This window comes from Cottoperca gobio, chromosome 5, assembly GCF_900634415.1.
Source record: "Cottoperca gobio chromosome 5, fCotGob3.1, whole genome shotgun sequence".
NCBI classification, from domain to species: domain Eukaryota; kingdom Metazoa; phylum Chordata; class Actinopteri; order Perciformes; family Bovichtidae; genus Cottoperca; species Cottoperca gobio.
Window position 1 is genome coordinate 27574597 of NC_041359.1, and position 72089 is coordinate 27646685.

The 72089-nt window shown below is 42.9% G+C and overlaps 1 protein-coding gene, 2 long non-coding RNA genes and 2 pseudogenes across 3 annotated transcripts; 1 reads left to right on the forward strand and 4 right to left on the reverse strand.

Annotated features, from left to right (window-relative positions):
* Positions 1-26546: 26546 nt before the first annotated feature.
* On the reverse strand, positions 26547-27966 carry LOC115007790 (uncharacterized). Its single transcript, XR_003832230.1, has 3 exons — positions 27389-27966; positions 26788-26854; positions 26547-26686 (listed from the first exon to the last, which is right to left on the reverse strand). It is a non-coding gene; the product is annotated as an uncharacterized LOC115007790 (long non-coding RNA).
* Positions 27940-28897, forward strand: LOC115007789 (uncharacterized). The gene is made up of 3 exons (XR_003832229.1): positions 27940-28126; positions 28226-28414; positions 28654-28897. It is a non-coding gene; the product is annotated as an uncharacterized LOC115007789 (long non-coding RNA).
* A 5931-nt stretch (positions 28898-34828) lies between these two features.
* LOC115007794 (nucleolar and spindle-associated protein 1-like) lies at positions 34829-36265 on the reverse strand (annotated as a pseudogene).
* Positions 36266-39202: 2937 nt separating this feature from the next.
* LOC115007795 (nucleolar and spindle-associated protein 1-like) lies at positions 39203-41156 on the reverse strand (annotated as a pseudogene).
* Positions 40935-42217, reverse strand: LOC115008937 (nucleolar and spindle-associated protein 1-like). Its single transcript, XM_029432849.1, has 4 exons — positions 42122-42217; positions 41934-42002; positions 41644-41833; positions 40935-41094 (listed from the first exon to the last, which is right to left on the reverse strand). The coding sequence occupies exons 1-3, from the start codon at positions 42179-42181 to the stop codon at positions 41654-41656; spliced, it is 309 nt and encodes a 102-aa protein (XP_029288709.1). The 5' UTR covers positions 42182-42217; the 3' UTR covers positions 40935-41094; positions 41644-41653.
* Positions 42218-72089: the final 29872 nt, after the last annotated feature.

Consider the following 72089-nt stretch of genomic DNA (forward strand, 5'->3'; position numbering starts at 1 on the left):
AGCTGCGGTGTCTGGAGCAGTGATATGTGTTCTATAAGTTGTATTTGTTCTCTGAACAGTAACTGTAAGTGAAGACCTATGGTGTTTTTGAAGAAGCAGTAATTCATTCTTTCTCCTGATTTAATGTCGAATTAAGAAACAATAATCTCAACTTTAATTAAATACACTCTGAACGTCACTTTTATTCTACTTGTGCTCTTTAAGTAAGTATATATATATATTTTTTTTTTTTCTAATGATATTTAGCCACTAACTATAACACACACTGTAGACGAATTTACATTAAATCCACTACATTGATTTATTGAGTTGCTCAACAACTACAACTCAGTAATAATTCATCTTTAACTGATTTCTGTGCAGAAGTCTTTTGTTTCAGTCTTTATTAACAGCTGAGTTGTTGTGGGATTTTGTATTCTTTGTGATAATTTACTGTCATGTATAAAATATTGTGTGTGTTGTGCAGGAAGAAACTCTGCTGCTGCAGCTGATGAGATCCTAATACATTAAATTAAACATTGCATATTAATTAGAAGCACTGAACCTGAATCATACATTTAAACATTAGACTTTCTACATCCTGACACTCACTTGGACCATTAAAATATATGGTTGGTATTTCTTAGGCAACTGCAATATTTTGTTGTATTTATTTGTACTACTCTGAACATCATAGTACTGTAAAGAAATACTGTATTTATTATCATCATTATTTATTATTCACTGCATTTTTTTGTAATGTCCCGTCACCTACAGCAGATGATGGTTCAAAAATGTCACCGTAATAAAAGAAATACATAGTTAAAATATGCTTAGAATGATTGGTATCTTGCTCTGCAAATCATTAGTTTTATTTTCCAATTTTTTTGAAATTTCTAAATAAACTTTTAATTCTAGTTGTCAGAAATCATTTAAGAAAACATAAACAAGTCATGTATACAACTCAATGTATTTTACGTGAAACTTGTTTATGATGCTTGAAAAATAAAGATTGTAAAGATTCTTAATCTCAAAGGGAAATATTCCTAATTAAACAATCAAATAAATCCAGTTTACTCCATATAATATAACATATATATAATAATAATAATAAAATATAATACTCTGATTTAATTGTGTGAACAAAGTCATACTCAGCCGTCTGCAGTCTAAGCAGCTGCAGGACGTCTGCAGGATGTAATAACAGCAAAGTGACAGAGCTCTTATTACTCAAACAATAAGCATGTTATAATCCTGCAGAGCGCAATTATTATTCCTGAAAATGTGACACCTGGCGTCCAACATTACAATATGTCCTAAATCAGTTTAATATAATAGAGAAGTATTAGCATCTTTAAGTGGATGTTGAGCACGTTGAAGAGCAAACAGAAAGTGGTTTTAAGGATCCACAGAGTCAACAGAGCCACATCACACCAGGGCTGAGATTAGAGAACACAAAGTGCCCTCTGCTGGTGACAGAGGGGTAGTGACACAAAACTGAGGACAGGAGAGTCAAACACCGTCACACACTGATGTGTAAAACACCGTCACTGTAAGGTTCGCTGGAACAGACAGAACTGAACCCTAAAGCACGACACAGAGACAGGCAGAATATAATATAGTTCAGTTTACTCAGTAATCCAGGCAGGGTCCAATACCGGTAAATCAGTCCAAAAGGCAAACAAATCCAGTAAGGAGCAGGCAGAAGAATCGGAGTCCAGAAACAGGCAGCAGGGTCAAAACGTGCAGGTGAGGAAAACTAAACAGGTAAACTAGACGATCCCTGGAGAGCTTGGCAGGAAAACACAAGACAATCTGGCAGGGAACAAGTGGGAGAGACCTGGTATATATCCTCTGAGAGAACTAATGAGGGAATGAGAAGCAGGTGAGGAGATGGGCTGTGGAAACCATGTGAGGGGAATAAGTTGATTGCAGGCAGTGAGGATGAACCAGGATCTGAAATGATAAGAGAATTACTGACAAGGTGAAAACAAACTAATAGTGGGTGGAACGCGTGACTGAACCCCCCCCTCTAGGGACGGCTCCTGACGTCCCACCAGGTTGACCAGGATGAGCCCGGTGAAAGTCACTGATGAGGGACGACCCCAACACGCTCTCTTTAACAGGCTTGACTTTGGATACATGGGATGTGGGGTGAACCCTCATGGAAGGCGGTAGACGAAGACAGACAGCAGCAGGATTGATGATCCTTGAGACGGGGAATGGACCCACAAAACGTGGAGCCAACTTCTTGGATTCTACTCTGAGGGGTAGATCCTTTGTAGATAACCAGACCCGTTGCCCCGGCGTGTACAGGGGAGCAGGAATGCGACGTCGGTTGGCGAATCGTTGGTAACGATCTGAAGAGCGCAGGAGTGTGAGGCGAGCCTGTCTCCATGTGCGTCGACACCGACCTACGAACGTCTGCACAGAGGGAACGCTGGCCTCACGTTCCTGCGCTCTGGGAAGAGTGGTGGCTGGTAACCCCGAGAGCACTGGAAGGGTGAGAGACCAGTGATAGAGCTGGGAAAGGTGTTGTGGGCATACTCGATCCACAAGAGCTGCTTAGACCAGGAGGAGGGGTTGCGGGAAGTGAGGCAGCGTAGAGCTGTCTCCATCTCTTAGTTCATTCTTTCTGCCTGACCATTAGATTGGGGGTGAAAACCAGATGACAGACTGACAGTGGCCCCCAGCAGCCTGCAAAACTCAGCCCAAAAGCATTTTTTAAAAAGGGAATGAAGCTGATTCAAACTTAGATAAAGAAGTGTTATTCTTCCTTTGCTCGCAAAAGCTTTGCTTTTGAATGCTAATGTCGAGTTATAAAGAGGAATAAAAAGACTGAAATTGAACTTCTGTCTTGAGAGGGCGATGAGAAGTTATCTGCAGAGACTCACTTTTCTATTATCATTAATATATTAAACAAACTCCAGAGTATTAAATCACTTCTTCACTTTGTGTTGAATGATATATATCCATGTCTTTGTGCGGTTGCTTTAGTTTGCAGGTCGTCACTTGACGGTGCCTACAGGCACACGGATCGATCTTTCATAAATATGTCCGATGTCACCAAAGACAGGAACTGTCGAAGTTGTTCACACAGTTCACACTCGTAGCTTGAAGCTTGGTTCTGTCTCCGCTTCCCGTAGGATGGATTATACTTTTTATTACGATTATTCGCGACACGAGGGGTCCTTTTGATTTAGACCAGTGGTTCCCAAATTGTGTGCTGTGAGACAAATCCCGGTGTGCCGTGGGATTTTGAAACAATTAGGCCTATTGCATTTAACTATACACAAGGTTATGAATGCTTTTTTATTTACTTCAGTGTTTCCCCGAGGTATACTGCTCTGCAGGGTGCTGCCTGGGCTGGATCAGGTCCGTGCGTGGCGCAGATTTTTTAAGTTCTCTCCTAACCTTTCCTCCACTCTGTCTCTGACTGTAATTGCGTGCGTTCGCGTGAGTCTGTGGGTTCGGAAGCGGAGCTCCGCCCCTCACAAAGCAAAGCAGAGGAGAGAATGTAAATACGCAAAGCAACTGAAACGTGCACATAAATGAGATAAATGACATAAGCGTTTAGTTTATTTAATAAAAGAGACCTGTTCAATGTGAAAAGTGAGTTGTGAATATATAGGGGGGGCGCATCGCAGGGAAACACTGTACTTTATCGGTACTGTGTCCTACACACTTATTTCACAATATAGAAACAATAGGTATTATATGCTTTGGCCTAAATATAAATAAAACAATCATTTAAAAAAAAGAAATCTGTCAAAGCAAAGCCGTTTTAGTCATTTGCGCATGGTGGGAAACATTAGAGTGTGACACATCAAAGGCTCTCTGCTAGTGTGAAGGAGAATAGCTTCTTACAAGGACTAAATAAATGTTCACAGAGTGATAACAGTGATACTTTGTGTTATAGAGGGGATTCTGCCGGATATGAACTCAGGTGTGCCTTGGCCACAGAAAGTTTGGGAACCACAGATTTAGACTACAACATGTTGCTGTTATCTAAGCAATGAATAAAGTGCCTGTTTGTGATAAAGGTAGGCAAACACTTATGACACAGAGGAACTGCTGCTTGTGCGCTCAGAGGGATATTGAATTAAGAAAAGTTGTATTAAAGATCTTTCTAACGAGCATTTATCTACTTCATCTGCACTCCACAAAGGGAACGTAATATGAAAGAGTTCCTCTAGTAATGCGTTACCATAATACGCTGTGTATTTTGTTGTAACATGCAGTAATATAATAATGTAATTTACCCTTATTTCATATTTATGAGCTGTGGTCAGAAATGGGTCTGAGAGTGTTTCGGTTAATATCGCTGTCATCATGTCTCAACATAATTGTTCTTGTCAGACTGTTTTGGATCGGCCCATGTGTCCTGCAAATAGCTGGATACAGTACGGATGGGGCGAATGAGATGACTTGAACTGTATCAAAAGCAATAATAATTCACTTCTTTAATGGGAAAAATGTTTTATTCCCACAAGTTGTTTATTTCTAATGAACTGCAAATGTTTTCTGAACTGTTATCCCTCTGGTGTTTGCTCATAAACAGCAGTGAGCTTGAGTGGCTGCTTGTGGGCATTAAGTTCCTTGATATTGTTTTCCAACTCTCTCTTGATTTCTTCTCTTTCTATGTCGCAGTTTAAGATGCAACAGAGTAAACTAATAAAACATGTTTATCTAGTCTGCAGATTAGGTTTCCTTCAAAGACCATTGCTGCAATTCCATATGTCTCAGTCTGCTACGAGCAATATGTCATGAAAAGTGATCATGTGACACCTTTTCACTCCAAAGAAATTGTTTTATTCACCCAACACTTTCATTGAGGTTTCATAAACATTACAGTCTGTAGGAACTTTTGGCTTTGTTTTTGTCTAAATGAGTTGAATGGAAGGCACATCAAAAACACGATTACATAAAAAGAAAACGGCGATGATCAGTTTTTAAAGTAGTGGTTATTAAAATGTCGCAGAGGAAGCACACACGACCACAAGTCAAAGGAGCTGGAACCAAATAAATGTCCAACTGTTATGATTGAAAGCACCTTATATGGTCTCAGGTTGTGTTGACATACACACAGAACAATAGTGTCATAAATGATCAATCGACACACTTTAGCTGTGAAAAGACGAAAACCTTTCAATACTTTCACTACTCTGTCCGTGTCACTCAGCCCCAAGCGTATTCCTTTCTACTGAAAATGTCAAAACAAATGGTTTCATTTATATAAAAAAGCTCAGCTCGGTGCTGTAGTGTTCGCCAATAGTTACTCAAACAGGAGGAAATTATGGAAGTATGGAAGCCTATTTCCACCAGTAAAAAAAAGTATGAGATACTAAGTCATAATTATGAGATATTTTACACGACAAGCTAGTAGCCTTTTGGCGTAAGTTCTCCTATTTATCTTGACAAGGAAATGGATTGTGAGCACATTGAGGACGACATTAAGCGTGGATTTACAACAGATGAAATACTTCATTTGCTTGCTGATTCACATGGGGTTGAACTAAGCAAGCGTACCCTTGAAGGAATTTTGAGCAGGAAGCAGCTGTGGCGTGGAAAGAATAAAACCAATGTAGCTGAGGTGGCAACTTTCATTGAACAGCAACTGGAAACATCTGGTCAGTGTCATGGTTACAGATGGATGCACCAAAAATGTTGGTTACATGGAATTGTGACTGACAGAGAAACAGTGTGAATACTGCTGCAGTTATTGGATGGTGAAGGTGTTGATCTGAGGTCAAGACTGCGAAGGGGCGTTTACCACAGCTGTGGTCCAAACTGTGTATGGCACATCGATGGCTACGACAAGATGAAGCCATTTGGAATTGCAATTAGTGGATGCATTGATGGGTTTTCCAGAAAGATGATATGGCTTGAAGCTTACAAAACAAATAATGACCCAAAGATCATCGCTGGGTACTTCATTGATGCTGTTATCAATGATGGTGGGTGCCCTGCCAGAATCACACTTGATTTAGGAACAGAAAATGGCCATATAGCTGAAATGCAGCAGTTTTTGCATTTTCCTAGGAACCAAGCACAAACCGACAGTGTCACCTTTGATCCAAGCACTGGAAACCAGCGTATTGAAAGATGGTGGCTGACCTTGCGAAGTGAGTGTGTCCAGTTTTGGATAGACCTATTTGACAAACTGAGAGAAGATGGTTACTTCTCAGACAACTTCTTGGACAAGCCCCTGATCCAGTTCTGCTTTCTTCAAACAGTACAAGTAGATGACACATTATGAAATGAAGAACTGTTGAATGTGTTTTATTTATAGTAACACATTAATGTGTAAAAGGTAATTTCCTGTGTTCCCGTGGAGAGAATGAATAATAAGTTATTTTTCTAGTTGGCAAAAACAATAATGTGGGTATTCAGTGTAGCTCTGTGTCAAAAAAGCAGGGCTTTAAGATTTGGCAAATCACAGCATAAAAAAAACTTTTAATATAACTTACTACAGCATCATCAAAAATAACTAGTTTAGAGGTATTCGCAGAAAGTGCTCTGCATAGAAACAACATGTTCTTAAACTGAAAACAATGTTAAAAAAACAAAAGTGGGTAAAAGCATTAAAACATATTGACAAGATGTTGATGCTGTGATACTCCGTAAGGTCAAACATCTGTAGCTGTATGTTACGCCCCGGCTCGGCAAGGCAAAAGGGAGTAACATATAACCAGATGTTGATGGTAAAATAAGATATATTTATTAAATATGGTGGACAATTTGACATTGCTTTTAACGACACCACAAAGAACAAAAGGAGGGCTCTTAACACAAGAGCAAATAAGGCATAAAAGCCAAACTAACAAAAAATAAACCAAACAGAAAACGCTGCAAGTTTCTCAACAATTAACGAGCCAAAGGTAAACCTAGTTCCAACACCTAGGATACAGAACACAAAATTTCAACCGACAATATACGATATACAGAATCTAGTATCCACATACACAAGTACGAGGCATATGGCTGACAACACCAGCAGCCCCAACTGTCGATCTGGCTAGGCACTTGTCACCGGTGGGAGGAGAGGACCTGCATGCTGCCAATCAGGGGCCGGGGATCACACATCCAAATAGGGAAAACAAATTTACAAACAAATTAGTCCAACCGACAGATAAAACAGGCAGGACAGAGTGTGGAGTGACGGAGTGAAAAGAGGATCTGTGATAACAAGTTGCTTGTGTGTTAGAGTCGGCCAGTTTAAACAGGTGGGATTTGAAAGTCGTAATGGAGTCAGACTGTTTGATGTGTGGAGGCAGAGCATTCCAGAGCCTGGGCGCGGTGCAGCTAAAAGCCCTGGCTCCCATGGTGCTGAGGCGAGAGGTGGGGACAGTCAGGAGTCCGGCTGTAGTTTATTATACCACGTTTGCCTTTATGTTCAACATTCATCGTTTTGAAATGCTATTTTTATTAGAAAGTAAATGTTGTTAAATATACCATGAGCATGTTTATTTAATTAATACTCAGGTTGACCCATCTTGTATTAATATTGTACATTAGTCAATATACTTACAAGACAAAACGTTTCATTGCACGTTGATAAATCTCAACAGCAAACATCTTGTAGTATCCTCCTCCTCCTAACCCTTCTCTCCTCTCTTACTCCTCTTTCTTGTCCTTCTCATATCCTCCTCTCTTTATTTTTTACTCCTCATCCTCTCTACCTCATCATCTCCTCTCTTGCTTTCTCCCTCCTCTTCCACACATCTTCACTCTCTCCTCTCAACCATTCCAAAGGAAATTCACAATTTTAGTCTCGTGCCCTAATGAGTTAATACAGTGGTTCCAAAACTTTTTCTGCAGGGCCCCTCTTTTGTAAATAAGAATATAGAAAATATTCTTATTTACAAAAGAGGGGCCCTGCAGAAAAAGTCCCCCCTGGGAGCCCTGTCACAAACATGTCCATGTTATGTTAGCAGGGCACCCCCCACTTTGGGAATGATATCCATGCTAACTGTACCACCTCAAGGTTTACGAGGTGATGTCACTGAGAATTATCGCTGATATTAGCACTTTCAATCGAATACAAACTGAAAAGCGACAAAAGACGACAGTGCTCATGTACAATATCCGCATGACTTTTTAACCTCTTACCCTGTGGCCAGCCTTGTGCCATGTGTTGTGTACATTCCATCATGCTGGATCTGTTTTTTTTTTTTTGGAAAGCTTAGAATCTCATCTATTTAGATATTGAGATGAAAATCACAACAGCGGTACAATCAGCTCCTCAAACTAGCAAGTACACTCAAAATCAAAATCATAACTTTGAGCCCACTTACCTATAAAGCCTCATAAATACCCTCTTTTCAGCAATATGTTGAAAAAGACGCTCCTAAGGCTTTGCCAGAGGTCCACACGTTCGTTTCCGGTAAAAAGATATCCACTGTGAACATCGTCACATCGATACAAGCCCATGAACAGCTGTTGTAATCTGTGAAATCAGCTGATCAATTTTTAACATTTTATTATCATAAACTGTCAAACGTAATATTTCGAGCGTTCAGCGCAGTTCAGGCACTTCCTGAATGTTAGGCGTCTCTTAGCGTTAGATTGACACTTAATTTGAGCCAATCAGAGCTTCTATGGCTTATGTACAAACTTCATGCGCCATATCCTATGTTTAGTTTTTTTACAAATTGTATTTATTTTCAAAATTATATTTATTATATTCAAGTTCGGAAGAAAATAAAAAAAAACATAAAAATATTAGAAAGAAATGTCTTTATTCTTCACTTACTCTGTGTGGTTACTACTAACAGGGAATATGGGTATATCATAGTTATTTATAAATAGATACAAATAATATTTATTAATAAATATTATAATATCTCCAAATTGCACAGCATGTTGACGCCTGCTGTTACTCTTAGAAAAACCTGTCTTAATATGTTAAGTTTGTATCCCTTTTATCTGAAATTTGGTGGTGAACTTGATAACACTTTGTTCTATTTTTCGTGTGCAATCACATGACAAAACTGTGTGACGTATGCGTGCGACGCCATGCATCAAAAATGGCGTCTAAAGTGAACAACTACAACAATACAATACCCGTACACGCTGAAGCCGTCGGATTATATTGAGGATTTAGATTCATTACCGCCGATTGAATATCCGGATATTGTGAACTAACTTGTGCTACAAACGTCGTGGGCAGCCAACGCACAAATGAAGGCGTACAAGAGCTTAGATGCTTCTAATGTCTTTGTTTCTGGCTGGGTTGGTAGTCTTCTTACCAAACCACTGAAAGATGACAGGGTGCTCGTCCATGCCCGTGTAGATCACTCTCAAAGAGCTCGAGATACACCGCTCAAGCCGTGGTTTGTGAGTGAGAAGAGCGGCGATGTTATCCTTGCTAACGTAAACATAGCTTTAGCATGAACTCTTACCAGATATAAAGTGGACGCCACACACACTGGTGAATTGTGCTTCTTCTTCTGTTAAATCCTCACGAGTTATGTTGCTAAACCAGCTGACGGCGTTCAGTAGACAGTAACTCATCCCTCTTTTGTGGATCGTTGTTTTTGATGATTTTAGGAAATCTAAAGAAGCGTTTCTCTGGGTCACGGTAGCGTTATCACCACAATTATACACTGCGCACAAGGTTGGCATTTTCAATCTTAGACGTTTAAATACAAAGAAAATCACGAAGCGTTGCAGCAACTCCCACGTGAACGGGCGCAGTCTTGGTTGTATATACCATCCAATATAATCCAAGAATTGTGTATTTGAGCTCGGGACTACCAGCTGTACCATCTTCAGACATCTTTTTCAACAAAGAAATTCAGGTGAAGTGTATTTTCTTCAAATTCAGTATATTCAGGCCACTATTACTCAGTGCCAGAAGCACTTGGAGTGATTCTTCACTGTTTTGCAAGAACAATTTGAGACTTATCTTTTGAATGAGACCAAAACCGTGCAGCTGGTGCAAATGGTTGAAGAGCAGCTTTCAATTTACTTTGGTTATGTCGTTTGTAGGTATTTTCGGGTAAATTGGCCCACACTTTACCACTACCTTACAGGTAGGCTTCAATAATTAGAGGTGTATTGTAGCTGAGATAACACTTGCCGACTCTTAATTTAAGAACTACGCTGATACAGCGGCCTCTGAGTAACATGAAGCACCTCACCAGCAGTCGGCCTGCTTACACTGTTTTCATTAGTGATGTGAGCTACAATACTAGAGGCATATTATAGTTTATAACTGGTATTTTCGGAGCTTCATGAACTGCATTGTTGTAAAAACTGTAGTTTAGCTGCAAAGACTGCTGATTAACGTTACAATTAGGCTATATGTACTATCTAACGTTTACAAAAGTCACCTGTAATAGTTACCTTATTTAGCACTGCATGTCGTTTGCATGGTGGGGGCAGCGAGGTGATGAAGGGACCTCTGAAGACAGCGCCACTGTGCTGGATGCGCACTTCTTATCTCATAATTATGACTTAGTATCTCATAATTTTGACTTTTTTATCTCATAATTATGACTTTCTATTAGGAAATAGGCATCCGTAGGAAATAATGCACTCGGTGATTATTTTAAGCTGTAAAGCTTGTGTTAGTGGGCATCAGGACCGTTGTGGGTAACAATGCCTCAAAGTAAACTAGTGTCAGAACACTGTATGTCCGGCTCTGGCTGCACACTGCTAACATTTGTAAAGAGTCCAGCGTATGAACCCAGAATAGTGAACTGGAATGGCGGTTCTGGGGGTGGGGGCCAACAGGGGCCAGTGCCCCTGTAACACTGAGCCTGGACCCACCTGTGCCCCCCCCCCCCCCTCCGAATGAAGATTATACAATATACAAAAAGTACTGATTTTTGCGACGGTCCAGGCAGGGGCGGGACTTTATTTTGATGGGCACACCATGCGGTCAATCACATGCGAGGACAGACTAGGTCCTAGTCTGTCCTCGCAGCACTGCCAACTCTCTAATAAACTATGTGCCCCCAAGAACATTACGATCATCCACTACTGCTTTATTAAATGTTCCCCGAAACATCCAAAAGAAAATTGGGGATGCAGCTTTTAGCAATTATGCACCAAAGCTATGGAACACTTTACCTGCAGACATTAGGGAGGCAAGCTCGCTCAATATCTTCAAAAGTAAAAACATATCTTTTTACTTTATCCTTTTAATAGTGATATTTTATATCTCTTTACTTTATCCTTTTAATAGTGATGTTTTATATCTCTTTACTTTAGCCTTTTAATGGTGATATTTTATATCTCTTTACTTTAGCCTTTTAATGGTGATATTTTATATCTCTTTACTTTAGCCTTTTAATAGTGATATTTTATATCTCTTTACTTTAGCTTTTTAATGGTGATATTTTATATATTTTTATCTTAGCCACTTTAAACTAATTTAAATGATTTCATACATTTTTAAGATTGGTTTTCCTGAAGGAGGATCATTTAGTGTTGAGGAAGTAAGAAGAAGAAGAAAGTAATGTCAAAGAGAGAGATTAAATCTGAAGTGTTGAAAACAATGGAAGAACATAAAAGACAGTTTATGTTATGAGAGAAGGAAACAGAGAACAGGGATAGGAAGAAAGTATGTGGATTATTTGCAAAGACAACTATAGATGAAAGTACAGACAAAGGGATTATGAAAATGTCAAAGAATGTGTAAAGGCTGCTATTTTATCTGCTATTTTAATTCAGCTATTTTTATACAATTTTTTAATTCTGCTATATTTTAATTTTGCAATCTTATCTGCTATTTGATCTACTATTTTAATTCTGCTATTTTTATAATGGTACTTCAGACTCATGTACACTGTGATTATTGTTCTGTAAATGCTCTTATTCTGTATAATCTTGTACTAATTGTTATGTTTTTTGCTGTGAAGCACTATGTGCTGCAATTCTTGTATGAAAGGTGCTATACAAATAAAGCTTATTATTATAATTATTATTATCATTTATCTAACCTTTTATGTAACTTGTAAATACATTGAGGTTGTTAGATCCGCGTAGGTCACGCCCTGACAGCTCAGGGTCTCCACCAACTAACAGGACCAAGTCCTAATTCTATCAACTCCTCAATTACAATCTAGTGACTATTTAAGTTGGTGGCGAGGAGACTTAGCCTCGTGTCTACTGCCTGTATACAACCGTCTATCCCGCTTGCACCAATAATTGGAGGAGAGAGAGGTCGGATCACCGACACCCTTAGGGCCGCTCACAACTTTGTCAAAAGTCCTTGAGGTCAGTTCATGTCAGTCGTCCATTGGCAGAGTGAGGATAGAAAAACTCTGAAGATTGGTAATTCCAAATTGTTTGGGGTGATGTGTAATCCTGTCCTGCGCTTCGTTCTGCAACTTGGATAATTCAGAGTCCTCTTCAGTGAGGAAGTCCTCACATCTCTCGTCCCTTGTGAAGTCGCGATGGATAACCACGATTTTGTGTTAAAAGTTCTGTTGGACCACTAGTGCCCCCACCTTTGCTCCTCTCTCCTCTGTGCTCCACACATCTGGTATGTGTTAGAGGCCGCTGTGGTGAATCATTGACCCCCAACGGGTGCTCTCTTTCTCTCTGTACATATCCTTGATCTCGAAATTACGCTCCTGGGTCCTCGTCTGTCTGTCCTGACAGAATGATCTGACCATCATGGACCCAGCGCACGCTCAGACCAGCATGCAGGTAGAGACTGAGATGTCTGCCCTACAGCGACTGGAACGCACTGAGGGAGACATCAATCGGATGACCGGCGATATCGCTTCCCTGCTCCAACTCAGCCACCAACAACAACAATTTAACCAGCTGCAACCACTACTAGCCCAAGTCCTGCTGCTACTCACCAATGCGGCCACTCCTGCTTCGTCTGTTCCAGTACCGTCTGCCCTACTCCATTCCGCTGTTGTTTCTTCTCCAGCTGCTTCAGGGTCCAACACTGCAGTTCCGGCAGTACCGCCTCCAGAACCGAGGATTGGCCATCCGGAACGCTTTGACGGTGACCCGAAGCAGATTTGAGCCTTCCTGACCAGCTGCCGAGTGCAGTTCGCATTACAGCCCAGGACCTTCTCGACGGAAGGAGCCAGGGTGGGTTACGTCATTACCCATCTCAACGGCCGAGCTCGGTTGTGGGGAGCGGCAGAGTTCGACCGGCAGACCCCAGCCTGTGCCTCCTTCAGTGCCTTCGAAGAGAAGATGTTAAAGGTCTTTGACTTAGGTTCAACAACAACCGAAGCATCACAGGCACTGCTGACCACCCGCCAGGGCAATCGGACGGTGGCAGATTTCTCCATAGACTTTCGTACCCTGGCAAGTCGCAGCTCGTGGGACTCCGAGGCACTGGTGCATGCCTTCCTCCACAGCCTGGCGGACTACATTAAAGACGAGCTCGTCTCTCATGAGCAGCCCAAGACACTTGATGACGCCATTGCCCTTGCCGTTCGCATTGATCGGCGTATCCAGACCCGCAGAAGAGAGAGAGGGCGTCTGAGTCAACCAGCCATCCGCATTCGGGGGGGGAGTCCTCCACATTCCACCCCCCGCCTGTCAAGCCCCAAAGCCAACTCAATCAACCTGAGCCCATGGAGATTGGTCGCGTCTCCCTCACCCCCGAGGAGCGACAGCGCCGTCTAGCCTCAAACCTTTGTCTCTACTGCGGTGGCGAGGGTCATCGTGTCACCACCTGCCCGTCAAAAGCCGCAGCTCACCAGGTGTAGGGGAGATCCGGGTGAGCTCAATACATCTTCAGTCTCCCCCCATCCGAAAACCCCTGCTTCAGCTCCGCCTTCGACTTTCCGACACAACTCACACCCTGGCCGCCCTAGTGGATTCCGGAGCCGAAACAAACATAATGGACACAGAGCTCGCGCGGCAACTGGGCGTGAACCGTCAACAACTCACTCCACCCGTTCCTGCACGAGCCCTGGATGGACATCGTCTCGGCACCATCACTCACATCACGGCCGCTGAGACAATTCTGCTGTCAGGAAACCACCAGGAGTCCATCCAGTTCCACCTCCTACTCTCACCCGGCCAACCACTCATCCTTGGATTTCCGTGGCTCCGTCTTCATAACCCCCAACTTGACTGGAAAACAGGCACAATACGCGAGTGGGGGAGGGGCTGCCATCGGACCTGCCTAAAGGGAGCCATCTTGCCAATCGACAGGGGAGCTTCCAGCACCGCCCCCGACATATCCAATGTTCCTGCCTGTTATCACAACTTGAGAGAGGTGTTCAACAAGTCCAAGGCCACGTCTCTGCCACCACACAGACCAAATGACTGCGCCATCGACCTTCTGCCTGGCACCACACCCCCGAAGAGCCGTCTCTACTCGCTATCAGCCCCAGAAAGAAAAGCCATGGAGGACTACATAAACGACTCACTGGCCACCGGCATAATCCGTCAATCATCTTCCCCCGCGGGAGCGGGATACTTCTTTGTCGGAAAAAAGGATGGCTCTCTCCGTCCGTGCATCGATTACCGGGGCTTGAACGACATTACAGTCAAGAATCGTTATCCTCTACCCCTACTCTCCTCCGCCTTTGAACTGCTGCAAGGGGCCACAGTGTTCACCAAGCTAGACCTGCGGAATGCCTACCATCTGGTGCGGATGAGAGAGGGTGACGAGTGGAAGACTGAGTTCAACACTCCAACAGGACACTACGAATATCTCGTCATACCGTTCGGTCTCACCAATGCCCCGGGAGTGTTCCAGGCGTTGGTAAACGACATCCTCAGAGACATGCTCAATAAGTTTGTTTTCGTTTACCTTGACGACATTTTGATCTTTTCAAAGACTCAGACAGAACACACTCACCATGTCCAGTTGGTGCTACGCCGGTTGCTGGAGAACGCTCTCTTCGTGAAGGCAGAGAAGTGCGAGTTCCACGCCAAGTCTGTCTCATTCCTGGGTTATGTGGTGACCGAAGGCAGCGTTCAAATGGATCCTGCAAAGGTGTCTGCTGTGGTGTCGTGGCCGGTTCCAGAGACCCGTAAAAATATGCAGCAGTTCCTGGGGTTCGCCAACTTTTATAGGAGATTCATCCGGGGTTACAGCACAGTGGCAGCACCACTCACTGCGCTGACCAGCGTGAAACAGCCGTTTCAGTGGACAGCAGCCGCTGACAAAGCCTTCAAGACCCTCAAAGCTCGTTTCACCTCAGGCCCTATTCTCCAAATGCCTGACGCTGGACGGAAGTTTGTGGTGGAGGTGGATGCTTCGGATGTAGGAGTTGGAGCGGTGCTTTCCCAACGAGCAGCAGAGGATGGCAAGATGCACCCCTGTGCCTTTTACTCCCGTAGACTGACTCCAGCAGAATGCAACTACGACATCGGCAACCGCGAGCTACTGGCTGTCAAGCTCGCCCTCGAGGAGTGGCGCCACTGGTTGGAGGGGTCTAAAGTTCCGTTTGTGGTCTGGACAGACCATAAAAACCTGGAGTATATCCAGACAGCCAGGAGGCTAAACTCCCGCCAGCGTCGGTGGTCATTATTCTTCACCCATTTTAACTTCACGCTCTCCTACCGTCCTGGGGGGCACGACTCTCGCCTGGCCTGTCACCCCGGAATCACACGCACCCTCCATCTGCTCTCCCAACGTTTCTGGTGGCCGTTGATGAGGAAAGATATCCAGGAGTTTGTTAGAGCTTGCCCCACTTGCAACCAGCACAAGACCCCCAGTCAGCCCCCAGCTGGGTTACTCCAGCCTCTGCCAGTGCCCATGCGACCCTGGTCCCATATCTCCCTGGACTTCATTACGGGCCTTCCGCAATCTGAAGGAAACACTTTCGTCCTCACCATCGTTGACCGCTTCAGTAAAATGACCCACTTCGTGCCCCTCCCAAAGCTGCCAACTGCAAAGGAGACCGCCCGGGTGGTCTTGGAACATGTGTTTCGAGTCCATGGTCTGCCCAGGGATATTGTGTCAGACCGAGGCCCTCAATTCTCTGCGGCCTTCTGGAAAGAATTCTGCAACCTTCTTGGGGCCACCACCAGTCTGTCATCGGGATTCCACCCACAGTCGAATGGTCAAACGGAGCGCATGAACCAGGAGCTGGAGAAGGCACTGAGGTGTGTGACCTCACGTAACCCCCGTGCTTGGGCCCAACATCTTCTCTGGGTAGAATATGCCCACAACTCACTCACCAGTTCTGCCACCGGACTCTCCCCCTTTCAATGTGTTTATTGATATCAACCACCTCTGTTTACCAGTCAGGAGGGAGATGCTACCTGTCCCTCTGAGCTCACCAATGCCCGCCGCTGCCGCCGCACATGGGCCCGGGCTCGCGCCACACTCCTGAAGTCCAGTGCAAGCTATGCTATCGGAGCTAACCGGAGGAGGACCCCAGTACCAGTTTACCATGTCGGACAGAAGGTCTGGTTGTCGGCTCGAGATATACCACTGCGGGTGGAGTCGCGGAAACTGGCGCCTCGCTTCATTGGACCCTTTCCCATACAGAGGGTCATCAGCCCTACGGCAGTCCGACTACTGCTACCCAAGACCATGAAGGTACATCCCACCTTCCACGTCTCCAAGCTCAGACCTGTACATGAGAGCCCACTGGTCCCAGCAGCACCACCACCTCCTCCGCGCTTCCTCGACGGTGGCCCCGTCTACACGGTCCGGCGACTGCTCCGCTCTCGACGAAGGGGTAGGGGCATCCAATATCTGGTGGACTGGGAGGGTTATGGTCCTGAAGAGAGGTCTTGGGTTCCCGCTGGAAGAATTGTGGATCCGGCCCTCATCACTGAATTCCATCGCTACCACCCTGACCAGCCATCTCTCCGACGAGGTCGGCGCAGGGCTTCTTGCCATGTAGATCCACTTCCAGGCCCTGCTGCCCCTGCTCCGGTGTCTAGTCCTGACCCTGAACCTGGTTCTGAGCTGGGGCCCTCGGATGTCGAGTCTTCTGATGGAGACGGTGCCGCTGAGGATATGGACTCTGACCGCTCAGAGGAATTCTGACCCTCCGCCGGCTCCCCCTCCTCCCGCCCGGCTTGGTGGTGTTTCTTGGGGACTTCTGGAGCCGTCCCTTTGGGGGGGGGGGGGGGGGGGGGGGGGTCCTGTCATGAGCCCTCTCCCTGCCTGGTAACGCCACTAATTGTTTTCAATTACATCCACCTGTCTCTGCTCCACCCTCGTTAACTTACCAGCTGCACTGCATTTACCACTCATCATGCCCTGTATAGAAAGCCCTGTTTTTCAGTCCACACTTGTCAGATCATCTGCAAGCCTACATCGGAATCCTGCCTGCCTGCTTTCAACTCTGACTCCTGATCTGTGATCCCGGACCTGTTACTACTACTCTGATCTCCAGCCCCGGTAAACCCGACTTGCCTTCCGCCTTACGACTACGAGTTTAGAATATCTTTTGTGTGTGTGTGTGTGTGTGTGTGTGTGTGTGTGTGTGTGTGTGTGTGTGTGTGTGAGAATAAATCCTTGATCTCGAAATTGTGCTCCTAGGTCCTCGTCTGTCTGTCCTGACACATCAAGTCATTTACACATTTTGTGCATCACATTTGTTATAGAATTGCGTCTGTCTTTTGGCCTTCGGTCAAATACTTTATCCTCCAAAACATAGGAATGGAAAGGTCCAGAGATGAAAACGGCCTGCTGATTCTCAACCTACTTGACAAAGTACAAACATCATTTACAACACGGGCCAGTAAAAAATAAACAAGAGCTCAATGGAACATATAAACACAAAACATTATAAAATAATAAAACCTTAAGATTGAACATTTTGAATCAACTAAAACAAGCTGGAAGTCAAATGAAACTGATCAATGAAATTGCCCTAATGATAGAAATGAGGTCAACTGTACCTGCAGATTGCACAGGTTCCACATCACTCACACATGAAGCTGCTCACTGCTCACTGTCTCCCCCTGCAGTCGGACCTGTGCAATACTGTCAAGGCCAGGACAGTGAAACTTGTGGAGCTTCCTTCTCCTCTGGCTGCTCCATCAAATCCCCTTCATAACAGGTCTCCGTCATGAAGGGGATTTGATGTGAAATGTTACAAGAACCTTTAGAAAGAAAGAGCCGATTATTGACAACTTGAAACTGAGTTTATTTTGTTTCTGTTTTGTTTTCTCAAGAGACATAAAAATGTCAATATTAAAATATTGAGGTAAGATTATTAAAGTGGTGAGGATAGTAACTGAACCATTCTGAAGTGTTTGCCAGCCGTCGACAGTAAACAACATGTGTTGTGTCTAAGTGTGTGCTCAGTAACACTGCTGCTTTGCTTCCCTGAGTACTGTACTGTCAGCATGTGAACTGACACCTGTCACTTTCTAAACACACATCCATCAGCCCAGTTATGTAACATGAAACCACACTCCTAAAATAACTGCAGGACCCCCCATGATGCAGTTCTCTGAGCTAAACCTCGTACCTACAAAGTGTGAATTGTATTAAAGCTTCTGCAGCAGGTGTCCACAGAGAGAAATCACAACTTAATGACGTGGTGAGAAAAGCTTGTCGAAGACAAAGAGTGATGATGTTACTAAGCAACAGGACAAATCTAAACACAACCTGATGTGTGCAGTTTGTTGTTTAAAGGAAGAGTTTGACACTTTGGGGAATATGTTTCTTCACTTTGTTGCTGAGAGTAAAATAAGAAGATAGATCGTCTGTATGCTAAATATTTAGCCCGCTTAGCTTAGCATAAAGACTCTCATAGTTATAATGTATTGTAGCAGAGTCTAACATGTCTTCATATCTTAAAGTTAAATGATGGCATGTGAGTCATAAGCATGAGAACAAATAGCGTTTCATTTTACAAGACACACGTTTAAAGGACTTGTTGACATTATTGAAGGGAAAGAAGACAGAGATCAATATAACAGCTGAGAACAAACTTTGTCACATGAATGTAAATAACTAGCGAGCCAGAAGGATAAACAACAACATTGAGGGACGGCTACAAACTTTAGCTGCTACTAGCTTACAAAGCTAAATGTATTTATAAAATGCACATAAGAGTGAAACTGACTGCTTGTAATCTTCACACGTTTGAAAGAGAGATGTATGCTCCACTGAGCACTGCAGCAACACAGTGAAGCTGTAACATGTTCTATAACTAAAGACGATCACGAGCAGCAGCGATGCTGTTCAAATGGTAAACACCACCTGTCTCCTCAGTAGGCCTGCTCTAATGTATTTATGTTGAGCTAACGTTAGAGAGTCACACAGGGAACTAACATGTTGAGCATCACAAAGACTTTTTACCTTAGAAGATGTTTGGACACAGTCTGACAAACATTAACGCTCTGTGTTGTCAGATCTCACAAGAGTTGCTGAGACAAAAGTTCATTCACGTTCACGTTCAATACTAACAATAACATGAAACACAAACATAAGAGCAGAGCTCTGCTTGAATGGTTTGAATCTTCTGCACTATGAATGTTTTCTAGCAGAACACCTGTGAGCAAGTTCTCAGGTTCTTTAGCGACAAACAATAGAAATCTTCACTCCTGCACGTCGTCCATGTAGCAGCAGAAGATCCTCGTCATCCAGGAGAAGAAGCGTCTACAGGAGTTCTTCTTCTTACTTCTTCTTCTTCTTCTTCTTCTTCTTCTTCTTCTTCTTCTTCTTCTTCTCCTCGTCCCCTCTGTCATCTGTAAATCAAAGAACATTGAATAACTTGTCTCAATAATCTAGAAACATGTTGAGATGTTCTTTATTATCACCAGAGGTGTTGGGAGGGAGCTCCGTGTTGTCCATGTGGATGCTGGTGGCGTCCAGAGCTGCAGCAGGCTGAGGACTAAACACACGCTGAGTTAGTGAACTCTTCAAAAACCTGCAAACATCCTTTTTCTATGAAACAACGTGACCTCGTGTCAGGTGACTCTTCCAGCTGGATTGTGTTGATGGGGGCTGCAGGCCGGAGCATGATGACACCTGATGGCAGAGCTTCACCTGTGCTGTTGAATAGAAACCCAGACAACCAGCAGCCTGCACTTTAGACAGCCTGCTGGGGTCGATGATCGGAGGAATATATCGGCCTTCTGCTTAGCGAGCAGAGAGAGAGACGACAGGGAATAACAGCACATCACATCTAACTCTGTCAATTAAGAGTTTATTCAACACACCAGATGGTGATTGTTGGAACCGTGGAAAGAAACAGAGAAGGTTTGTTTGTTTGTGCAATACAACAAACAGACTGACACCAAATACAACTTACAAGAAAGGAGAAACTACAACACACACACACAGACATTATCCCCCCCCCCCCCCACACACACAGAGATATTATCCCCCCCCACACACACACACAGATATTATCCCCCCGCCCACACACACACACAGACATTACCCCACCCCACACACACGCACAGACATTATCCCCCCCACACACACGCACAGACATTATCTCCCCCCCCCCCACACACACACACACCTTGCTGAGTTTTGCAGCAGACATGAAATCAGCAGGTTTCACTTCATGTCACATGTTCTGCTGCCGGCACTTAAACATTTTCTGAAAGTAATCAAAGATAAAACCTGTAAATCTACACGTTAATGCTTCGACACACAAACACAACATTTAATAATCTGTTCATCATTTAAGTCTTTTTGTTTCTTTTTCTGATCTGCTGACTGCTCTGCAGATTGCCTTTCAAATGAATCCAGCAAACTTCTAAATGATCAAGATAGTATTTATTTAAAGTGATGATGACAGCATTTCAATATTACTCTCAGCCGAGGGCACTTTCAACACACCAAGTCCACAGTCCGAATCAATAAAGAGCCCGTTAGCTGTCTGTTGGTACAAGTGAAAGTGTTACAGATACATCATAAACATTTCGTTTTATATTCTCTTCAGAAGGGGCGTCGTCTTCTCTCATTGGTCCACGTTACCGCGGTTACGTCCCTTGGTGGGCAGTGTTGTTGTGACGAGATGGAGGTCGACCTGAAACTCTCTACAAGGAGAAGTGTACCTACAGTGTTTCATATTCATAACTAATATAGTGCTCATTATACATTCTTGTGCAGAAATACATGTTGTGCAATAATACATATTGATTGAGGCGGACAAGTGCATGTGATAATCATCAAGTGTGAATCAGTACAATCAGGAGTTTATTTACTTCACAAATTCCCTCCGTACACACCATTTATGGTGTGTATATTATTCAGTAAATATAAGGCACCAATTGTTGTGACGGCATGATCCGTCGATGAGTGTTAGGGTGCACAGGCACTTCAAAAATAGGCACAAAAAATTAAGAAAATACTGAGAAAAACAAAAAGACTAGTACAGCCTAAGGAGAGGTTTTACCCCCGATAGGATATAAGTGCCGACTATATTTAAATTAAAAAATATATATATTTATGGTCAGGATAACATATGGATGAAGTATTTGTCATTATCGCAGAAGATGTGTGTCAACTACATAGAATGAACTTAAATAACCTATAGGTTATCTTAAAGTTAAATATGTTATCTTTTATCATTTCTTTGCTTGTTGAAGTACTGATATATAGTAGTACTTGTGTTAAAGTTAAATTAGAGTACTGGAATCTTTAGTACTCATAGTCGTCTCATTATAATCCTTTTGCTTCCATTAAGTGGAACTGTGTGTGTGTGAAGGGAGGTACAGGTTAATTTAAACAACTCCTAAAAAATAAAATAAATACTGTATTATATGTTTTATGCATGGTAATGCCATGGGTTAAGTTCTTCTTCTTTTCATGAATTTACAAAAAGGTCATGCCCTATGAATAAGGGAAAGGTTTTGGCCAGCTGAGGTTTACTGCATTGCAGAGGCCCTGCTGAAGCCGGCAAGACACCACTTCCTCTGTCAATAGGGGCTCTAGGTGTTACCTCCGGTGACAGTTGATGGAAGGGATGTATGTAGATCAAGATAAGCGATACGTAAACTTTTGACCTCTGATATATAGGTTAACTGCTATTCACAGGTTTTTTGGTTCTTGGAAGAACCAATAGAAAAAACGTCCGTCGAGAACGCGCTCACATGTCATGTGTAAAAATGCGCAGGAACGGGCCTTAAGATATAAGGGGTTGTTTTTGACAGGTCCGGAGGCTGATAGTGATGGGTAGCGGAGCCCTTAACAAGCTTGACATAACATATCTAATTAATAATTATCTTTAATTAACTAACTAAGAGCTTCTAAAGATCGATGAAGTTACAGAATTGTAAACGAGTTTTGATCGTTGGAAATAACCAGTTGCATTTTCAAGAGAAATCAAAACTGTTACTAATACTTTAGCCGCTGGAACTAGAATAGAGAAAAAACAAATTGACCATCAATGAACCTGAACTGATAACGGGACTTCCAATAACCAAACACTTTGAGTAAGTCACTTGAATAACTGTCATATTGTAAACCGTTCTTTATTTTGATTCTTTGTTTTACATTTTGATAATCTTAAACGTATAGAAAATAAAAGCGTTGTGAAAACTTAAGAAAGCTTTGTCCGGAGTTCTTCCTTTCACTTTTCTTCAATCGAGAGGACCGGAGACACCCAGAGAGAGGAGTCTTTTCGCGGGACCTCGCTGTGGCCCCCGCAGGTAAGCATCAGATTCCATACTACGTCTGACACACTTCTGATTTTTCCAAAATATTGTACACACGCCATATAGGACACATCGGGTGAGATAACCTGCATCACCGTATAGGGACACTTAAAACCGAAACTGGCCCAGTGCCCAGAATTCTCGAAAAAAAAAAAATCTGATATCTGGTTGGATTTTTTTGTAAAGTGTTAAAGAGCTTTCTGCATTGCATTGTGGTTGAATTGACGCTGGAAAATGTTTATCTGATGGTGACTGTCTGTGAACGTTCTTTGAGTTGTCTGTGATTCTCGACTTTGTATAAGAGGCCTTTTTCCTAGTGGTTATCTTAGACCAGGGGTCGGGAACCTATGGCTCGCGAGCCATATATGGCTCTTTTGATGACGCCATATGGCTCGCCGACAATTTTGAGCTGACATTTTTTAACATGATTAACAATTAATAAATCATTTTATTTTAAAGTAAAATGTTTATCAGAAATTAGTTTTGAAAATAAAATTCCAAATATAAAATAGTCGACACCAAACATTTTAATTGGATAATGCGGAGCGATTCATTGAACGGGTCGTTGAGAGGTCGAGAAATAAACTCCTCCTTTTCGTCAGGTAGCCCGCTAGTTTATCTGCTTCCAACCCTTAAAACAGAAAAGATGTCGAAAAGAAAAAAAGATGAGGATTATCGTCTGTTCCAGGCCGTGTGGACAGACGAATTTGCATTTGTGGAGAGAGCAGGATCTGCGGTATGTTTGATATGCAACGATAAAATTGCATCCATGAAACGGACAAATGTAAAGCGGCACTTTGATACACACCATGCTTCATTTGCGTCGAAATATCCAGCTGGGGACAGCAGGAAAAAGGCCTGCAAAGAGCTACAGCGGAGAGTGCTAACCAGTCAGCAGCAACTCCTCGGATGGACCAAGCAAGGTGACGGGAATTCGGCTAGCTTTGCTGGTGCTTTGGCAATAGTAAGGAATGGAAAGCCATTCACAGATGGCGAGTATGCCAAAAGTTTCATGCTTGATGTGGCCAATGAACTGTTTGATGACTTCCCACATAAAGACAGGATAATCAAACGAATAAAAGACATGCCTCTGTCAGCAAGGACTGTTCACGACCGTACCATCATGATGGCAAATCAAGTCGAGGAAACGCAAATTAAGGACATAAACGCAGGGACATACTTTTCTCTCGCGTTAGATGAGTCGACAGACGTTAGCCATTTATCTCAGTTTAGCATCATTGCGAGGTATGCTGCAGGTGACACAATGCGTGAGGAAAGTGTTACTGTTTTGCCAATGAAAGGCTCAACAAGAGGAGAGGATTTATTCAAGTCTTTCATGGAGTTCGCCAAAGAAAAAAATCTAGCGATGGATAAACTGATTTCTGTGTGTACTGATGGTGCACCCTGTATGTTGGGGAAAAACAAAGGATTTGTCGCGCTTCTCCGTGAACATGAAAAAAGACCCATCCTAAGATTTCATTGTATACTGCACCAGGAGGCGCTTTGTGCTCAAACGTGCGACAAGCAGCTCGGTGAGGTGATGTCGCTGGTCATTCGAGTGTTCAACTTTATTGTTGCCCGAGCTTTAAATCATCGTCAGTTTAAAGCACTGTCAGACGAAGTTGGGAATACATATCCCGGCCTGATTTTACACAACAACGTGCGTTGGTTGTCAAGGGGGAAAGTGCTCAGCCGTTTTGCAGCCTTGCCTGAGTGAAATCCAGACTTTTCTTGAAATGAAAGGCGTTGAGCATCCAGAGCTAGCTAACACTGAGTGGCTCCTGCAGTTTCACTATCTCGTGGACATAACTGGCCATCTGAACCAGCTCAATGTGAAAATGCAAGGTGTTGGAAATACAATCTTATCCCTTCAACAAGCAGTGTTTGCATTTGAAAGCAAACTGGAACTCTTCATCAGGGACATTGAAACAGGTCGTCTTCTGCACTTTGAAACACTGAAACAATTTAGAGATGCGTGCTTATCAAGTGAGCCCACTCAACATGTTGATCTCCAGCAGATAACTGGCTTTACGTCAAATCTCCTGCAGTCATTCAAAACGCGTTTTAGAGAATTTCGTGAGTGCACTGATCTTTTTAAATTCATCACTCATCCACACGAGTGTGCAGTGGACAAAGTTGACCTGAGATGCATCCCCGGGGTCTCCATCAGAGACTTTGAGCTGGAAGTTGCTGACCTGAAGGCGTCAGACATGTGGGTGAGTAAGTTCAAGTCCCTTAATGGAGAGTTGGAAAGACTTGCGCGACAGAGAGCAGAGCTGGCGAGTGAACACAAGTGGACAGAAATGAAAAAACTTCAACCTGAAGACCAGCTGATTCTCAAAACTTGGAACGAGATTCCGGTCACATACCGCACAATGCAGCATGTGAGTGTTGCCATATTAACCATGTTTGGCTCTACATATGCATGTGAGCAGTCTTTCCCGCATCTGAGGAACATTAAGACCAACCTACGCTCACGTTTAACTGATGGAAGCCTCAACGCCTGCATGAAGCTGAACCTCACCACTTATGAACCAGACTACAAGGCCATCAGTAAAACCATGCAGCACCAGAAGTCGCATTAATGGTAAGACGTATTTAATTTATTATTGGTTAGCTACAGTATATCAACAAGAGTATTAAAAATAATAAATATATTTATTATAGGGCTATCAAGCGATTAAAATTTTTTATCTAATTAATTACAAGCTTTGTGATTAATCGCATATAACAATATTTGCTGTGAGAGCTCCGTGCAACGGGAGGGGGGGGGGGGCTGTCAGAGCTCCGTGCTTTCTGAGCTCTGTGAGACGGTGGGACGGGGGGGCTGTCGGAACTCCGTGCTCCGTGCTGTCGGACCAAAAGTCAGGGGCATCTAGGAGCGCGATTAATCTGCGTTAATATTTTTAACATGTTATTTTTTCTGTGATTAATTAATCGAAATTAACGCATTAATTCGACAGCCCTAATTTATTATATATAGCGCTTTTAGTACTCGGAGAAGTGTTATACTTTAAAACTGGATGAAAAATGCATGTATAAAGCTGCATTCAATATTTATTAAATAGGCTATATGGCTCTCTTGGAAATGCATTTCGAAAAAATTTGCCTTTTATGGCTCTCCCAGCCAAAAAGGTTCCTGACCCCTGAAATAGCAGATACGATTGCAGAATTAAAATAATATAATATAGCAGAATTAAAATTGTATAAAAATAGCTGAATTAAAACATCAGATAAAATAGCAGCCTTTACACGTTCGACATTTTCATAATCCCATTGTCTGTACTTTCATCTATAGTTGTCTTTGCAAATAATCCACATACTTTCTTCCTATCCCTGTTCTCTGCTTCCTTCTCCCAGAACATAAACTGTCTTTTATGTTCTTCCATTGTTTTCAACGCTTCAGATTTAATCTCTCTCTTTGACATTACTTTCTTCTTCTTCTTACTTCCTCAACACTAAATGATCCTCCTTCAGGAAAACCAATCTTAAAAATGTATGAAATCATTTAAATTAGTTTAAAGTGGCTAAGATAAAAAGATATAAAATATCACCATTAAAAGGCTAAAGTAAAGAGATATAAAATATCACTATTAAAAGGCTAAAGTAAAGACATATGTTTTTAGCTTACTTGTGAAGATATTGAGCGAGCTTGCCTCCCTGATGTCTGCAGGTAAAGTGTTCCATAGCTTTGGTGCATAATTGATAAAGGCTGCATCCCCAATTTTCTTTTGGATGTTTCTGGGAACATTTAATAAACCAGTAGTGGATGATCGTAATGTTCTTGAGGGCACATAGTTTATTAGAGAGTTGGCAGTGTAACTTGGTGCGGTTCCGTTTAGGGTTTTGTATACAAGAAGGAGGACCTTAAAATCAATTCTAAAAGTTACTAGAAGCCAGTGTAGAGCGGCTAACACTGGACTGATGTGGTCTCTCCTCTTGGTTCTAGTCAGCAGCCTCGCTGCAGCGTTTGGGATGAGCTGAAGTCTCTCCGTTGTTTTGTTTGGGAGGCCGGTAAAGAGTGCATTACAGTAATCGAGTTGGCTTGAGATAAAAGCATGGATTAGTTTTTCAGCATCCTTTTGATTTATAAATTGTCTGATTTTAGCTATATTTCTGAGGTGGAAGAATGATGTTTTTTTCACAGCAGCAGCCGCGGCACTTTAGAGAACTGTAGATGCTGAAAGGAAACAACAGCTGTGAAAACAAATAGGACACTGGCAGAAACCTAAGAGTAATAATTACTGATCCATACAGCCACAACATATGTACCTCACTCACCAATTAGCCATTTCCCCTTTATGTCCTGACTCCATGGCATCACTGACGACCACGTCATCGGTAACTCCTGAAGAGAGACGAGCAGCAAGGATCCATTCATATCAAATCAAAACTCACCAATGTGGGGAAGCAAGGCATGTGTCAATAATAATAGTTTATATATAAATGTACATACAATAATAATATATGGAAAAATAACAATAAATAGTAAAGGAATAAAAATAAATTAAAAAGTATATTTAAAAAATAGTAATAATAAAATGACAATAACAATGATAATAATAATAAAATGATAATAATAAAATGATAAGTTCTTAAATTCTACTTAACAAAATTAATTCTGCCAGATTTGGAAAGACATCCCAGAAAACAAATTAGCTAAAGGAAAAAACAAAATTTCTGCAAAATGCAGTCGGTTCTCTATTAAATAATCAAACATTAAACATTTCAGTAGTTTGACCCACTTCCTATTCTAACCACATCCGTTGCATCGTTTTCCTCAGAACTATAACTATAAAACTACTAACTAGCTGTAGACATCTAACCTGTAGGTCCTGTTCACTGAGTGATCTCCACAAGCAAGCAGATGAAGTGAACTTACTTATACACACGATGGAGTCCATGCATGTAATCTCCCCACACACACACCGAGGGAGCCCCCCAGCACGGTGTGGCACTGCTGACAGTGCAGAGTCACCCGCTGCTTGTCTTCTGCCTCCGGGGCTGCAGCGACGCTTCGTTGGATTAAAAGACTATCGTCAAACTCCATGTTGGTTGAGTTTCACGGAGCCGAGCCCCCCAGGGAGGACAGCTCGTTGTCCCGCTCGTGAGTTTGAACTCAGGACCGTGAACGTCTCTTCCTCGTGTTGCGTTTTATGTCGGCGTCAGTTTGCCAACACTGCTGCCATCTGGAGTAATGTTGCCTATGATTATCCGCAGTACTTGTAACATAACAAAGTAAATACTAAATAAACATATGCCTGAATAATATTTTCACTTATTAAGCGTCGAAATTCAAGCGAAACACGTTAACCGACCGAGGATAAAGTCCTGATATCATTTTACTATGAACGCTAAAAAGATAAGTATCTTCGCTCTGATTGGCTGCGAGGCACATCCGGTCTGACATAGGAGCCAATAAAACGGCTCCCTTTGTTTTGAATCGGAATATTCTAACCGTCCACGCCGCCACAGCACGGAAGCGAACGTTTCCATCCGTGTGTACCGGGACGAAATATACTCAACCATCTGACTTTTTATTCCAAATCAGGCCGAGAAACTCCTGAAAGCGATCAAGCAGCATTATCAACAAGAACAGGACAAAGAGGAGGAAGGGCAGGTAACTCCATCCTGCTCAATGAGTTTCAGTTCAACCTGTTTGTTCATATCTGATGTGCACACTGGTTACTGTTGTTATTAATATGATGGGGTGTTCCAGGTACAAGAGAAGGATGTTACTGCTGCTAAAGAAGATGAGACTGACCGTGGTGATGAACATGAAGACGCATCTCGTGAGGAAGAGGTTCCCAGCTCCGCTGTGTTTGTTAACACACGTCGGAGTAACAGAACCAGTACCAAGAGAAAGCTCCCTGGTGCTGTAACAGCCACTCAGTGTGATGCTGCAGAGGTATTACACATCATAACACTCAACACGTGACACTGCTGCTAAAATACCGCTTCTTTTTTGCAAAGATATTTTAAGTATAAGTATAAAATGTGCACAAGCACAGTCCCTTTCTTTCATCAAAACAAAGATATCCCATATTCAAATAACACGGCCCCCTTGTGGTACACTTGTGACATCATTCATAATGTTTCGTGTTCAAAAAGGTAGAAATTCAACAATATGTTTTGTTATACTGTCAGCCATTGGTCCAGTGACTCTGGGGTCTCAGATGAGTCAGGTTACGTGAGCTGACGTCGCCGACGATGCAAAATCGTTGAACCGACTTCAATAAGAGATTTTGAGATTTCAGAAATTGTTGCGATAACATGTGTCCCAAAAGCCTCTCAGACCAAGCTGCTAAAGAGAGTGCATATATGAAAAGCTTTAAAAGCAATGTTTGCACAAAGCTGGAACTAGGATAACTTAACTGTTCAATCATATGAAATAAAATACTTGAGAAAAGAAGTGATTTGTTTATGCATTTTTATTGAGGAGCAACAGTTTCTGAAGTGTCTTTGCTCCAAGGCGATTTCTCCTCTTTGACACCAGCTCCCCCGCCTTAGAAAATACTCTCTCACATGGCACAGACGAACATGGTGAGCAGAGACATTTCAGTGCAAGCTCATGAAGGTGTGGATAAGCTCTCTCGTTGCTCTTCCAATATTGTAATGAGTCTTGTTTTCTGGGTAGGTTGCTTTCTGCCAGGTAGCGTTGGACTTCTAGTATCGAATCAGCTGTGGCATTAGAGGTCCTCTTGTTCTCCTCAACCTCCATGTCAAATGTTTCCCAGAGATTGTGCCCTAAAAAAAAATATAATAATAATAATAATAATAATAATCACAAGTATATTATCACATGACAAAGTGCCACAGAAATATACAAATAAACAGAAAGAAATGTGTTTTCATACCTGAACTGGGTTGTGATCCATGTGAAGAGCTAGGCCCTTCTTCTGCTGGGTCAGGCTCTTGGCTCCTCATTTGGTCAGCACACTCCAACTTCAGTCTTTTGACAGCTTCAGTTGCCTTCAGTGAGCTGACGAATCCAATTGTTTTGAACCTAGGATCCAAAAGTGTTGCCAGTGTCATCACACTGAGTGATTCCATGCTAGAGATGCATTCTGTTAGCCGCTTTCTCAGATTTTCTGCAAGCTGTTTAGCAGCTGTTTTTGTCACCGTTGAGGCTTGACGGTGAAGCTCAACGTGGACCATTTTCAGCATGGGAATAACCTTTGACCCAGAGACTATTTTTTCCTCAGACAGTTCAGTTGTTGCTTGGTCAAAAGGAGCAAGCACCCTGAGCATCTCTTCAATGGTGTCACAGTCTTCCGTAGTCAGTGGAGTGATGTCCCTTTTTAATGAGGCCAGTGACACCCAGACTGCCTCCTTCTGCTCAGCCATTCTTTCAAACATGTGGTAGGTGCTGTTCCATCTTGTTGGCACCTCATTGATTAATTTATGGACCGGTGTTCCCAGCTGCTGCTGTATTTGAGTGAGCTTCTCTTTGGCAGTAGTGCTCGATCGAAAGTACGTCACTATTTGTCGTGTTTTGTTGCGTATTTCTGTAAGTGTTTCGACCTGATCACATGATTTCCTCACAATTAAATTCATGGTATGGGCTATACAAATGGTATGGCGTATTTGCAGCATCCGAGCACATGAAATCATGTTTGCTGCTGCATCAGTGACAAGACACCTGACCTTTGCAGCTATGCCCCACTCCTCCATGAGGCTCTTTTTAACTGTGGCCATGTTTTCAGCAGTGTTTTTGAGGAAAATGCTGCACTCCCAAGACTGACGTATGGAGTTCATGGCTTTCTTTGTCCACATAGTGGCAAGTAACCGCTAGATATGCCTCCATATTCATGGATGTCCACATATCAGCTGTTAAACTAACAGCAACGGCGCTCTGGAGGTCCTTTTTTGTTTTCTCCTTTTCCTCCTCATACCTCTGGCTCACCAAAGCCTTGATGGTCTGAAAATAACCATACAAATATTCTTATACCAAAATATAGTTATATAGTACAAAAACATAATAATAACCTTTCTTAAACATACCTTCCTGCTTGGTAGAACATATGAGGGTATGATGAGCTTCAAGAGCTCCCTGAATCCCTCATTTTCAACCAAGCTGAGTGGCTGACAGTCTTTGATGATCATGTTGACCACTGCCTCATCCACTGCTTGCTTAGGAACTGCAAGCCAAAAGGAAATATTTCGTTAAAAGCTTATTTAAGGTCTGTATTTTTTTTTTTTTTTACAAACAATGTTAGAGTCAAACAGAGAAGGAAGCTAGATAAATACTTTATTAATGTAGCAGAGAAATGCAATAGAGGAAAACTTCCCTGATCGGGAATTGAACCGAGGTCACTGGGGTGTGAGCTCTGAATCTTGCCCACTAGACCACCAGGGCTGTAAAGTTAATAAGGAGAACATGTCAACATACCTGGGGTATTCTCACGGGTATCTGCTGATTCTTCATCGCCACCATGCCGAGCTCTGTAATGCCTCAGCATTGATGAAGTGCTCTTATTGATGTAAGACAGCTCTGTAGAAACGAGCCGACACTTCACCTACAATGACATAAAAATTTAATTTAAATGAAAACTATTCAAACCACTTACCAGAACAGAGTAAAAACTAAGGTGGCGCACTGCATTCACTTGTCAAAGAAAAAATTACAATGACATAGGGTATCTATCAGGATCTCGTAATAACAAGATAATATGAATAAAGCAACTGTAAGGCTATTTCACTGACTATCATATGTATCACAGGTGACGTTGCATTCACTTGATAAAGTGAATGCAATGCGCCACCCAAAAAACATATGGTATATAATGGAAGAACTAACAGTAAACAGTGCTCAAAGGAGAAAAAGATTTACCTTGTTTGGTGTCAGAAGATCAAAATGATTCCACACCGGGGAAAACTTCCTTGAACGATCCATAATAACGCAACAGCAAAACTCCATCCAACAAACCCACGACATGTTGATACAGTTTGATTCCTTATAAACACACTTTGGCGCGACAAATTCAACCGATACACTTCCTGTATCGGTCACGTGATTAGTTCTTAAAGCAATACACGCACCAATACGGGGTTTCACTCTTGGGCTCTCGGCACAGTGCTGACGCACCAGTGTTGCTCGTCCCATCACTACAAAACACTGCGGCTTGAATTGAAGGAGGAAACGAGTGATGGGAAGTTCGGCTCTTTTCTGAGAGCCGGCTCTTTCGACTCGGCTCCCAAAGAAGAGCCGGCTCTTTCGACTCCCGAACGGCTCTTTATTTAGGATCTTTTGTAGCCTATATTTTACCTTAACTTTGAAAAAAAAAATCATGTTTTGTGTTAAACCCTTTTGCTTTCAGTGTTTTTATGAGAGACCTTATAATTGCCTAATTCTGTGCATTTATTCTGTGACAAAACCACTCTTACATTTATTTATTTCAATTAAACTTTTTTATTGCACAAATTAACAATAAACTTCAAACAAATCCACAGAACCAAACTCCAGCAAACAGCATTAGTCCTCAGGGCAGGTTGGCATTCAGGAAGATCAGATGCCTCAGCTTGGATGGGCCGATACGATTTCGCCTCTCCGTGAGTATCTGCCCTGTTTGAGAAGATTCTCTCAGAAGGAACTGATGTGGCAACAATACATAGTCTCCCCTCCTTCACCAGGAGTGGAAAGACTGAGGCCTTGGCCTGCCACCAGCTCAGTGGGTCTTCTGCTCTCTGGATGAGGGGCTCCTCAAGGTAGCTCCTCACCTCCACTATAGCATCAGCTGTCGGATTTCTCCTTGAAGCATCTCCTGTAGCTCTGTCATCAAAAAGCCTCCAAACAGCAGAGGTGCTGCTCCTCCTCCACTTGGCCCTCTAATGGTGGAGCTGGCTGGCTGCTGGGGGTGCATTTTGCTGCTGCTGCTGCACTAATCCTCTGAAGAGCTTCATCAATAGCTCTACCATCACTGAAGGCAAGTTTTTTTTTAAACCTTGGATCCAATAAGGTAGTTTCTGAAAGGACAGTGTTGTACTCCATCCGCAGAAATTTGCGGTCCATGGCTGAACAAAGAGCTGCAACTAATTCCTTCACTTTCTGCACAGTTACTGTCCATTGGTTCTCGGCTGTCACCCGCTGCAGACCTTTGCAAAGCAGGCGCATTTTCGAGGCTGTGACATAGCTGAAGGAGAGAAAACAGCAACTTTTAGAATTTAGTTTTTTAAAAGTATGTGGCATATTATACGTGATGCATTATACTGTATGTGTTGTGTTTACAATGTATAATAGTGACTGAATAGTAGTAGAGAAAACAATGCTTCAATGGTTCTAGGTACCTGTCTGCACTTATCTCCACAGTCACCTCCTGGAATGATTGCAGGACGGCGCAGACCTCTTTCACCAGCTCACATTCCTCTTGGCTTAATGGCTCAATAGATGCGTTGATGAGGGCCAGGGTGGAGATGATGGCATCTTTTATTTCAAGCATTCGTTTCAACATATAAAATGTTGAGTTCCACCTGGTGGCACACTCTTGTTTGGGCCTCAGTTCAGGAATCCCCATTTGGCGCTGTGTGGACTTTAGCTTCTGTGCTGCTACTGTGCTTTTGTGGAAAAACTCCACAACAGCCTTCACCTTATCCACGGTTGTTTTGATCACCTTCAGAGCATCTCTAACCACCAGGTTTAGTGTATGCGCCAGACATGGGTGATGGGTCCACTTCAAAATTTTTATGGCTTTGGTGATGTTTGCAGCATTATCACTCACACAGCACACCACTTTGTCCTCTACTTGCCACTCTTTTGCCACTCTTAGTAGCTCCTCTGCCAAGTTTTCTGCAGTGTGTCTGTCGGTGAACTCGAAGCAGTCCAGAAGGCAAGATGTCATCTTGTAATCTTCAATAAAGTGGCAAGTGACAGACATGAAAGAGCAGGTTGTTCTGGAGGTCCAGCAGTCAGTTGTCAGGCAAACTGATGGAGCTTTTTTCACCCTTTCTTGCCATAATGCACGTTCTGTCATATAGTTTTGGGATCATTGTTTGGGAAAGTGTTTTTCTACTGGGTAGAGTGTATCTGGGATTTAGGGCTTTGACAGTTTTTCATTCCTTTGTCCTCCACAATGTAAAAGGGTTGAAAATCAGAAGCTACCATTTTAGCCAACTCATCATCAATACTGTGCTGTTTGGCTGGGGTCATCAGTTTAGGTAAAAACTGACTTATTTTGCTTTGAGTTGCAGTAGGAGAGGTTATACTTGCACGCATGGGGATGGCAGTAGACGTTACAGCAGCTGTTGTTCTGGTATGAGACACACCAGGATCAGTAGATGGTGAGCTGGCTTGCCCTCTCTCCTCTAACTGCACTGTAGGATGGACAGTTCTGATATGTCTATGCAGGTTTGTGGTGGAACCTGCTCTTATAGTGACCTTCGTTTTGCAGTGAAGGCACTCTGCTTTGTTGTTCCCAATATCTTTAAACTGCAGCCAGATGCTGCTTCGCTTTCTAGTGTCACTCATAGTTAAACTACACGACAATGCAAGACGCACACACGCTCCTCACCGCTCTGTCTCTCTCTTCACTTGCAGTGGAGTCAAGTGGTGTGTCTGCCCCGCCCCCTCTCTGTTTACACATCCTTAATTCTCACGTGAATGCCGCATGCTGGTCGCCATGCTGGCCAATCATAACAGACCTCTGTCGTAACCAGAGCTGGGACTGAGCACTGAAAGTGAAACCTAAGCAGCGAATGGGCAAAAAACTGGGAGCCGGCTCTCACTCGATGCGAGCCGGCTCTTCTGATTCGCTCTCAGAGCCGATGCTTGTGCGCATGACCCATCACTAGAGCAAACAGCAGGAAATATTTAGTATTGATGTCTTTATCAAACAGTAGAAACAGTAAAAACAAGTAAATCACATTTTTAAGAACAAAATGACAAGTTTCAAATTGAGCGACACAGAAACATGAAGTCCTCGTGACGAGCTGCGAGCGAAGCCACGAGCCTAAACACAGCGCAGCGTGTTGCAGAAGCAGAACTAAAGAGGATGAAACAACTACTGTAATTTTGTGTAGAACCAGGAAATAACGATGGAGAACTTCTGACTGTTCAATCAGCATTTATTGTCTCTGACCGTTGGTGTTTTCCTTAATTTGTCCATAAATTACCGTTGAAACAGAAGAAACACAAGAAAGTCATCATCATACGGTAACTCCACAGTCGGGGTTTTTGGACATGCACACCTCTCTTCAGCGTTTCCTTCTTTCAGTCTCCCGAAAAAGTGGCGCGAACCCCCAGAAAGTGCCGGTTTCAGGAGTATCAACATAAAAGCATATTTAACAAAATAAGACTCCTCGAAATAAATATATATGCATTTCTACGTTGTTTTTTTTCCATAATGAGGGTGTCTCACAAACTGTCTGTCTCTCGTAATGTCCGTCTGTCTCGTACCACTCGCTACTTTTGCGGCTCTTTCACGGCATCCGGTGGACCCTAACCCTGTAAAATCCATAGATTTAGGAATTCCCCTAGTGGCCGTTAGCTGTAAAATCATAGATAAACCGCAGGGTCGAAAAATGGGGGGGAAAAGTCGCGGCTTATAGTCCGGGAAATTACGGTAAATATTTACACTGACGAGCAGGCGGCACACGTCTGCAACAAGCCTCGTCTGGCCCCCAGCGTGCTCTGCTTCTTCTGCTTCCGCTCTTCCACGTGTTTCACTCGCCTGTCGCCCCTGAAACAAGAGAGACGCGTCCGTGAGAGACGGATGTGGAGAGTAACTTGCTCTGGGAGCCAGCGTGTGCGTTCAGAACTCACCTGGTCTGCACCTGGTGCCGCTTGTAACCCTTCTGATGAGCGTTTGAGATCAGCGACTTTTCTTCAGTGTTTTCTTTGGCGCCTGAGAGCGGCTTCAGTTTACCTGTAAACAGGAGTTTCAAATGTTTGTTCGACAGAGAGTCCGTTTAAAGGAGTTTCTGTGACTCCATCTTTGATTCAGCAGCTATATGTGGGGGGGGGCTCACCGGCATGAGGCTTGTACGTGAGGGCACGAGACAGACTGGCCTTCAGGTCGAAGCCGGCCTTCTTTTGTGTGCCCGGGGTTGTGGAAGTACTCGTGTTGCCGGTGAAAAGAAATGCTCCTTTGGAATAAAAGGGGGGGGTAAATCACTCACTCGATGCATTTCTATAGACACATTCAGATAGCATCCCCAGGGTTAAAGGCAGACGGTACCTGGACTCTTTGTAGCAGAGAAAGTTGAAATCTTAACAGTTTTGCTCAATCAGCGGTCTGTCTCTGTGGCGTGCTGGAGCTCACACAGGAAGACCTGCGCGCCGGCGTCTTCACCAAAGACCGCTTGTTCTCATTGTTTACGAGTGGCTTCTGAGAACCTGCAAACACATGTCACATGTAGTGTATCCCTCTGAACACATGCTGTCACTTCCAGCAGCTGCTTACTGGTTAACTGCATTTGTATTTCCTGCACCAGTAACGTTCGGAGGGAGGGACTCACCGAACGTTGATCCTGCGCGTGGAAAGGACCGACTGTCTGAACGGAGCCGCTTCCTTCCCGGCAGGTTTATTTGGAGCTTTACTGGCTGAGGGCAAAGTGTTGCTGCGTGTGTCCTCAGCGGCTCTCTTGCTCAGCGGGACGGGACTGAACACGGACGCTCGACTCTGGTCTGTTGAAGCTTTAGTACCTTCAGCTCTTTGACTGAACTTCTGAAGGTCTCCATCTGGACGTACGAGTCGATCGACTCCATCCTGTTGAAATGTGCCTCGTGGAGTCTTTTGAAGTCACCCCCCCCCCCCCCCGTCATGTGGTCTCTGAACTCTCGGTTGAAAAGAGGAGCAACAGTACAACTACGAACTTACTAGGAGTGACATGCTTCAACTTCTGCTTGCTCTTCACCTGGAGTCGAGGGATTTTAGGTGCTTCTTCTGTTCAGACATTTAAAAAGTCAAATAAAGGATTAGTATGTGATCAGAACTGTGTTAGAGGCAAGAATCTGTAAAGAGAGACGGCGACAGCACATTAGGCTCAATACATAGTCTCCCCTCCTTCACCAGGAGTGGAAAGACTGAGGCCTTGGCCTGCCACCAGCTCAGTGGGTCTTCTGCTCTCTGGATGAGGGGCTCCTCAAGGTAGCTCCTCACCTCCACTATAGCATCAGCTGTCGGATTTCTCCTTGAAGCATCTCCTGTAGCTCTGTCATCAAAAAGCCTCCAAACAGCAGAGGTGCTGCTCCTCCTCCACTTGGCCCTCTAATGGTGGAGCTGGCTGGCTGCTGGGGGTGCATTTTGCTGCTGCTGCTGCACTAATCCTCTGAAGAGCTTCATCAATAGCTCTACCATCACTGAAGGCAAGTTTTTTTTAAACCTTGGATCCAATAAGGTAGTTTCTTAAAGGACAGTGTTGTACTCCATCCGCAGAAATTTGCGGTCCATGGCTGAACAAAGAGCTGCAACTAATTCCTTCACTTTCTGCACAGTTACTGTCCATTGGTTCTCGGCTGTCACCCGCTGCAGACCTTTGCAAAGCAGGCGCATTTTCGAGGCTGTGACATAGCTGAAGGAGAGAAAACAGCAACTTTTAGAATTTAGTTTTTTAAAAGTATGTGGCATATTATACGTGATGCATTATACTGTATGTGTTGTGTTTACAATGTATAATAGTGACTGAATAGTAGTAGAGAAAACAATGCTTCAATGGTTCTAGGTACCTGTCTGCACTTATCTCCACAGTCACCTCCTGGAATGATTGCAGGACGGCGCAGACCTCTTTCACCAGCTCACATTCCTCTTGGCTTAATGGCTCAATAGATGCGTTGATGAGGGCCAGGGTGGAGATGATGGCATCTTTTATTTCAAGCATTCGTTTCAACATATAAAATGTTGAGTTCCACCTGGTGGCACACTCTTGTTTGGGCCTCAGTTCAGGAATCCCCATTTGGCGCTGTGTGGACTTTAGCTTCTGTGCTGCTACTGTGCTTTTGTGGAAAAACTCCACAACAGCCTTCACCTTATCCACGGTTGTTTTGATCACCTTCAGAGCATCTCTAACCACCAGGTTTAGTGTATGCGCCAGACATGGGTGATGGGTCCACTTCAAAATTTTTATGGCTTTGGTGATGTTTGCAGCATTATCACTCACACAGCACACCACTTTGTCCTCTACTTGCCACTCTTTTGCCACTCTTAGTAGCTCCTCTGCCAAGTTTTCTGCAGTGTGTCTGTCGGTGAACTCGAAGCAGTCCAGAAGGCAAGATGTCATCTTGTAATCTTCAATAAAGTGGCAAGTGACAGACATGAAAGAGCAGGTTGTTCTGGAGGTCCAGCAGTCAGTTGTCAGGCAAACTGATGGAGCTTTTTTCACCCTTTCTTGCCATAATGCACGTTCTGTCATATAGTTTTGGGATCATTGTTTGGGAAAGTGTTTTTCTACTGGGTAGAGTGTATCTGGGATTTAGGGCTTTGACAGTTTTTCATTCCTTTGTCCTCCACAATGTAAAAGGGTTGAAAATCAGAAGCTACCATTTTAGCCAACTCATCATCAATACTGTGCTGTTTGGCTGGGGTCATCAGTTTAGGTAAAAACTGACTTATTTTGCTTTGAGTTGCAGTAGGAGAGGTTATACTTGCACGCATGGGGATGGCAGTAGACGTTACAGCAGCTGTTGTTCTGGTATGAGACACACCAGGATCAGTAGATGGTGAGCTGGCTTGCCCTCTCTCCTCTAACTGCACTGTAGGATGGACAGTTCTGATATGTCTATGCAGGTTTGTGGTGGAACCTGCTCTTATAGTGACCTTCGTTTTGCAGTGAAGGCACTCTGCTTTGTTGTTCCCAATATCTTTAAACTGCAGCCAGATGCTGCTTCGCTTTCTAGTGTCACTCATAGTTAAACTACACGACAATGCAAGACTCACACACGCTCCTCACCGCTCTTCTCTCTCTTCACTTGCAGTGGAGTCAAGTGGTGTGTCTGCCCCGCCCCCTCTCTGTTTACACATCCTTAATTCTCACGTGAATGCCGCATGCTGGTCGCCATGCTGGCCAATCATAACAGACCTCTGTCGTAACCAGAGCTGGGACTGAGCACTGAAAGTGAAACCTAAGCAGCGAATGGGCAAAAAACTGGGAGCCGGCTCTCACTCGATGCGAGCCGGCTCTTCTGATTCGCTCTCAGAGCCGATGCTTGTGCGCATGACCCATCACTAGAGCAAACAGCAGGAAATATTTAGTATTGATGTCTTTATCAAACAGTAGAAACAGTAAAAACAAGTAAATCACATTTTTAAGAACAAAATGACAAGTTTCAAATTGAGCGACACAGAAACATGAAGTCCTCGTGACGAGCTGCGAGCGAAGCCACGAGCCTAAACACAGCGCAGCGTGTTGCAGAAGCAGAACTAAAGAGGATGAAACAACTACTGTAATTTTGTGTAGAACCAGGAAATAACGATGGAGAACTTCTGACTGTTCAATCAGCATTTATTGTCTCTGACCGTTGGTGTTTTCCTTAATTTGTCCATAAATTACCGTTGAAACAGAAGAAACACAAGAAAGTCATCATCATACGGTAACTCCACAGTCGGGGTTTTTGGACATGCACACCTCTCTTCAGCGTTTCCTTCTTTCAGTCTCCCGAAAAAGTGGCGCGAACCCCTAGAAAGTGCCGGTTTCAGGAGTATCAACATAAAAGCATATTTAACAAAATAAGACTCCTCGAAATAAATATATATGCATTTCTACGTTGTTTTTTTTCCATAATGAGGGTGTCTCACAAACTGTCTGTCTCTCGTAATGTCCGTCTGTCTCGTACCACTCGCTACTTTTGCGGCTCTTTCACGGCATCCGGTGGACCCTAACCCTGTAAAATCCATAGATTTAGGAATTCCCCTAGTGGCCGTTAGCTGTAAAATCATAGATAAACCGCAGGGTCGAAAAATGGGGGGGGAAAAGTCGCGGCTTATAGTCCGGGAAATTACGGTAAATATTTACACTGACGAGCAGGCGGCACACGTCTGCAACAAGCCTCGTCTGGCCCCCAGCGTGCTCTGCTTCTTCTGCTTCCGCTCTTCCACGTGTTTCACTCGCCTGTCGCCCCTGAAACAAGAGAGACGCGTCCGTGAGAGACGGATGTGGAGAGTAACTTGCTCTGGGAGCCAGCGTGTGCGTTCAGAACTCACCTGGTCTGCACCTGGTGCCGCTTGTAACCCTTCTGATGAGCGTTTGAGATCAGCGACTTTTCTTCAGTGTTTTCTTTGGCGCCTGAGAGCGGCTTCAGTTTGCCTGTAAATAGGAGTTTCAAATGTTTGTTCGACAGAGTCCGTTTAAAGGAGTTTCTGTGACTCCATCTTTGATTCAGCAGCTATATGTGGGGGGGGGGGCTCACCGGCATGAGGCTTGTACGTGAGGGCACGAGACAGACTGGCCTTCAGGTCGAAGCCGGCCTTCTTTTGTGTGCCCGGGGTTGTGGAAGTACTCGTGTTGCCGGTGAAAAGAAATGCTCCTTTGGAATAAAAGGGGGGGGGGATAAATCACTCACTCGATGCATTTCTATAGACACATTCAGATAGCATCCCCAGGGTTAAAGGCAGACGTACCTGGACTCTTTGTAGCAGAGAAAGTTGAAATCTTAACAGTTTTGCTCAATCAGCGGTCGGTCTCTGTGGCGTGCTCGAGCTCACACAGGAAGACCTGCGCGCCGGCGTCTTCACCAAAGACCGCTTGTTCTCATTGTTTACGAGTGGCTTCTGAGAACCTGCAAACACATGTCACATGTAGTGTATCCCTCTGAACACATGCTGTCACTTCACCAGCAGCAGCTGCTTACTGGTTAACTGCATTTGTATTTCCTGCACCAGTAACGTTCGGAGGGAGGGACTCACCGAACGTTGATCCTGCGCGTGGAAAGGACCGACTGTCTGAACGGAGCCGCTTCCTTCCCGGCAGGTTTATTTGGAGCTTTACTGGCTGAGAGCAAAGTGTTGCTGCGTGTGTCCTCAGCGGCTCTCTTGTTCAGCGGGACGGGACTGAACACGGACGCTCGACTCTGGTCTGTTGAAGCTTTAGTACCTTCAGCTCTTTGACTGAACTTCTGAAGGTCTCCATCTGGACGTACGAGTCGATCGACTCCATCCTGATGAAATGTGCCTCGTGGAGTCTTTTGAAGTCACCCCCCCCCCCGTCATGTGGTCTCTGAACTCTCTGTTGAAAAGAGGAGCAACAATACAACTACGAACTTACTATGAGTGACATGCTTCAACTTCTGCTTGCTCTTCACCTGGAGTCGAGGGATTTTAGGTGCTTCTTCTGTTCAGACATTTAAAAAGTCAAATAAAGGATTAGTATGTGATCAGAACTGTGTTAGAGGCAAGAATCTGTAAAGAGAGACGGCGACAGCACATTAGGCTCCACAAGGAACCTGCTATTTAAAGCAGAAGACAAGGAACAGTTACATGTTTGTATTACTGACCTGTGTCAGCATGCACAGGTACATCACCCTGCTGCTCCTCCTGCTGCTGCTGCTCCCTGTCAGAGGCCTGGAGCTCCTGAGGAGGCTCAATCTCACTTTTGCCAGAATCCTTGTCAGGACACTTTTCTCTTCTTAGCACCCCGAGCCCCGGGGCGTGCAGCGTCACCCTGAGAGGAATAAAAGTCGTTTCATCGTCCTGAGTGCAAAGACTCTGCAGCAAAGTAACCATGTGCACAGGGATCCTAGTTCCAGCTTTGTGCAAACATTGCTTTTAAAGCTTTTTTCATATATGCACTCTCCTTAGCAGCTTGGGGCGGTTTGGTCTGAGAGGCTTTTGGGACACAAGTTATCGCAACAATTTCTGAAATCTCAAAATCTCTTATTGAAGTCGGTTCAACGATTTTGCATCGTCGGCGACGTCAGCTCACGTAACCTGACTCATCTGAGACCCCAGAGTCACTGGACCAATGGCTGACAGTATAACAAAACATATTGTTGAATTTCTACCTTTTTGAACACCAAACATTATGAATGATGTCACAAGTGTACCACAAGGGGGCCGTGTTATTTGAATATGGGATGTCTTTGTTTTGATGAAAGAAAGGGACTGTGCTTGTGCACATTTTATACTTATACTTAAAATATCTTTGCAAAAAAGAAGCGGTATTTTAGCAGCAGTGTCACGTATTTGTGTTGAGTGTTATGATGTGTAATACCTCTGCAGCATCACACTGAGTCGGCTGTTACAGCACCAGGGAGCTTTCTCTTGGTACTGGTTCTGTTACTCCGACGTGTGTTAGCAAACACAGCGGAGCTGGGAACCTCTTCCTCACGAGATGCGTCTTCATGTTCATCACCACGGTCAGTCTCATCTTCTTTAGCAGCAGTAACATCCTTCTCTTGTACCTGGAACACCCCATCATATTAATAACAACAGTAACCAGTGTGCACATCAGATATGAACAAACAGGTTGAACTGAAACTCATTGAGCACGGATGGAGTTACCTGCCCTTCCTCCTCTTTGTCCTGTTCTTGTTGATAATGCTGCTTGATCGCTTTCAGGAGTTTCTCGGCCTGATTTGGAATACAAAGTCAGATGGTTGAGTATATTTCGTCCCGGTACACACGGATGGAAACGTTAGCTTCCGGTAACCGTTAGCGCAGAGTATTCCCGTGTTAGTTTAAAAAGTTACCTTCTCGTTGGCTTTCAGCCCGAGCTCCTTGGCGATGCTTCTCAACTGCGCATATTTCATAGTCAAAATTCATGTTGTGGTATTTTATTCCGTGTTATTCCGTGCTGTGGCGGCGTGGACGGTTAGAATATTCCGATTCAAAACAAAGGGAGCCGTTTTATTGGCTCCTATGTCAGACCGGATGTGCCTCGCAGCCAATCAGAGCGAAGATACTTATCTTTTTAGCGTTCATAGTAAAATGATATCAGGACTTTATCCTCGGTCGGTTAACGTGTTTCGCTTGAATTTCGACGCTTAATAAGTGAAAATATTATTCAGGCATATGTTTATTTAGTATTTACTTTGTTATGTTACAAGTACTGCGGATAATCATAGGCAACATTACTCCAGATGGCGGCAGTGTTGGCAAACTGACGCCGACATAAAACGCAACACGAGGAAGAGACGTTCACGGTCCTGAGTTCAAACTCACGAGCGGGACAACGAGCTGTCCTCCCGGGGGGCTCGGCTCTGTGAAACTCAACCAACATGGAGTTTGACGATAGTCTTTTAATCAAATCAAATTTATTTGTATAGCCCAATATCACAAATTATACATTTGTCTCAGTGTGCTTTACAGACCGTACAGGATACGACATCCTCTGTCCTTAGACCCTCTGTCCTTAGACCCTCTGTCCTCAGACCCTCTGTCCTTAGACCCTCGCATTGCACAAGGAAAAACTTCCTAAAAGAAACCCCATAATTAAAGGGGAAAAAATGGAAGAAACCTCAGGGAGAGACTGAGGAGGGATCCCTCTCCCAGGACGGACAGACGTGCAATAGATGTCGTGTGTACAGGATAAACAACATAGTACAAATACAACATTTGACAGAAATTGTTGTGTTGGGGAAAAAAAGAAATAAAGTTTGGATGAATCCAGGAAAATGTCAATAAGGCTTCCCGGTGTTCAGCAGGACCAGGGCAGCAGGCGCAGCCACGATTCATGATCCTGACGTAAATCCAACGAAGCGTCGCTGCAGCCCCGGAGGCAGAAGACAAGCAGCGGGTGACTCTGCACTGTCAGCAGTGCCACGCCGTGCTGGGGGGCTCCCTCGGTGTGTGTGGGGAGATTACATGCATGGACTCCATCGTGTGTATAAGTAAGTTCACTTCATCTGCTTGCTTGTGGAGATCACTCAGTGAACAGGACCTACAGGTTAGATGTCTACAGCTAGTTAGTAGTTTTATAGTTATAGTTCTGAGGAAAACGATGCAACGGATGTGGTTAGAATAGGAAGTGGGTCAAACTACTGAAATGTTTAATGTTTGATTATTTAATAGAGAACCGACTGCATTTGCAGAAATTGGTTAGCTAATTTGTTTTCTGGGATGTCTTTCCAAATCTGGCAGAATTAATTTTGTTAAGTAGAACTTAAGAACTTATCATTTTATTATTATTATCATTGTTATTGTCATTTTATTATTGTTATTATTATTACTATTATCATTTTATTATTGTCATTATTACTATTTTTTTAAATATACTTTTTAATTTATTTGTATTCCTTTACTATTTATTGTTATTATTCCATATATTATTATTGTATGTACATTTATATATAAACTATTATTATTTACACATGCCTTGCTTCCCCACATTTGTGAGTTTTGATTTGATATGAATGGATCCTTGCTGCTCGTCTCTCTTCAGGAGTTACCGATGACGTGGTCGTCAGTGATGCCATGGAGTCAGGACATAAAGGGGAAATGGCTAATTGGTGAGTGAGGTACATATGTTGTGGCTGTATGGATCAGTAATTATTACTCTTAGGTTTCTGCCAGTGTCCTATTTGTTTTCACAGCTGTTGTTTCCTTTCAGCATCTACAGTTCTCTAAAGTGCCGCGGCTGCTGCTGTGAAAAAAACATCATTCTTCCACCTCAGAAATATAGCTAAAATCAGACAATTTATAAATCAAAAGGATGCTGAAAAACTAATCCATGCTTTTATCTCAAGCCAACTCGATTACTGTAATGCACTCTTTACCGGCCTCCCAAACAAAACAACGGAGAGACTTCAGCTCATCCAAAACGCTGCAGCGAGGCTGCTGACTAGAACCAAGAGGAGAGACCAGTTCAGTCCAGTGTTAGCTGGTCTACACTGGCTTCCAGTAACTTTTAGAATTGACTTTAAGGTCCTCCTTGTATACAAAGCCCTAAACGGAACCGCACCAAGTTACACTGCCAACTCTCTAATAAACTATGTGCCCCCAAGAACATTACGATCATCCACTACTGCTTTATTAAATGTTCCCCGAAACATCCAAAAGAAAATTGGGGATGCAGCCTTTAGCAATTATGCACCAAAGCTATGGAACACTTTACCTGCAGACATTAGGGAGGCAAGCTCGCTCAATATCTTCACAAGTAAGCTAAAAACATATCTTTTTACTTTAGCCTTTTAATGGTGATATTTTATATCTCTTTACTTTAGCCTTTTAATGGTGATATTTTATATCTCTTTACTTTAGCCTTTTAATAGTGATATTTTATATCTCTTTACTTTAGCCATTTAATAGTGATATTTTATATCTCTTTACTTTAGCCTTTTAATAGTGATATTTTATATCTCTTTACTTTAGCCTTTTAATAGTGATATTTTATATCTCTTTACTTTAGCCTTTTAATAGTGATATTTTATATCTCTTTACTTTAGCCTTTTAATAGTGATATTTTATATCTCTTTACTTTAGCTTTTTAATGGTGATAATTTATATATTTTTATCTTAGCCACTTTAAACTAATTTAAATGATTTCATACATTTTTAAGATTGGTTTTCCTGAAGGAGGATCATTTAGTGTTGAGGAAGTAAGAAGAAGAAGAAAGTAATGTCAAAGAGAGAGATTAAATCTGAAGTGTTGAAAACAATGGAAGAACATAAAAGACAGTTTATGTTATGGGAGAAGGAAACAGAGAACAGGGATAGGAAGAAAGTATGTGGATTATTTGCAAAGACAACTATAGATGAAAGTACAGACAAAGGGATTATGAAAATGTCAAAGAATGTGTAAAGGCTGCTATTTTATCTGCTATTTTAATTCAGCTATTTTTATACAATTTTTTAATTCTGCTATATTTTAATTTTGCAATCTTATCTGCTATTTGATCTATTTTAATTCTGCTATTTTTATAATGGTACTTCAGACTCATGTACACTGTGATTATTGTTCTGTAAATGCTCTTATTCTGTATAATCTTGTACTAATTGTTATGTTTTTTGCTGTGAAGCACTGTGCTGCAATTCTTGTATGAAAGGTGCTATACAAATAAAGCTTATTATTATAATTATTATCATTTATCTAACCTTTTATGTAACTTGTAAATACATTGAGGTTGTTAGATCCGCGTAGGTCGCGCCCTGACAGCTCAGGGTCTCCACCAACTAACAGGACCAAGTCCTAATTCTATCAACTCCTCAATTACAATCTAGTGACTATTTAAGTTGGTGGCGAGGAGACTTAGCCTCGTGTCTACTGCCTGTATACAACCGTCTATCCCGCTTGCACCAATAATTGGAGGAGAGAGAGGTCGGATCACCGACACCCTTAGGGCCGCTCACAACTTTGTCAAAAGTCCTTGAGGTCAGTTCATGTCAGTCGTCCATTGGCAGAGTGAGGATAGAAAAACTCTGAAGATTGGTAATTCCAAATTGTTTGGGGTGATGTGTAATCCTGTCCTGCGCTTCGTTCTGCAACTTGGATAATTCAGAGTCCTCTTCAGTGAGGAAGTCCTCACATCTCTCGTCCCTTGTGAAGTCGCGAAGGATAACCACGATTTTGTGTTAAAAGTTCTGTTAGACCACTAGTGCCCCCACCTTTGCTCCTCTCTCCTCTGTGCTCCACACATCTGGTATGTGTTAGAGGCCGCTGTGGTGAATCATTGACCCCCAACGGGTGCTCTCTTTCTCTCTGTACATATCCTTGATCTCGAAATTACGCTCCTGGGTCCTCGTCTGTCTGTCCTGACAGAATGATCTGACCATCATGGACCCAGCGCACGCTCAGACCAGCATGCAGGTAGAGACTGAGATGTCTGCCCTACAGCGACTGGAACGCACTGAGGGAGACATCAATCGGATGACCGGCGATATCGCTTCCCTGCTCCAACTCAGCCACCAACAACAACAATTTAACCAGCTGCAACCACTACTAGCCCAAGTCCTGCTGCTACTCACCAATGCGGCCACTCCTGCTTCGTCTGTTCCAGTACCGTCTGCCCTACTCCATTCCGCTGTTGTTTCTTCTCCAGCTGCTTCAGGGTCCAACACTGCAGTACCGCCTCCAGAACCGAGGATTGGCCATCCGGAACGCTTTGACGGTGACCCGAAGCAGATTTGAGCCTTCCTGACCAGCTGCCGAGTGCAGTTCGCATTACAGCCCAGGACCTTCTCGACGGAAGGAGCCAGGGTGGGTTACGTCATTACCCATCTCAACGGCCGAGCTCGGTTGTGGGGAGCGGCAGAGTTCGACCGGCAGACCCCAGCCTGTGCCTCCTTCAGTGCCTTCGAAGAGGAGATGTTAAAGGTCTTTGACTTAGGTTCAACAACAACCGAAGCATCACAGGCACTGCTGACCACCCGCCAGGGCAATCGGACGGTGGCAGATTTCTCCATAGACTTTCGTACCCTGGCAAGTCGCAGCTCGTGGGACTCCGAGGCACTGGTGCATGCCTTCCTCCACAGCCTGGCGGACTACATTAAAGACGAGCTTGTCTCTCATGAGCAGCCCAAGACACTTGATGACGCCATTGCCCTTGCCGTTCGCATTGATCGGCGTATCCAGACCCGCAGAAGAGAGAGAGGGCGTCTGAGTCAACCAGCCATCCGCATTCGGGGGGGGAGTCCTCCACATTCCACCCCCCGCCTGTCAAGCCCCAAAGCCAACTCAATCAACCTGAGCCCATGGAGATTGGTCGCGTCTCCCTCACCCCCGAGGAGCGACAGCGCCGTCTAGCCTCAAACCTTTGTCTCTACTGCGGTGGCGAGGGTCATCGTGTCACCACCTGCCCGTCAAAAGCCGCAGCTCACCAGGTGTAGGGGAGATCCGGGTGAGCTCAATACATCTTCAATCTCCCCCCATCCGAAAACCCCTGCTTCAGCTCCGCCTTCGACTTTCCGACACAACTCACACCCTGGCCGCCCTAGTGGATTCCGGAGCCGAAACAAACATAATGGACACAGAGCTCGCGCGGCAACTGGGCGTGAACCGTCAACAACTCACTCCACCCGTTCCTGCACAAGCCCTGGATGGACACCGTCTCGGCACCATCACTCACATCACGGCCCCTGAGACAATTCTGCTGTCAGGAAACCACCAGGAGTCCATCCAGTTCCACCTCCTACTCTCACCCGGCCAACCACTCATCCTTGGATTTCCGTGGCTCCGTCTTCATAACCCCCAACTTGACTGGAAAACAGGCACAATACGCGAGTGGGGGAGGGGCTGCCATCGGACCTGCCTAAAGGGAGCCATCTTGCCAATCGACAGGGGAGCTTCCAGCACCGCCCCCGACATATCCAATGTTCCTGCCTGTTATCACAACTTGAGAGAGGTGTTCAACAAGTCCAAGGCCACGTCTCTGCCACCACACAGACCATATGACTGCGCCATCGACCTTCTGCCTGGCACCACACCCCCGAAGGGCCGTCTCTACTCGCTATCAGCCCCAGAAAGAAAAGCCATGGAGGACTACATAAACGACTCACTGGCCACCGGCATAATCCGTCCATCATCTTCCCCCGCGGGAGCGGGATACTTCTTTGTCGGAAAAAAGGATGGCTCTCTCCGTCCGTGCATCGATTACCGGGGCTTGAACAACATTACAGTCAAGAATCGTTATCCTCTACCCCTACTCTCCTCCGCCTTTGAACTGCTGCAAGGGGCCACAGTGTTCACCAAGCTAGACCTGCGGAATGCCTACCATCTGGTGCGGATGAGAGAGGGTGACGAGTGGAAGACTGCGTTCAACACTCCAACAGGACACTACGAATATCTCGTCATACCGTTCGGTCTCACAAATGCCCTGGGAGTGTTCCAGGCGCTGGTAAACGACATCCTCAGAGACATGCTCAATAAGTTTGTTTTCGTTTACCTTGACGACATTTTGATCTTTTCAAAGACTCAGACAGAACACACTCACCATGTCCAGTTGGTGCTACGCCGGTTGCTGGAGAACGCTCTCTTCGTGAAGGCAGAGAAGTGCGAGATCCACGCCAAGTCTGTCTCATTCCTGGGTTATGTGGTGACCGAAGGCAGCGTTCAAATGGATCCTGCAAAGGTGTCTGCTGTGGTGTCGTGGCCGGTTCCAGAGACCCGTAAAAATATGCAGCAGTTCCTGGGGTTCGCCAACTTCCGGATTCATCCGGGGTTACGGCACAGTGGCAGCACCACTCACTGCGCTGACCAGCGTGAAACAGCCGTTTCAGTGGACAGCAGCCGCTGACAAAGCCTTCAAGACCCTCAAAGCTCGTTTCACCTCAGGCCCTATTCTCCAAATGCCTGACGCTGGACGGAAGTTTGTGGTGGAGGTGGATGCTTCGGATGTAGGAGTTGGAGCGGTGCTTTCCCAACGAGCAGCAGAGGATGGCAAGATGCACCCCTGTGCCTTTTACTCCCGTAGACTGACTCCAGCAGAATGCAACTACGACATCGGCAACCGCGAGCTACTGGCCGTCAAGCTCGCCCTCGAGGAGTGGCGCCACTGGTTGGAGGGGTCTAAAGTTCCGTTTGTGGTCTGGACAGACCATAAAAACCTGGAGTATATCCAGACAGCCAGGAGGCTAAACTCCCGCCAGCGTCGGTGGTCATTATTCTTCACCCATTTTAACTTCACGCTCTCCTACCGTCCTGGCTCCCGCAATAAAGCCCGACGCACTCTCCAGGATGTTTCAGAAGGATGAGGCATCCAATGAGGAGTTGACAACCATCCTCCCAAGCCCCGGTGTTGTTGCTACCTTGACTTGGGACATTGAGGAGCAGGTCAGAGAAGCCATCCGGAACCAGCCGAGCCCCAGTGCATGCCCCTCTAACCGTCTCTTTGTCCCAGCAGATCTGAGGTCTCAGGTGATTCAGTGGGGGCACGACTCTCGCCTGGCCTGTCACCCCGGAATCACACGCACCCTTCATCTGCTCTCCCAACGTTTCTGGTGGCCGTTGATGAGGAAAGATATCCAGGAGTTTGTTAGAGCTTGCCCCACTTGCAACCAGCACAAGACCCCCAGTCAGCCCCCAGCTGGGTTACTCCAGCCTCTGCCAGTGCCCATGCGACCCTGGTCCCATATCTCCCTGGACTTCATTACGGGCCTTCCGCAATCTGAAGGAAACACTTTCGTCCTCACCATCGTTGACCGCTTCAGTAAAATGGCCCACTTCGTGCCCCTCCCAAAGCTGCCAACTGCAAAGGAGACCGCCCGGGTGGTCTTGGAACATGTGTTTCGAGTCCATGGTCTGCCCAGGGATATTGTGTCAGACCGAGGCCCTCAATTCTCTGCGGCCTTCTGGAAGGAATTCTGCAACCTTCTTGGGGCCACCGGTCCCACCAGTCTGTCATCGGGATTCCACCCACAGTCGAATGGTCAAACGGAGCGCATGAACCAGGAGCTGGAGAAGGCACTGAGGTGTGTGACCTCACGTAACCCCCGTGCTTGGGCCCAACATCTTCTCTGGGTAGAATATGCCCACAACTCACTCACCAGTTCTGCCACCGGACTCTCCCCCTTTCAATGTGTTTATGGATATCAACCACCTCTGTTTACCAGTCAGGAGGGAGATGCTACCTGTCCCTCTGAGCTCGCCTATGCCCGCCGCTGCCGCCGCACATGGGCCCAGGCTCGCGCCACACTCCTGAAGTCCAGTGCAAGCTATGCTATCGGAGCTAACCGGAGGAGGACCCCAGTACCAGTTTACCATGTCGGACAGAAGGTCTGGTTGTCGGCTCGAGATATACCACTGCGGGTGGCGTCGCGGAAACTGGCGCCTCGCTTCATTGGACCCTTTCCCATACAGAGGGTCATCAGCCCTACGGCAGTCCGACTACTGCTACCCAAGACCATGAAGGTACATCCCACCTTCCACGTCTCCAAGCTCAGACCTGTACATGAGAGCCCACTGGTCCCAGCAGCACCACCGCCTCCTCCGCGCTTCCTCGACTGTGGCCCCGTCTACACGGTCCGGCGACTGCTCCGCTCTCGACGAAGGGGTAGGGGAGGGTTATGGTCCTGAAGAGAGGTCTTGGGTTCCCGCTGGAAGAATTGTGGATCCGGCCCTCATCACTGAATTCCATCGCTACCACCCTGACCAGCCATCTCTCCGACGGGGTCGGCGCAGGGCTTCTTGCCATGTAGATCCACTTCCAGGCCCTGCTGCCCCTGCTCCGGTGTCTAGTTCTGACCCTGAACCTGGTTCTGAGCTGGGGCCCTCGGATGTCGAGTCTTCTGATGGAGACGGTGCCGCTGAGGATATGGACTCTGACCGCTCAGAGGAATTCTGACCCTCCGCCGGCTCCCCCTCCTCCCGCCCGGCTTGGTGGTGTTTCTTGGGGACTTCTGGAGCCGTCCCTTCGGGGGGGGGGGGTCCTGTCATGAGACCTCCACCTGTCTCTGCTCCACCCTCGTTAACTTACCAGCTGCACTGCATTTACCACTCATCATGCCCTGTATAGAAAGCCCTGTTTTTCAGTCCACACTTGTCAGATCGTCTGCAAGCCTGCATCGGAACCCTGCCTGCCTGCCTGCCTGCCTGCCTGCCTGCCTGCCTGCTTTCAACTCTAACTCCTGATCTGTGATCCCGGACCTGTTACTACTACTCTGATCTCCAGCCCCGGTAAACCCGACTTGCCTTCCGCCTTACGACTACGAGTTTTGAATATCCCTGAACTGTACTACTGCCGTTCCTCATTCGGTCCTGTTGTGTGTGTGTGTTTCAATAAATCCTTGATCTCGAAATTGCGCTCCTGGGTCCTCGTCTGTCTGTCCTGACATAGTGAAACGATCGACCATTACCAAAACATATCTGTACCCTCTTACAACATTTTCTGTTTCCATGTCTGTATAGTCAATACATATCTCTTTGAATGGTGCGTCTGGCACTGGAAAACGACCCATAGGACACTTGTATGTTCTTTTATTGTTAAATTTACAACAAGTATCACATTCTGTTACAAAGTTTTCAACCAACTCCTTCATAAATGGGTGCCACCATTCTACCTCTATGTCCCTTGTTGTTCTTAGTTTTCCAACATGCGTGGGGCCATGAGCTTGTTTGATCAACATGTGATATAGTTTAGCTGGTGCCACAATTCTGCCATCATGAGCTCTCCAGATTCCTTCAGTCTTGGTGGCTCCCTTATGAGCCCATTGATTATGCTCATATACACCCGCTTGTGCTTGCATTTCTTTGATGCTCTCCAATGTAAGCTCTCCTTCTCTCTCACTGTTTAGACAAATCATTTGCTGTATGTAGCCGCCTGCTACTTTAGCTGCCTTATCTGCTGCGTCGTTACTTTTTGCTACTGCTGTATCTGTTTTCTGATGGCCTTTGCACTTTAAGTAGGACTCTTAAGGCTTCAGCATGTTTAACAGGGGTTTTGGATGAAGTCAAAAAACCTCTTCTGATCCACTGAGGACCGTCAATGTGGACTGCTCCATGTTCATAGTCTGAGTCTGTTGTTCAGATCAAATCAAATTTATTTGTATAGCCCAATATCACAAATTATACATTTGTCTCAGTGTGCTTTACAGACTGTACAGGTTACGACATCCTCTGTCCTTAGACCCTCGCATCGCACAAGGAAAAACTTCCTAAAAGAAACCCCATAATTAAGGGGGGAAAAAATGGAAGAAACCTCAGGGAGAGCAACTGAGGAGGGATCCCTCTCCCAGGACTGACAGATGTGCAATAGATGTCGTGTGTACAGGATAAACAACATAGTACAAATACAACATTTGACAGAAATTATGTTGTGTTGGGAAAAAAAGAAATAGAAAGTATGGATGAATCCAGGAAAATGTCAATAAGGCTTCCCGGTGTCCAGCAGGACCAGGTCAGCAGGCGCTGTCACGATTCATGATCCTGACGTAAACTTTATCAGTGGCAACCTGCCACATGAGAGACAGACACTCCGGGGATGATACCCCGGATGGTGAGTTAGTAACATACATTTACATAAATGCATACAGATAGAGAGGGAGAAGAAGAGAGAGGGAGGGGAGGAGAGAGGAATAGAAGGAAGAGAGCAGGGAGGTGTCCCCCGGCAGTCTAAGCCTATAGCAGCATAACTAGGGGCTGATCCAGGGCAAACCTGAGCCAGCCCTAACTATAAGCTTCATCAAAAAATAAAGTCTTTAGCCTACTCTTAAATGTGGAGAGTGTGTCTGCCTCCCGAACACAAACTGGAAGCTGGTTCCACTGGAGAGGAGCTTGATAGCTGAAGGCTCTGGCTCCCATTGTACTCTTAGAGACTCTAGGAACCACAAGTAACCCTGCAGTCTGGGAGCGTAATGCTCTAGTTGGTTTATAAGGTACTATAAGATCTTTAAGATATGCTGGAATATTCTTCTATATTATAATGAAGTTCTCGGTGAGATGTTCAATAAAGTTACGGAAAACCAGGTTTCGTCTTTGACACTTCATTCTGAGATCTCAGAATCACAAGTCATACAGAATGCGAAAACAGTCTGCAGGAGAGTGCTGAAAAGCGCTCTGGAGATCTCTCTGAAGACAGAGAGAAAACATACATCTTATATCGCACATGAGGTGACCTCGCAAAGCGTTAGTTGCCGTCGGGACATCTGTCCTGAGCAAGATGTTCTTTTGGTCTCACAACAAGATATCAGTTGGATACACAAAACACATCCTTGCACACATAGCAGTTTTCTGGTGAAGGACGAGTGAATGTTTTGCATAGTTATAGAAGAACAGAAAAGTACATGAACATATAATAATTGCTATCACACTGTGTATATGTTTACTCTCTTGCCTTCTCCATGTTTTAATGCTTGTGTTAACGCAACTATTTCTGCTAGCTACGCAGAGGCTGGTTGTGGAATGATGCAAGTTTCCAATGTTATTATCTGTTTCCCATTTTGTTGCACCACAGCATAGGAAGCCACATTTCCTTCTTCTCCTTTATAGCTACAGCCGTCACTATATATGGTTTGCTTTGGATCTTGAAGTGGCTCTGCTTCCAAATTTGGCCTTATCTTGAGGTCTTGTTGTGATACGAATGCTCATGAGCGTTATGTTTTTTTTAATTTAATCCTGTTGCCATGTTAATTGTCTCTGTCACATATGTGATGTGTGTAACCCTTTAGTCAGCACTTCTTCAATTTGTATTTTCCTGACTGGTGAAAAAGTGAAAGCTTGTGAGTTCAGAAAAGCTACTACTCCATGCGTAGTGTTTACTTTGAGTGGATGGCACATCACCACGTGTGCTGTCTTCTTGATTGTCTTTGCCAGTGCAGCCAGGTGTCTTGCGCAACCTGTTTGTCCTATTTCCACAATGTCCAATTTTGAGCTGTGGTACATCAGCACATGCCTCTCTCCCCCTTTTTTCTGGAACAGAACTCCATTTACCATCCCTTCTGTTTCAGAAACATCCAAATGAAAATCAGCATTGTAGTCTGCGGAGCAGAGTGGGCAGCTTGTCCCAAGGCTTGCTTCGTCTTGGTGAAGGCTTCCTCGCCTTCTGTGGTCCAGATGAGTTCAGCGGTGAGGTTTCTGTTTCCTGCTTCCGAAAGCATGTCTCTAAGAGGTTGGGTCAGATTGACGTACTCTGGTACATGAGTTCTGCTATAACCCGTCAGACCGAGAAATGCCAGCATGTGTTGTACAGTCTTTGGTTTGCGATGTGACAGGATTGAGGTCCTTTGTGCATTGGTTAAGATCAGGCTGTTTGCAGAAATTAGTCTTTCTAAGAAGGTGACTGATCTTCTGGCAACTTGTGTTTTCTCTTTCTTTACCTTGTATCCTGCTCTTGCATGTCGTTTGAGGAGATTAGCTGTAGCTTCTAGGCATGACTCAGCAGAAGTACCTGTGAGCAGCAAGTCGTCAACGTACTGGATCAGAGTTACACCTTGTGGTAGGCATAACATGGTTAAATCCTTTTTCAGAGCATGGTTGAACAGACCTGGCCTGTCTTTGTATCCTTGTGGCATTCTGTTGTAGGTGAATCTCTGTCCCTTGTATGTGAATGCAAACAGGTTTTGTACTTCAAGATCCAATGGTAAACAAAAGAAAGCGTTTGCCAAGTCTATTACAGTGAAGTACTTGTGTTCAGGGTTCAGATTTTGTAGCGCCACATAGGGGTCTGGTACAGGGATGTGTTGTGAAACTGTAGCTGAATTGATTCTTCTTAGATCATGAACCATTCTTCAGCCTTTGTTGCCTGCTTTCGGGACTGGCAAAATAGGAGTGTTCCAGGTGGAGTCTGAGGGTCTGATTACTCCTGCACCTAGAAGTCCAGAGATTGTTGCTCCTATGACTTCAATCTGTTCCTCCTTGAAGTTGTACTGAGGCAACCAACATGACATCTGTCCAGGTCACAGAGTGACTGAGACCTGATGATTAGGTACATAACCTACATCACAGTCTCCAGTAGCCCACAGATAGTGTGGTATTGTCTTTAGGGTTTCTTCGGTGGCAGGGTGGTTAGTGTGTTCTCTTCCATGATCCCTTTCCAGTTCGTGTTGTTCCAAGATGCCAACATCCATACTGTGATGAGTGGTTTTCCACATTGTCTCATCGTCAGATTTCCATACGCGGGCAATGTTGGTGGGGAGCCAGTTCATTGTTCTGGCTTTTTTGACCATGGGACCTAAAGATCTTGCTTCAGCTCCTACTGCCAATGCCAGTGTGATATGTGGCACAGCTTCAGTCGACAGTGCATACCATTGTTGCTGTTCTTTCTTGAGAGCACAATATGCAGCCACACTCTGAGGTCCTATATAAATGTCTTTGACCATCAGTTGCTCTATCATTCTGTCTTTTTCTTCTTCCCAGGCTTGTTGGTACTCTTCGTCTGGTTGACGTAAGTAGTTGTAGGTGCCATGCAGAGGGTTAAGTGGAGGACCATATGGACCCAAAGTGTTGATCCAGGGTTTCCATTCCATGTAGGTCTTCTAAACTCCTGGAGCATCTTGTTCATCAGTCAACAGGCGGTTCCAGTCCACTGTTGTTGTGACCTCTTCCATTTCTCGATTTGGGCTGGCAGGCATTACCATAATTCTTTGATCATCCTGCTAATGTCCATGCAGGAGTATTTGTCCTGGAAACTGTATGACCAACCCATCACAAGAACACAGAATTTGTGCTCCTGTCTTGACCAACAGGTCTCTGCCCATTAGGTTTACAGGACATTTTGGGGAATATAGGAAGGGATGTCGCAGGGATTGTTTACCAACTGCAGTAACCAATGGCCAATTGTTCTTCAGTTCTTCCCGAGTATCCAACTGTCCGAAGGGTTTTAGAGGAGAGAGGTGGTACTTTTCCGTTCAGGGAAGTCAGACAGGATGCTGTAGCCCCTGTGTCCACCATCAACTCCATCTTTTCTCCTTCTATCGTACATGTGACCATTGGTTCGTTTTTAGCTGGAATAGCTTGACCTGCAGTTGGATCCTCTGGGCATCCTCATTGGGAGGAGCCATCCCACTGCTGGGGTGGTTCCCAAGCAGAGAGGGGCATTTGATGGGTGTTTGGTGGGTTACCACCTCTCCCATAACCTCTTTGTCCTCTCCCTCCTCTTCTATAGTTAGGGAGTCCCCTCCCACGCTGCATGTACTGTGAGGGCTCGTACCCCTGAGTATGTTGTGGACTTGGGCAATCTTTGATCCAATGAGTGGGATCTCCACAAACAAAGCATGCATTAGACCGGACCCGTACTCTATATATATATACATATATATGTATACATATATATGTATATGTATATATGTATACATATATATGTATATGTATATATATATACATATATATGTATACATATATATGTATACATATATATGTGTATATATATATACGTATATATATGATATATATATACATATATATATACATATATATATTATATGTATACATTATATATGTATATATATACGTATATATATAGATATATATCGTATACATATATAGTATATATATACGTATATATATATATATATATACGTATATTATATATATACTATATATGTATATATATATATATATATATATATGTATATATATATATATATATATATATATATATATATATATATATATATATATGTATGTATATATATATATATATATATATATATATATATATATATATATATATATATATATATATATATATATATATATATTCATAATGCCTTCGTAAATCCTACTACAATTATGTACTAATAAAACCTATTACAGAACACATTTTATTATATCCCTTAATGAAACACATACTTATTAAATCCGCCACAACACTTCTCTGTCTTTAGTTCTGACTCTGGGGACAGAAAGCAGAGCTGAGAGGTCTGGATGCTTCTTAATGTATCAGAAGGTCCAACTTGTATTCTGGTCCTAATCTATTCAGTGCTTTAAAAACCAGAAATGAATCCTTTGCGCATTCTTTGATTTGCATATCTGTACACTTTGTTTGCAGCCCTTAAGTGTGAGTTTCTGTGATGGGATGTGTGTGTGTGTGTAAGTTGTATTTGGTGTCAGTCTGTTTGTTGTATTGCACAAACAAACCTTCTCTGTTTCTTTCCACGGTTCCAACAATCACCATCTGGTGTGTTGAATAAACTCTTAATTGACAGAGTTAGATGTGATGTGCTGTTATTCCCTGTCGTCTCTCTCTCTGCTCGCTAAGCAGAAGGCCGATATATTCCTCCGATCATCGACCCCAGCAGGCTGTCTAAAGTGCAGGCTGCTGGTTGTCTGGGTTTCTATTCAACAGCACAGGTGAAGCTCTGCCATCAGGTGTCATCATGCTCCGGCCTGCAGCCCCCATCAACACAATCCAGCTGGAAGAGTCACCTGACACGAGGTCACGTTGTTTCATAGAAAAAGGATGTTTGCAGGTTTTTGAAGAGTTCACTAACTCAGCGTGTGTTTAGTCCTCAGCCTGCTGCAGCTCTGGACGCCACCAGCATCCACATGGACAACACACACGTGTGTGTTTGTGTGTAGGGGGTGGATCCCCACCCTTCGCGAAATAGCAGAGTAGAAACTGCACAAAGCAAGCAGTAGACCGGGGGTGTCAACGAGAGGGCTGACATTAAAAACTGGGACTACGTCGAGGGCCAGACACGGTCCACATTTACTGAACAGGACACACATATTGGATAAAGTGCAAAAAGATATGGAACATATTTAAATCAACTGCAAACGGATTGCTGAGCAGTTCAATTTAAATATCTGAGCTGCAAAGTATCTCAGTTGATCAGAAGAATGCTGTCAGGAACACAGATGGAGATGTTTGTCAGTGTTTGGAAACACGTAGTGACCAAAGTTTCCTTCTGCATCCGAGTCTCCTACAGGCAGTTTGGCACGGCCCTGAAGCTGCAGGTTTAACAGTGAGATGCTTCGTTATGTCGCACAAACAGTCCAGCTCACATGGTCCCAGAGATCTGTGCTGTCTTTCCCTTTACTTCCTGCAGATTTCCTCACGCATCTCGAAAAATCTATTCAGCACTTTCCCTCGACTCAGCCATCGCACCGCCATGTTCAGAATATATCTCCTCAGGAAAAGCCTTAAATTGACTCATAAAGTTTCCTGTCTGTGTTACGGTGCTTATTACATGTTCCATCTCCAGAGCTTTACAACACAGCATTTCCTGGTGTATGATGCAGTGATACACCGTCAGCTGCATCTTCTCCCGCATCCTGCCCACTAATCCGCTCTTTTCACCGCATCGCAGGCGCTCCATCTGTAGTCAGTCCCGTCAGTTTGTCCCGGGGCAGTTTAACTTCGTTCACACTTTTAGATTCTTCCTCATATGCATTTTCCCGTGGTTGTGCCATGCATTGATTTAATTAGCAAAACCGGCGGGCCAGTTATGACATATGATATTTTCTCGCGGGTCAGATATAATTGCCTTGAGTTTGACACCCGTACAGTAAACACTGAAACGTGCTCATGAATTTGATAAATAACGTAAGCGTTTAGTTCATTTAATAAGAGCACCTGTTCAATGAAACACTGATAGCACTTTTAGTACTCGGAGACGTGTTATACTTAAAAAATGCACGCATAAAGTTGCATTCAATTTTATTAAATATATGGCTCTCAAGGAAATACATATTGCTCTCCTAGCCAAAAAGGTTCTCGACCCCTGTTCTAGAAGAACTCCTGTAGACGCTTCTTCTCCTGGATGACGAGGATCTTGTGCTGCTACATGGACGACGTGCAGGAGTGAAGATTTCTATTGTTTGTAGCTAAAGAACCTGAGAACTTGCTCACAGGTGTTCTGCTAGAAAACATTCATAGTGCAGAAAATTCAAACCATTCAAGCAGATTTTTGATCTTATGTTTGTATTTTGTATTTCATGTTTTTGTTAGTATTGAACGTGAACGTAAATTAACTTTGTTGTTCATAAACCTGGGTGTTGTATCATCAGTCAAATAATTAAGGAGAAACAACATGACTGTAACAGAAAAGGCAAAGGCAGCACATTGTGAGGTTTACTGTCTGTCTGCAGTTTGTAATTGCTCATATATGATTATTAAAAGTAAATACAATTTCCCAGAATCTCTTGTTATTTTCTACCACTTTTTGGGCAAGAAATGTGTCTTCCATGCCCCTCCACTGTTTCACTGTAAAGTGTCTGAGATTGTTTTAAATCGCTTCATCAAACGCAGTCCAAACCACATTTTAGGAATAAATAGTGTGAAAGTGCAGCTCCACCAGAGAACAGTAGCGCTGTTGATTTGCTTAAACATCACAACTTCTCTGCTTTCACGATTCATTTCAGTGACTCATTCATTTGCTTTTCAGTACAGTTGACCTTCATCATGTGGAAAAAAGGCACATGCTCTTTGTCGTCATCCCGTGCAAAAATCATGGGTGGTCTGTTTTTGATATTAGTGACGCAGGCTTCTTTTAAAAATACTACACAATTCAAGTGTCACTAAATTCAGATAAATATTAGCACTGAAAATAAGCACATTTTGAGTTATAATCTTCAATCTAACACATCCTGGACATACTGTATATAAGCTGAAAGTGTATATTTCATAGCATTTGTGACCTGTGACCTCCTATATACAGATAATATAAAAACAAACTACAGCTACTGTTTTGTTTTGTACCTTTGTAGAACAATGAAACACAGACCAGCTGTAATTTTCCAACCTCACATTGTAGAAGAGAGATTTGTAAAACGTAGTGCATGTTTGCACCGTGACTAGACGGACGTTTAGATGACAACATCTCCTCTTAGTCAACAGGAAAGTGAGAAATAAACTGCCACAGTCAGTCTTGTTACTACTGAATAGCACATACACAGTTACCAGTTGCTGTACAGCCCTTTAGTACATGTTGTATGCCTATAAATGAGTATTTTAAATGCTTACTGAAAGCTGCCACAGCCAGTATTAGTGTGACCACAATGGAGACCCAGAGTGCCTTCTTCCTGTAGCTCTGAGCTTCGTGGGGCTTCAGCCGCATGCTGCTCTCCAGGAGACCTGCAATGAGACACACAAACTCTGTTACAAGGACAATTCCTCTTTCTTTTTCACTGTGTTTTGTAATGTTAATTTCATGTCATGTTTTATTGTGTGATCATATCAGGCACCTTTTCCAACATTTATATTGAATGTGTATGTTCCCAAACAACTAAACTGCATTCTCGGCCAATGAAAATAAATAAATAAATTTAAAAAATGCAATTTCCTGTATGTTACACTTACATTGGTTTGGCTTATTTGAAGCTAATGTACTTGCAAGATTATTGCTGTTCAGAGTTGTATCCTCATGGTTGTTTGCACTTATTGGAAGTCGCTTCGGACAAAAGCATCAGCTAAATGAACTGTAATGTAATGTGATGTAAAAAATATGTTTTGAGGGAAATGCATTTTCTCCCGGATTACAGTTGCAGTTTTACACACGTGGTTAACATTGTAAATTGTAACAAAAACAAAACAAAAAAGGCAACAAAACTACGTGTTTAGGTTTAGCAAAATATCAAGGTTTATCTTAAAAATAATGTTGGTTTCACACGGGACACTGGTCTCCTGGGTGAGAGTCCAGTGTTTCACTCCATACTCGGACGTCCACAGGCTACAATTAGAAACATATTCATGATTTCATAAAGGCCCTGTCACACAGTTTCGTATGGCAGAAACGTATGCTGGCGTATATGTAAATTAGCATATACAGCGTATATGAACGTATAGAGAGCCTATTGATAGCGTATCACGTACTTATACAAAACGTATCAGAGCGAATGGCCAACGTATTCGACGACTGCCCAACAGATGCATAACGCATTCTTAGCGTATTCCTTCGCCGTATGGCGGAAACGTTTGCCAGTGTATACGGAATATCGGCATTACGCTGGTGTACGTTGTTGAACGCTGAGGCCGTGAAACGTTTTTGAACATGCTCAAGGAGGTCACTGTGTGACAGGGCCTTAACATTCAGCTTGTGATTGAAAGTACATTTTCAAAAGCCAGCGATTGGTGTCGGTCCTCCAGTCTATTTAACATTGTACGTAAATTCCTTCAATTTTTCCCATTCCAAAGGGAGGTCAGAGTTCTGGCTCTCCTAGATACAGTACATGCTCCATGAACTATTATTTGTTGTTGTCCTAGCTATAATAAATCCACAACAAGGCCCAATAGACCTATCAATGGGTATTCATTACTGCCTTGAACATGAATGGAGCTGCTTCTCCGTGCATCCTTCCTATAAGATAATTCTCCACACCTTCCAGGAAAGCACCATCAGGGATTTACACTGATGGAGGCAAGACATTGTGTAAAGCCAGAGGAGCCTTGTTATACTGCAGATTACAGGTCATGGGAGAAGCATTGCTAAGGGACAGCTTGTCAAGTTAGAGTTTCTTTACTGACCTTCACAGAGTTAAAAAAAAAATAATAAGTCAACATAAATCAATCTTTTGCAACCATTGATTTCGAGAACCAACCTAAATAGCTTTTTAAGGCATAGGTCCCTTCCAACAGACTAAACAGAGACGGTGCTGTAGCAGAATACTCATCATATTACTATTCCTCATGCATTTCCTGTCGCTCACAGCCCGGTTTCTGTGTGAGAAGTCATCGCCTGAAGTCACAGCCAAAACAGCCCAGATTCTACACTGCCTGGAGCTATTCCATTGTCATAAAGCGTGGCACATATAAACACAGGTTCAACAGGGATAAGATGTCATTGCAGTGGGGGAGTTATTATTTAACATTGAGCACAAAAACTTGAGATTTCTTCCAAAACAGAACCTTTGCCTCTTACCTGACCCTCCCCCCCTTCTTTTTTATTTATTTAAATAAACTGATTTTTTTTTAGTATGACCTTCACTCTATGTCGTCAAAACTACACAAAACTGGTCATTTTTGTTGTACATATTTCATTGTAAATATTTGTCAGTGTGCCATATCACTTCATTTTAAGAATGAAAGGAGAGCTGTGGTGTTTCAGTGTTGCACTTCCATAAATGTGTGGGAGCCACAATGACAGATTTAAAGAACAACATAAATAAAAGCACCCTTTGACAATGGTGTCATTGTATGACAATGGTACCAATGATACTAATGATCATACATTTATTTGATTTTCTTTTTCATCTTTGCATTTCTGAGGGAAGGCATGTTCACCCTGCACACAGTCATTGTTGTTACCTCCCACTGCTTGTCTAGTGTGGGTTTAGGCAGAAGGAGACAGACAGAGCGTCCAGAGGGAGTTGATGCCGCTACTAGGATGCTATCCCTCACCAGCTTCCCACTAGTGAACCCTGCCAACTGTTTTTGATGGACAGCCAGACACTTACGCTCCAAGCAATGCACTACTTCAACTGTCTTTATTTTCGTTCAAGCAAGTTGTATCTATAACTGTCAGAAGCTACTTTGTGGGTAGATAAAGGTAAAAAGGTAAATCCTTGGGCCCACTTAGGAACCTTTTTGATACCAAGATGTACATCTTTGCAATAATGTGGGAGACAAAGAGAGCCAATTTTAAAAATGTGTCAAATACTGTAAGTCTCGTGTAGCTTTAGTGTTACATGTTCCTGCTACATTAATGTGTGTGTGTGTTACATGTTCCTGTTACATTAATGTGTATGTGTTACATGTTCCTGTTACATTAATGTGTGTGTTACATGTTCATGTTACATTAATGTGTGTGTTAAATGTTCCTGTTACATTAATGTGTGTGTTACATGTTCATGTTACATTCATGTGTGTGTTACATGTTCCTGCTCCATTAATGTGTGTGTTACATGTTCCTGTTACATTGATGTGTGTGTTACATGTTCCTATTGCATAAATGTGTTTGTTACATATTCCTGTTACATTAATGTGTGTGTTACATGTTCATGTTACATTAATGTGTGTGTTAAATGTTCCTGTTACATTAATGTGTGTGTTACATGTTCATGTTACATTCATGTGTGTGTTACATGTTCCTGCTCCATTAATGTGTGTGTTACATGTTCCTGTTACATTAATGTGTGTGTTACATGTTCCTGCTACATTAATGTGTGTGTTACATGTTCCTGTTACATTAATGTGTGTGTTACATGTTCCTATTGCATAAATGTGTTTGTTACATATTCCTGTTACATTAATGTGTGTGTTACATGTTCCTGTTACATTAATGTGTGTTACATGTTCCTGCTATATTAATGTGTGTGTTACATGTTTCTGCTGCATTAATGTGTGTGTTACATGTTCCTGTTACATTAATGTGTGTGTAACATGTTCCTACATTAATGTGTGTGCATTACATGTTCCTGCTTCATTAATGTGTGTGTTACATGTTCCTGTTACATTAATGTGTGTGTAACATGTTCCTGTTATATTAATGTGTGTTACATGTTCCTGTTACATTAATGTGTGCGTTACATGTTCCTGTTACATTAATGTGTGCGTTACATGTTCCTGCTTCATTAATGTGTGTGTTACATGTTCCTGCTGCATTAATGTGTGTTACATGTTCCTGTTACATTAATGTGTGTGTTACATGTTCCTGTTATATTAATGTGTGTGTAACATGTTCCTGCTGCATTAATGTGTGTTACATGTTCCTGTTACATTAATGTGTGTGTAACATGTTCCTGCTGCATTAATGTGTGTTACATGTTCCTGTTACATTGATGTGTGCGTTACATGTTCCTGTTATATTAATGTGTGTGTTACATGTTCATGTTACATTCATGTGTGTGTTACATGTTCCTGCTCCATTAATGTGTGTGTTACATGTTCCTGTTACATTGATGTGTGTGTTACATGTTCCTATTGCATAAATGTGTTTGTTATATATTTCTGTTACATTAATGTGTGTGTTACATGTTCCTGTTACATTAATGTGTGTTACATGTTCCTGCTATATTAATGTGTGTGTTACATGTTCCTGCTGCATTAATGTGTATGTTACATGTTCCTACATTAATGTGTGTGCGTTACATGTTCCTGCTTCATTAATGTGTGTGTTACATGTTCCTGTTACATTAATGTGTGTGTAACATGTTCCTGTTATATTAATGTGTGTTACATGTTCCTGTTACATTAATGTGTGTATTACATGTTCCTGTTATATTAATGTGTGTGTTACATGTTCCTGTTACATTAATGTGTGTGTTACATGTTCCTGTTACATTAATGTGTGTGTTACATGTTCCTGTTACATTAATGTGTGTGTTACATGTTCCTGTTACATTAATGTGTGTGTTACATGTTCATGTTACATTCATGTGTGTGTTACATGTTCCTGCTCCATTAATGTGTGTGTTACATGTTCCTGTTACATTGATGTGTGTGTTACATGTTCCTATTGCATAAATGTGTTTGTTACATATTCCTGTTACATTAATGTGTGTGTTACATGTTCCTGTTACATTAATGTGTGTTACATGTTCCTGCTATATTAATGTGTGTGTTACATGTTCCTGCTGCATTAATGTGTGTGTTACATGTTCCTGTTACATTAATGTGTGCGTTACATGTTCCTGTTACATTAATGTGTGTGTTACATGTTCCTGTTACATTAATGTGTGTGTTACATGTTCCTGTTACATTAATGTGTGTGTTACATGTTCCTGCTTCATTAATGTGTGTGTTACATGTTCCTGCTGCATTAATGTGTGTTACATGTTCCTGTTACATTAATGTGTGTGTTACATGTTCCTGTTATATTAATGTGTGTGTAACATGTTCCTGCTGCATTAATGTGTGTTACATGTTCCTGTTACATTAATGTGTGTGTAACATGTTCCTGCTGCATTAATGTGTGTTACATGTTCCTGTTACATTGATGTGTGCGTTACATGTTCCTGTTATATTAATGTGTGTGTTACATGTTCATGTTACATTCATGTGTGTGTTACATGTTCCTGCTCCATTAATGTGTGTGTTACATGTTCCTGTTACATTGATGTGTGTGTTACATGTTCCTGTTACATTAATGTGTGTGTTACATGTTCCTGTTACATTAATGTGTGTGTTACATGTTCATGTTACATTCATGTGTGTGTTACATGTTCCTGCTCCATTAATGTGTGTGTTACATGTTCCTGTTACATTGATGTGTGTGTTACATGTTCCTATTGCATAAATGTGTTTGTTACATATTCCTGTTACATTAATGTGTGTGTTACATGTTCCTGTTACATTAATGTGTGTTACATGTTCCTGCTATATTAATGTGTGTGTTACATGTTCCTGCTGCATTAATGTGTGTGTTACATGTTCCTGTTACATTAATGTGTGCGTTACATGTTCCTGTTACATTAATGTGTGTGTTACATGTTCCTGTTACATTAATGTGTGTGTTACATGTTCCTGTTACATTAATGTGTGTGTTACATGTTCCTGCTTCATTAATGTGTGTGTTACATGTTCCTGCTGCATTAATGTGTGTTACATGTTCCTGTTACATTAATGTGTGTGTTACATGTTCCTGTTATATTAATGTGTGTGTAACATGTTCCTGCTGCATTAATGTGTGTTACATGTTCCTGTTACATTAATGTGTGTGTAACATGTTCCTGCTGCATTAATGTGTGTTACATGTTCCTGTTACATTGATGTGTGCGTTACATGTTCCTGTTATATTAATGTGTGTGTTACATGTTCATGTTACATTCATGTGTGTGTTACATGTTCCTGCTCCATTAATGTGTGTGTTACATGTTCCTGTTACATTGATGTGTGTGTTACATGTTCCTATTGCATAAATGTGTTTGTTATATATTTCTGTTACATTAATGTGTGTGTTACATGTTCCTGTTACATTAATGTGTGTTACATGTTCCTGCTATATTAATGTGTGTGTTACATGTTCCTGCTGCATTAATGTGTATGTTACATGTTCCTACATTAATGTGTGTGCGTTACATGTTCCTGCTTCATTAATGTGTGTGTTACATGTTCCTGTTACATTAATGTGTGTGTAACATGTTCCTGTTATATTAATGTGTGTTACATGTTCCTGTTACATTAATGTGTGTATTACATGTTCCTGTTATATTAATGTGTGTGTTACATGTTCCTGTTACATTAATGTGTGTGTTACATGTTCCTGTTACATTAATGTGTGTGTTACATGTTCCTGTTACATTAATGTGTGTGTTACATGTTCCTGTTACATTAATGTGTGTGTTACATGTTCCTGTTACATTAATGTGTGTGTTACATGTTCATGTTACATTCATGTGTGTGTTACATGTTCCTGCTCCATTAATGTGTGTGTTACATGTTCCTGTTACATTGATGTGTGTGTTACATGTTCCTATTGCATAAATGTGTTTGTTACATATTCCTGTTACATTAATGTGTGTGTTACATGTTCCTGTTACATTAATGTGTGTTACATGTTCCTCCTATATTAATGTGTGTGTTACATGTTCCTGCTGCATTAATGTGTGTGTTACATGTTCCTGTTACATTAATGTGTTACATATTCCTGTTACATTGATGTGTTTGTTACATGTTCCTGCTACATTAATGTATGTGTTACATGTTCCTGTTACATTAATGTGTGTTACATATTCCTGTTATATTGATGTGTGTGTTACATGTTCCTGCTACATTAATGTTTGTGTTACATGTTCCTGTTACATTAATGTGTTTGTTACATGTTCCTGTTGCATTAATGTGTGTGTTACATGTTCCTGTTACATTAATGTGTGTGTTACATGTTCCTGTTACATTAATGTGTGTGTTACATGTTCCTGTTGCATTAATGTGTGTTTTACATGTTCCTGTTACATTAATGTGTGTTACATGTTCCTACTGCATTAAGATGTTTTTGTGTGTTACATGTTCCTGCTACATTAATGTTACATTAATGTGTGTGTTACATGTTCCTGTTACATTAATGTGTGTTACATGTTCCTGTTACATTAATGTGTGTGTATCATGTTCCTGTTACATTAATGTGTGTGTTACATGTTCCTGTTACATTAATGTGTGTTACATGTTCCTGTTACATTAATGTGTGTGTTACATATTCATGCTGCATTAATGTGTGTGTTACATGTTCCTGCTACATTAATGTGTGTTACATGTTCCTAATGCATTAAGGTGTTTTTGTGTGTTACATGTTACTGCTAGATTGATGTGTGTGTTACATGTTCCTGCTGCATTAATGTGTGTGTTACATGTTCCTGTTACATTGATGTGTGTGTTACATGTTCCTATTGCATAAATGTGTTTGTTACATGTTCCTGTTACATTAATGTGTGTGTTACACTGTTCCAGCTGCATTCATGTGTGTGTTACATGTTCCTGCTACATTTATGTGTGTGTTACATGTTCCAGCTGCATTCATGTGTGTGTTACATGTTCCTGTTACATTGATGTGTGTGTTACATGCTCCTGTTACATTAATGTGTGTGTTACATGTTCCTGTTACATTTATGTGTGTGTTACATGCTCCTGTTACATTAATGTGTGTGTGTAACATGTTCCTGTTACATTAATGTGTGTGTATCATGTTCCTGTTACATTAATGTGTGTGTTACATGTTCCTGTTACATTAATGTGTGTGTTACATGTTCCTGTTACATTAATGTGTGTTACATGTTCCTGTTACATTAATGTGTGTGTATCATGTTCCTGTTACATTAATTTGTGTGTTACATGTTCCTGTTACATTAATGTGTGTTACATGTTCCTGCTGCATTAATGTGTGTGTTACATGTTCCTGTTACATTAATGTGTGTGTTACATGTTCATGTTACATTAATGTGTGTGTTACATGTTCCTGTTACATTAATGTGTGTGTTACATGTTCCAGCTGCATTCATGTGTGTGTTACATGTTCCTGCTACATTTATGTGTGTGTTACATGTTCCAGCTGCATTCATGTGTGTGTTACATGTTCCTGTTACATTGATGTGTGTGTTACATGCTCCTGTTACATTAATGTGTGTGTTACATGTTCCTGTTACATTAATGTGTGTGTTACATGTTCCTGCTGCATTAATGTGTGCGTTACATGTTCCTGTTACATTCATGTGTGTGTTACATGTTCCTGCTGCATTAATGTGTGTGCAACATGTTCCTGTTATATTAATGTATGTGTTACATATTCATGCTGCATTAATGTGTGTGTTACATGTTCCTGCTGCATTAATGTGTGTGCAACATGTTCCTGCTACATTAATGTGTGTGTTACATATTCATGCTGCATTAATGTGTGTGTTACATGTTCCTGCTACATTAATGTGTGTTACATGTTCCTAATGCATTAAGGTGTTTTTGTGTGTTACATGTTACTGCTAGATTGATGTGTGTGTTACATGTTCCTGCTGCATTAATGTGTGTGTTACATGTTCCTGTTACATTGATGTGTGTGTTACATGTTCCTATTGCATAAATGTGTTTGTTACATGTTCCTGTTACATTAATGTGTGTGTTACATGTTCCAGCTGCCTTCATGTGTGTGTTACATGTTCCTGCTACATTTATGTGTGTGTTACATGTTCCAGCTGCATTCATGTGTGTGTTACATGTTCCTGTTACATTGATGTGTGTGTTACATGCTCCTGTTACATTAATGTGTGTGTTACATGTTCCTGTTACATTAATGTGTGTATTACATGTTCCTGCTGCATTAATGTGTGCGTTACATGTTCCTGTTACATTCATGTGTGTGTTACATGTTCCTGCTGCATTAATGTGTGTGTTACATGTTCCTGTTACATTAATGTGTGTGTTACATGTTCATGTTACATTAATGTGTGTGTTACATGTTCCTGTTACATTAATGTGTGTGTTACATTAATGTGTGTGTTACATGTTCCTAATGAGTTTTATTGGAGTAAAAGTATAAAGTAGCATAAAATAAAATATTAAAGTAAAGTACAAGTATTTTTAATGTGTACATAAATATATCACTTAAGAAAATGTGCTTAGTTACATTCCACACATGGAAGATAAAAAGCTTCCTGTGGGAAGATTTGACATGGACACACTTGCAGTTCCTCCTGCAGTGTCAGACTGGACAGACAGGTTACTGACAACCACATTATAACTGATTCTTATTTCCTTCAGGTTACTGAACGCTCCACAAACACTCTCACTCGGTATCCCTGAGGGAGCCGTCAGCTGGCACACCCACTTCTGGTTTCTGGGATATAACAGCAATACAAACCTGCAGCCAGAACACACCAACTCTGAAGTTAAAGGGACAGTGTGGAGGTTTTGAAGAGGCACAGTCAGTGTGTTAAACCTACAGTTTGTAGAAACACACAGGAAGATGAATAATGTTCTGCTGTGGATGTAATTTAAAAACCTAAAAAGATCGACATCAGATTAAATGTAAATCATATTTAGAATATTTTCACACTGATATTTTTACTATGTTGTTTATTCTCAACATGCAAGTCTGTTCTTTCTTTGAGGGACTGTGTCCTTGTGCGGTGCGAAGGTCTCAGGACAGAGGTGGTCTGTAAGACATTGAGACTAATGTGTAATTGAGTGACATCATACATATTCTTCCATTCATTAATATACAAATCGAGGTCAGTGCTCTGTATTAATCCAGACTTTGCAGAATTTATTACTGATGCAGATGGAGATTTTAGGTTTGAGAAATCTCTGGATGTTTTGATTCTTTCGTTTCCAGCAGAGAAACCTTTCAGAGCCGTGCAGGTTCACTGGACACTGAAGACGAGTCGCCTCCGATGGTCTGCAGAGGGACATTTGTTTTTTCACATCCTCATTAATAACTTTTTAGTCTTTTGCTGTCCTGCAGTCGACTGATCTGATAAACTGTCCGTCACACTGAACTCTGGTTTGTTTTATTATCAATGTTTTACATGAACGAGTTAATGTGAATGTGAAGTTCAGCTTCCAGCTGCTCGTTGTTTATCAGCCATCGACTCTCCTAAAAACAACTTTTACCTTTACAACTTTGATTTATTCACCTCTCACTGGAGAGAAGTTGTTTCTGTGATTATTCTAAAGCATTTATTTATATTTTTATATAATAAGACTAAATCAGGAAACAGATTATCTCTGTCTGGAGACACAAATATATATGTTTTTAGTATTTTGAATCAGTTTTCTACTAAAACAGTTCACATCTATATTATATTATTTTATATATTCAGGGAGCTGTATATTAGTATTATTCTAAAACAATTGAGAACTTCTGTCTTAAATAAGATATAAAACTTCTAAAGACAAACGTTCAGACAAACAGTTTGGACAGCAGGGGGCGCCGCACTGTAGAGAAACTTCTCTCCTGCAGATTAAATTCTAATCTTTACAATTTAAAGTGATAATGAGCCCTGATAATAAATAAAAGACATTATGAGCAGCTGTGTGGTGTCCAGCTTTAGTGTCCCGGGACACCCTTCAGGAAGCTCCCTTCAAAATATATGTCTCTTATACTTTTAGTGAGATAATGAGAGATTATGAGCGGGAAGATAAAATATGTTTTATTGTCATTGCATGTTAAACACAACAATATATAGTTTGGCAGTAATCTCCTCCACCTGGCAGCATATACACAAATATTAAAACAAGTAAATATATATCTTATAAATACTATAATACAGTGGCGGGCCGTGCATTTCCCACCTAGGCCTTCAGTGATGTCCTACACAGTCCTACCTGAATTATTCCCCCTCTTAATACCATCATTATGACGCCATGGCTCTAGAAACTATACATTTAGACAGAAACGCAGTATAACCGGGCGTTGCATCACCCTAACAACAGAGTTATATTAATGTTTAGAAACATTTAGTTGTAAATAGCATTCCCAGCAGTACAATGTGCAGTGCCTCTCGGAGGCTGTGAGCCGGGGGTACCGCTCGTAGTTAGTGATTTGAAAGTGGCGGACAAACCCTTTTCCCAGCTGTGATAGGCTCGCTAGCGTCGGCGTTGGCCGTTCTCTTCTCATGATGTCTAGCTTTTCTTAAAAAGTTTGTCTTGAAAATGGCGTTGTACTTATATCTGCGACCACATCGATCTCTTCTCCTCCTTCAGCCGTTGTGGGTTGAAAACAAACAGCTTGTAGAAATCTACACAAATTAGCTCGTTCAAAGTTGCTAGCTCTGCTAGCTCTGCCTCTCAATAGTGCGTATCCAATCAAAAGACGTGCACGTGCTGACGTTATCGTACGCCTGCTAGTTGGCCCCGGTGTCCCCAACTCGACATCTGATTGGTTAACGCCACAGTTTTGTCTCCGTTCACTTTAAGCTACAGGCGCCCCCACTATTGCTTCTGAACGCCTCAGGGCAGATCTCTTGGACCATGGAAACACATCATGGCTATACAGCAGAGACCTTGCTGGCCCTGACGGCCCACCACTGCTATAATATCACCACTACTTGCACATGTTCTGTTACTGAACGCTGCTAATTTAATTGTTTTATGTAATTCTCTGTTTGTCTTGTTTTTTGTGTCTTTTCTGTGAAACTTGCTGTTTGATTGAACTTGTGTTGCTTCTGCTCAGCAGCCAGCGGGCTGAGTTACAGGCTGATGTGTCCGTCCACTGTGTGTTCTGTTACATAACGTCTTACGGTCCCGTTGGTCAGACGGGGACACTTGCTCCATTGTCAGCTGCTCAGTCTCCCAGAGTTTCTACTCATATCTGCAGGCAGAGCGTCTGCAGAGCCAAAGGCAACAAAGTGGGGCTCCAGAGAGATATACACACATACACACACACACACACACACACACACACAGACACACACACACACACACACACACACACACATATGTATATATATATATATGTGTGTGTGTGTATGTGTTGCTCCATTCCTCAGCCTCTTTCCTAACTCCTGCTTCACTCTTCCTGCCACCTTAAAGCTTTTCACTAAATCTTTGTGACGCTAACTTAATTTCACCATTTGAATCCTGAGAGACTCACTCATCGTCCAGCTGTGCTTCAACCTTTAGATTTCATTTATCTGTTGAGCTTCTGGTATTCTTGTAAAGGTGAGAAACGGAGTTGTAGCGGCTGCACAGCGAAATAACTAAAGCCTGACATTTTAATGTTGGAGATTTACACATGATTCTCAGAAGAGGAACATCGTGTTCTGTGCAGCACATTTCTGACCTTAAATCTAAAGAAAAGTGAATATAGATTTTTTTAATAAGGCTCTGAATCTTTGGAGCCTTATTAAAAAACCTTCTTATACTAAAAGTATTTTTATTTACTTTACTACAGTGAGCAATTGTTTTCACTCTTTTGATTTAACGCTTTTGTATTTTTCTGTATTTTATTGCAAATGAGGGAAACCTAAAAAAAACAAAAAGGGAAATTAAT

Excerpts from the sequence above, each read along its gene's own strand:
- LOC115008937 (XM_029432849.1), bottom strand. The coding sequence starts at position 42,181 with ATGAAATATGCGCAGTTGAGAAGCATCGCCAAGGAGCTCGGGCTGAAA. Across the intron at positions 42,003-42,121 it reads GGCTGAAAGCCAACGAGAAG|GCCGAGAAACTCCTGAAAGC; the intron begins GTAACTTTTTAA and ends ATTCCAAATCAG. Across the intron at positions 41,834-41,933 it reads ACAAAGAGGAGGAAGGGCAG|GTACAAGAGAAGGATGTTAC; the intron begins GTAACTCCATCC and ends GGGGTGTTCCAG.